The sequence below is a fragment of the Lactuca sativa genome, chromosome 5 (assembly GCF_002870075.4).
Source record: "Lactuca sativa cultivar Salinas chromosome 5, Lsat_Salinas_v11, whole genome shotgun sequence".
Taxonomy (NCBI): Eukaryota; Viridiplantae; Streptophyta; class Magnoliopsida; order Asterales; family Asteraceae; genus Lactuca; species Lactuca sativa.
Genome location: NC_056627.2, coordinates 7836373 through 7908461, shown reverse-complemented (window position 1 = coordinate 7908461; position 72089 = coordinate 7836373). Strand labels below are relative to the sequence as shown.

Here is a 72089-nt window from a genome sequence, read left to right as displayed (position 1 = left end):
AACATATGCCACATTTCTGATTGAGAAATCTCCATTTGTGATCATCCCATATCCTTTTATTGTGCCAAAGGAATTGTTACCATACTTAACACATCCACCATCCTTCAGAGCACAAAACTCCCAAAGCTCTTACTTTCTCCCTGTCATGTGACGTGAGCAGCCACTATTAATGTACCATTCATCGTCAAACTGCTCGTCACGTATAACCTGCAAGAATCAAGCAGATTTAGGAACCCAAAATTTCTTGGGTCCTTGTGAGCCTTTTATAGAACAGGGTATAGCAATAGAAGAATCAACCAAGTAAGTTCGTTTTATTAGGGTTGTTTCATCTTTTCTTTTAATTGTAAAAACTTTGATTTTGTTATCTTTTGATGCTTCAACCTTAGGTTTAGGAATTGGATTTTTATTGTTTTCTAATTTTTTTATTTTGTTTCCTTAGGTTAGAATTCATCTTCTTTTCTTCTCCTGAGACGATCTTCCCTTTTCCTTTCACATCTTCTTTAGAATTGTGCTTTGAGTGAGAGGAATGTGTTTTAGAAGCAAAGCTTTGCTTTCGGGTCCTTTCGCTTGAGGATGAGGAGCCGAAATTACCCTTTCGGTTGATGTGTTGAGAACCGAAACCACTCTTTTAGTTTCTTTCGCTTCTATTTCGGGGACCAAAACTTCCATTTTGGTTTTCTTGGCTACATGAACAGCATTGAATACAAGAAGTAGATTGATTCTTTGACACTTTTTTGTCCTTAGCAGTTGAACTCTTGTCTGATCGAACGTAATTTGGGTTTTGGGACTGCCAAAACTATTTCCTTTCCGTGAGATTCTTCTTCTATCTCCTGTTACGTTGTTGTTTCTTTTCAGACACTTGTTTGGGATTTTTATGGATGTTAACCTTCGGTTTTGATCTTTCATTATGAGTTTCTCTCTTTAATGAGGAAGTTCCACTTGTAGCCTTGATTGATTCATTTGGAATCTCTTTGGTACCACTGGTTGTTGGCATATCAAAGCGTGTAGGCTTGTTGAGTGGTTCTGCCACATATCTGCCTTTAACCCTCCATGATGTTCTCTCAGATAGACCAACCGTTTCATCAGCATTGTCTATTGGTGCCGACCAGAAAAAATTATCACATCCTTCAGCATTATCCTCGTTCACTAATGTTGTGAGTTCGGCTATTTGCTTCTGTGTGACGTCGGTAACTGCATAAACGTGATTTGGCGTGGTTTGAACTTTCCGATACACCACAACTTTTTCTTTCATAACCTTGGACTTATTTTGTGACAAACGAGCGAATTCAACCGAGTGTTCAGAGATGAGATTTTTAATTGATTCGGGTTCACTCTTGACAAATTCAGAACAGTCTACCTCATCTTCTACAGATATTTCACTCATATCATCATCCTCATCAAATTTAGAAGTATTTTCAACATTAATTTTTGTTTCTGAACTCAACTTGGCATTCAACGAGTCAAATTTCTGCATAGTTTCGGTTTTAATTTTCAATTTATCATTTTCGTCTAGTAAATTCTTAAGCATGTCCTTGTGGTCTTTGGACTGGATAAAAGATTCAATTTTGTCAAGACCAATTTTATAGCGAGTAGAAACTTCATCAGACGAGACAACAACTTCACAATCATAAACATCAGCATCAATTTTATCCTCCTTTAATTCAAGGAAGGGAAGAATCATACTGTGAATTTTCCTGCCTATTTCACAATCTAGATGCAATTGAGTGATATTGGAATATAAACGTTTAGCAATTAAAAAAAACATTTCTCTGTTTTAAAAGCTTCAAATTATCCCTTTGCAAATAAATTGTCTCATCCTTAATTCTAATTAACTATTTCTCCTTTTGCTCAATCCACATTCGCCTCTCCTCACTCTTAAAAGACACCCTGCTGAGTTGATCAATTGGGTTAGAATTTGTGAGGCGATTTGGGTTAAACTTCCACTTAAACTAGAAAATTTAGATTTTAATCCGTTTAGTTCTTTTTCATAGTTTGTGACAGGGATTTTTAATGTTTCGAGAATAGATTGTACCTTCTTGATCAATTGGTCGCACTCATTGATCTGCTCACCAACAGGCTTGGCAGCGAAGCACCTGTCTTCTCGTTCCTTCGTTTCATCTTTACCCCCATCAGTTGTGTAACCCCTCATCTGTGACACTCCAGCTGTCACCATCAAACACTTTCCTTCAGCAGCATTGTCATCTTCTTTCACTATGAAAGCTCTGCCATGTGTAGGCTTTCTCACTTCTTCATCCTTTGAATCAGTAGACTAGATTTCAACACCACCAAATTCATCATCTGCAACATTTTCCTGCACAATAAGAGCATTCATAGTGTTATTTGCTACAACTTTCTTCTTCTTTCTCAGATGGTATGCTTCATTGTCTTCACTCTCATTCTTTTCTGTCATCTTTCTCAACATACAGTCCTAGGCAAAGTGGTTTTTGCCTCCACAAAAATGAAAATTAAATCCTACGTCACTTGACATCTTGTTCTCTTTCTTTACTTCTTCTTGCTAAGGAGTGATCTTCGGTTCCTCCTTTACCTTTTCCGAATTGTAGTTTCCTTGCCAGTTTCGGTTCTTATTGGTGGTAAACTTTCTGCGAATGAACTTCTTTGGATTTGAAACCATCAGAGCATAACAATATTTCTGAACAAATGTCTTATTAATATAATCTTGGGATGTTATAACTGATATAAAACATAAGCATGAACTTATAGACCTCACATTAGTTATATTAATAGCGGAATACTCTTAGAATCTCTCAGCATAATGATATATAGAAACTAAGTGGGTCAGGTTGGGGAACTATGAAAACCAGGAAAATACATCATCAATCGTCGTTAATAGCCAATGTCAAAACACGATAATACAATATATGTCAACATATTCGACTATCACCCTCATTGATGTCAAACCATCGGCTCAAAAATAAGTGCGCAAAAAGTCATGTCACTTTGAGAGCAGGTTAGCATATTTAGAATCCTTACGCTACCGCAATCCTATAAATATATATTTCACAACAAAACGAATCAATACGAGGGAAATACAGGTATCACAATAAATACAATTCTACCATACTCAAAAGTTTACAATGACAAAAACTACAAGGATAATGGTTGACTTTTGGAAAAGGTCGCAAACTAGGCAATCATAGTACTACTAAAAATAGGAATTATGGAGCAAAGACACCTAAAATGGAAATCATATAAGAAAGATATGATTTTTACAAAATCACAACAGTGGTAAAACTAGTTGAAAATGGAAGTCAAAACCCAAAAAAATGACCAAAAGAAAAGTTGTAGAGAAAGATGAGATGTACAAGGATATATAAGAGTCATAAAAACAGAGTTTGTACATGTGAGTTATGGATTTTTTTAAAGATTAAAAAACATCCTCTTGTGCACTCGCGCGCCATGCACGACACACTTTCTGACACCCGGATCCTCTAGGATATGGATGGCATGGTACCATAGGTAGAGGACATGTGTCAGCATCAGGGTGGTTCGCGCACGTATTGCACGACACATAATGCGCAACGTGAAACCCAAAGCTTCTATATACAGCAAGTATCGGTTGATCCTTTCTCTTAAAATTTGTGCCAATGACTCTCGAGCGTCCCTTTAGTACCTGGACTTGTGGTTTTTCTACCCTAAATCAATGGATTCATGAATTAAATGTGAGTTCACTGCCCCATTTTCCAAACCTTTTCAGAGGAGGAGGATACATGTTTAAAATGCAACTTTACATAGTTATTACTAATTCTAGTTAGATAATTATGCTCAAAATCTTTAGCTAATATTATACATAGTTGTTATACCGAACCACAATGATAGATAATATCATACCAAGTTCTCAGTCTTTTTCAAAAAAATTGTTTGTTCGATCTTGGTTAAGGTCTGATTCACAATATGTACCAAATCATTAGCATCTAAACATTCATATATTTTAACAATACCATATGCATATGAATCATTTTCATTCTTGTCAAATTTAGAAATCTTTTTCTCACAATCATAGGATGTCGAATCTATTTTCTCCCTTTCGAATACCAAGAAGGGCAATAGTTTCCTATGTTGTTCCTTACTAATGTCAGAGGAATGATGTAAATCTGTTAGTTTAGCATACAATCGTTTAGCTGAAATGCAGTAGATGTTACGTTGTTTCATCAAAATACAATTATTTGTTCTAACATAATCCCTATCAATAGTAACATTTTTCAGTTGCAACTCAAGATTGTTTATTCTACTCCTCTTTGACTCCATTCGTTTGTGTGTTTCTCTCAATAAGGATTTTGATTTTTCAGCATCACTACTAACAAAAATAAGCAAGTCATTAACATACTTAATAGTATCATCGAAATCAGATAAAACAGTATCATATAAACTAAAAGGAATATTAAAGGATTCGAGAAGAGAACATACCTTCGATGGAGACTTGTGTGCTCCAGTGGAAAAAATAAACATTTCCTGGTCACTTTCTCCTCATAATGACTTCCCTCTTCATACCTTGCATACATTGCTCCATGTGTGGGATTTCTCATCTCTTCGTCATCTGAACAGATGACCAGATTTGATAGGTACCATCCCCATCATCACTTCCCTTTGCTACAAGTGACATCCCCTTAGTTCTTGCTCTAACTTCCTCCAGCCTTTCGACATAATACGCTTCATCCTTCACTCCATCCTCCCATTGCTCATAATATTTAGGAATCATCATAGGAATATGGGTTGAAGAACCGAGAAGATGAAAGAAACTAGTGAACATGTTCATGTTGAAGTTCGTCATTGATGTACAGACAAAGTTGATGAAAAGCTTCAGAAAGAAAAATCTAATGAATGGATCTTTTAGAAAACAATCAACGAACACTCGATTTATCAAACAAAAAGCATAATCAAATAAAAATAGTTGATCAGAAAAGACTTTCAAGATCAAAAGTGTGGAATATTTCTGAATCGAAAATAGCGATTCAAAACTTTTGAAAATACAAGAAAATCATAAATCAAATGAAAGAGTAAAGTACACAGAGTGCCAAAAGTTACTCTTACTCCTATATCTTTCCCTATTTATACGAACAACATAATTAAACAAAAGGTACATAAGGGCTAAGACACATACGCTTCAAACTCTAAAAATGCCCTTATGAAATACATATATTCAAATATACAACATAGAATTCGAAACTAAACAAGACAAAAGACACTTTGATATCTCACAACACATTTTGAACTCTACAAATGGATTTCCTGCTAATATATTGTTTGAATCTGGAGCAAATTACTCCTTTATATCGCATAAATTTGGTGGAAGACTAGCATTGTCTGTAGATAAACTTGATAATGCTCTAATTGTAGAAGTTGTCGGTGACAAATTCATATGTGTGAGTGAGTGCATTAAAAACATCATCATCTACTTTAACACGAATAAATTTCACGAGGAATTGTTTCCCATTGAGTTGAATAGTTTCGACATCATGCTAGGAATGGATTGTCTTAATGCAAACGATGCCGATATACTATGCATAAAGAAGATGGTAAGAGTAAACCCACCTGGAAAAAAGTCGTTTATGGTGTATCGGGACAAACGTAGAGTAAATTCTTGAATCATTTCCCTGATGAAAGCCAGAAAATGTTTTTCAAAAGGATGCACATCATACTTGGCATTTGTGATCGATGCAAAGAAGGAGAAGAAAGTGATATAGAGAATACAAGTGGTGTGTGACTATCCAGAAGTTTTTCCGAAGATCTTCCTAGATTTCCCACTATTAGACAAGTAGAGTTTCGAATAGACTTGTTGCTAGGATCAATGCCAATAGCGAAAGCACCATACCGACTAGTGCCGACAGAGATGAAGAAGCTCATGATGCAACTTCAGGAGTTGTTGGACAACGGTTTCATTAGACCTAGTTCATCACCCTGGGAGCTCTGGTATTATTTGTGAGGAAGAAGGATGGGAGCATGAGGATGTGCATAGACTATAGAGATCTGAACATAGAAACGGTAAAGAACAAGTATCCACTGTCAAGAATTTATGACCTATTCGATCGGCTACAAGGTTTGAGCTATTTCTCAAAGATCGATCTTAGGTCAGGATATTATCAGCTGAAGGTGAGAGAGCAAGATATTAAAAAGACCGCATTTAGAACGAGATACTGACACTATGAGTTCTTGGTTATGTCATTTGGACAAACCAATGCTCTAAAAACATTTATGGATTTGATGAACAGGGTTTTAAACCATTCCTCGGTAAATCTGTAATAGTGTTCATAGACGACATTCTGATTTACTCAAAGATCTAGCAGGACCATGGCAAGCACCTATGATAAGTATTAGAAGTTTTGAAGAAGGAGAAGTTATACGCAAAGTTCTCCAAATGTGATTTTTGGATTCAAGACGTCCAATTCTTGGTTCATGTGGTTAACCAAAAGGGAATAATGGTTGACCTAGAAAAGATTGAAGTTGTGATGAAATGGGAACGACCAAAAAGTCCACTGAGATTCGAAGCTTTCTTGGATTAGTCGGATATTAAAGAAGGTTTATCCAAGGCTTTTCTTCGATAGCTGCTCCATTGAAAACTTTGACCCATAAGGGAGCTACATATACATGGAGTGAGAAACATGAAGAAGCATTCAAGAAATTAAAGAAGAAGTTGTGTCTATCACCAATTCTTTCTTTACCTGAAGGAGTCGAAGACTTCGTAGTCTATAGCGATGCATTTGGAGTTGGGTTAGGTTGTGTTCTAACCCGGAGAGATAAAGTGATAACATATGCATCCCGAAAATTGAAGGAGCACAAAAAGAACTACCCCACTCTTGATCTGGAGTAGGCAGCGATAGTATATGCATTAAAGATATGGAGGCATTATCTTTATGGTACAAAGTGCAAACTCTTTACTGATCATAAAAGTCTCCAGTATATCTTTGATCAAAAGGAATTGAATATTAGACAACAAAACTGGCTAGAATTGCTCAAGGATTACAACTGTAAGATACTTTACCACCCTGGTAAGGCAAATGTCGTAGTTGGTGCTCTAAGTCGAAAAGTAAACCTGGAAAGAGAAAGACCAAGAGCGTTAAGAATAGAGTTTTCTCAACAATTGTGGAAAGCATCAAGAAAGCTCATGAAGAAGCTTTGGAGAAAAATGACCGAAAAGAAGAACATTTAGGCACAAAGTTGGTATTCAGTACAAATAGTCAAGAATTGAAGGTATTCCAAGATAGGATTTGGGTTCCTAAGATGGGAGGAATAAGATATCTTCTAATGGAAGAAGCTCACAAGACCATGCAATCGATTCATCCCGACAGCACTAAGATGTATATGGATCTGAAACCTTACTACTGGTGGCCAACGATGAAGCTCGATGTTGCAAAGTATGTGGCAGATTGTGTAGGATGTACGAGAATTAAAGCACAACATCAGAAACCATATGGGAGTTTAGAACCTTTACTTGTACCCATGGTAAATGGGAAGACATCATCATGGATTTTGTGACTAAACTGCCCAGGACGAAGAATGGTCACGACATGATTTAGGTAGTTGTGGATCAATTCACAAAGAGTGCACGCTTCATAGAAGCCAATGAGAGATGGTATATGGATAAGCTTGCAAATGCTTACGTGAAGGAAATAGTAAGACTTCAAAGTGTTCCATTAACGATTGTATCGGATCGTGAAAATTATTTCACATCAAGATTTTGGAAAAGTCTACAAGAGGTAATGGGTACGAAGTTGTGTTTAAGTACAACCTACCATCCGTAGACTGATGGTCATAGCGAAAGAACAATTCAAAAACTGGAAGATATGTTAAGAGCATGTAACCTAGAATTTCAAGGTAACTGGGATGAGCACTTACCCCTGGTAGAGTTTTCCTACAACAATAGCTACCATTCAAGCATTAAGATGGCACCTTATGAAGCCTTGTATGGATATAAGTTTCGTATGTCGTCTTGTTGGATTAAGGTCGGAGAAAAGCGATTTATGGGTGCCGAAATAGTCCATCAGACCACTGAAAAGCTAAAGGTGATTAGAGAAATGACGTTAGCAGCTAAAGATTGCCAAAAGAGTTATGCAGACAAGAAGTGAAGACCAGTGACATTCGAAGTTGGAGATTCGGTGTTGCTCAAAGTCTCATCACGGAAGGGAGTTATACGATTTGGAAAGATAGGAAAGCTAAATCCAAGATTTATTGGGCCCTTCAAGGTTCTTTAGAGGATAGGGAACCAAGCTTACAAGCTGGAATTACCAGAAGAAGTGGATGGTATTCATAACACTTTCCATATGTGTTATTTGAGGAAGTTCACGGGAGAAGTTCTCGATATAATTCCACTTTTGGAGTTAAGGATGGATGAAAATAAGAGGTTAATCGAAGAGCCTAAAGCAATTGTTGACCGTAAGACAAAGAAGTTGCGACGTAAAATGGTCGAATTAGTGCTTGTGCGATGTAAACATACGAATGGGTCGAACCTCACCTGGGAAACAGAGAGTGACATGATGAGTTGCTCTCCACATCTGATTGTTGATGCATGATTCCGGGACAAAATCATCCTAAGGAGGAGAAAATTATAATGCCTACACTTGTGGCTAAGCATTAATATTATGATGTAATAGTTAGGGTCGATAATTATAACCTATTTTGAAGTAATGAAGAAGAGTTATTTGAGTATTATGTGATTTATGTGCAATATACATGCTTATAATGATATAATAAATAATAATAAAAATATGCCTCAAAAATAGAATGAAGATTATACCCAATATCTATGAAGAAATTTGAAGTATTCGTAACAAGGATTTCGCGAATATAAGGAACGCTTAAATCCGACTTTTAACGAAAAAGTTATGACCTGTCGAAGTTTTGCGACAAAACCGGCACGACGCTGTGTATCGTAAAAAGTGAATTTTTGATAAATTACTTTTTAGCCTTAGCGGTGTAAAACAAAGTTGTAGTATACGTTAAACCGAGAATGTATATAAAATGAAAGTCCAAATCTGACTTCGTTAGAAGAAGTTACGATTTTTCTAAGATTTAGCATATCAGTATGTAGCTCGAAAATCGAATTTCAGATCAATCGATTTTTAGCCGACACAATCTAAACAAGAATCGAAGATCTCGTTAATAGGAGCTCAACAATATAAAGACATTCGAAATCGGATGTCGGATGACAAAGTTATGAATTTTTTACAGACTTTAACTGTCTAAGCCTCTTAAAATATAACTTTAAAAATAATGTCAAAATTTGCCGACGGAGTCTAAACGAAAGTTGTAGATCACGTCACTACCTACGCATGGATATAAAGAACGTCAAAAACGGAGCTTGTATACAAAAGTTACGGAATTTAGAAGATAATTAAATTATGGGTTAAGATGCGATGCTGACACGTGTCACAATCTCAGCCCCACCTTCCTCCCCACGGCTTCGCATGCGATCGTGACACGTGTCGCTGGTATGCCCAGCGTAAGGCTTGGTATGCCCCGCGTACTGAGTACGCCCAAAGTGCGTGCTTAGTACGCCCCACGTACCCTCCTTTCCCAACCTTTAAATATAGACATTTTTCCTCATTTTTCTTCACACCTTTCTAACTTTTCTCTCCCAAATACCCCCAAACCCTCGTCCCCTTTCCCTAGCACTTCCTAAGTGTTAGAGGTGAGTCCCGGAGCGCCAGAAGGCTCCGAGAAGAAGAGCTTTCGACTCAGAAGTTCTGCCCATACAGAGCCCGGTTCCTCGCTAAACCCCCTTGTAAGTGAGTTACGCTTACCCTACTTTAAGTATAACTTATTTTTAAGTTCATTATCGTTATTATGATTACCCTACTTTAAGTATAAATTTTGTGATGAAGAAGTGTCTTTGAGCTCGATTCTAGCCACATCTAAGGTACGTTTTGGGCTCCATTCAGTCTCTAATAACACCTTGGACCTCTCTCGGAGTTGTGGAGGTCGGAGATGCCTCCGAAGAAGTTCTAACCCCCAGAAGATCGGGTTCTAGCAAGCATCTGCATAGTTGGTTGTTTATAGCCTAGTTGATTGAGATTTAAACCCATTAATCTCTGGTTGGTGATGTTATTTAGTTCCTTTATCTGTTAGTAACAAGGTTAGATAGCTAGAACATGAAACATGACCTTGAAATGCTCTCAAGGCTTCATATACACATTTATTGCGGGATTTCTGCTTTAAAATTCTTTTTGTTGGATTTAGAGAGTTCTAACCTTTTTATCTTCTCAAATGGTGTCTAAGGGTTATCTTATCATTTATGGTCAAGTGTGGTTTCTTATAACCACAAATGTTTGCAAAGCTTCCTATACTCTCTATTTCCGGAATTTAGTAAAATATAACTTCACTTCCTTTGTTTGAGTTTTTAAATCTGATTCGAGCTATGTTTTAGGGCTGAAAACAAAACATACATCTTGTGTTGTAAGTTTATTGGATGCAAATACTTAATGCAAGAAATAAGTCTAGTCTAGGGTTTCGTGGGTGTCTAGTATGAACTTGATGTGTAGTCAAAGATTTCATTTGGATATATATATATATATATATATATATATATATATATATATATATATATATATATATATATATATATATATATGTATTATAATTATATGAAAGAATAAAATAAATACAAGTTACGTATTATCATGAATATAACCTAAGTAGAGTTATTGGTTTGGGATGTAGGTATTCGGAGAGGGATAAGCTCATCTAGCTCCTGTCAATAAGGTTGTTGAGATTCAACTTTAGTCTAGGTAGGTTTCTCACTATACTAATGGGTCGAAGACACCAAGGCCGACCCATTGGATCTTGCTATGTACCTTTAGGGTTATGATTGATTATGATTGCTTGTATTATTATGTTTATGCATATGTCGACATAATGCAGGATGGGTGAGGCTTTACTTCTCTGTGTGTAGGCCAACAGACCAGGACATTCCACTCTGATGACTAAATTAGCCAGGGTATTCCAGTCCGGTGACTGAGTGGACCCATTACGTGATGGCATTCCAGTCCGATGACTGATTGGGACGGGGTATTCCATTCTGATGACTAAGTGGACCTGTTACATGAAGACATTTCAGTCTGATGACTAATTGGGCCAGGGTATTTCCAGTCCGATGACTGAGTGGGCCTGTTACATGTTCTATCTATTGTTATGTTGGTTTTGTGTGGTATACTAGGGGAAACTCCCTAAGCTTTGGCTTACAGTTTCAATATTATGTTTCAAGTACTTCTGATGATGGGGGGAAGGCAAAGGCAAGATCATACATATCCTCCGGTGGTTGTATCAAAGATTTTCTATGATACATGATTTGGATTTTTGTACTTGACTCTTGTGTTTGATGGATGACTCTAATAAACTATTGTTTCTTACTTATTTTTAAATGAAAATTTTTAATGTGAGGACGTTACAGAGAAAGCCAAAGGTGGTCTGGGGTTGGATCCATTAAATCCCTAAATATCTTATTATTGGTGAAATAATGGTGGCAACTCCAAACAGAACCATCCACGATATGGGCAAAAGTTATCACAAGCATCCATAAATTACAAAATAAAGGTGACGATTGCTATTCATTAAAATCGATGACAGGGTCTGGAATAACATCGCTTTCATCAAACGTGATCTCGTCAAATCAGAAATCCCACATTATAAAATCATTAAAAAAACACCAAGAGGAAAGCGACGTCTCGTGGAAGTGCGATCTTGGGGACGGAAAATACCATGTAAGTGCTCTCCATCATGTCTTAGAAGACAAGGATACCATGGATAATGGCATGTTTAGTTGGAATAAGGAGGTCCCAATAAAGGTCACGTGCTTCATTTGGAGGGAAAAAATGGGTTGCATCCCATCCGATGTGGTGCTTGCTAAATTGGGTATCACTTTACCATCTATTACATGTTGTCTGAGTAATTCGATGGAGGAAACTTCTGAACATGCATTGGTCCGGTGCTTCTTTGCAAAAACAGTCACGGAATGGATTTTCAAATGGTGCAGCATCCCGACGGACAACATCCAAACGGTGAATGAGGTTCTTGACTATGCCTTTAATTGGGGAAATTGCCTAAAGAGGAAGAAAAGATTGTTGGGCATCTGCTATGAGACGTTATGGAGCATTTGGAAGGCAATGAATGAACGATTATTCAATAATCAACGGGTGTGTGTCACAAAAGTAGCGGATATATATTCTCGTTTGCTGGTTCAAAAGATAAAAATAAATAAATAAATAAATAAATTTAAAAAAATTTAAAAAAAAAAAAAAAAAAAACTAATACCCTTGCATCAAATGTTTAGCCTAAGCCAATTAACAACCGGTTGTATAACTTAGCTGTAAATGTTTTTTTTTTCTAAACTAATCAATGATAATGTTGATGGAGATTGGAGAAGAACTTGAAATGTGAATACAATGTTTATGGCCCATCGATAGAATGAAAGAAAATGAAGCTTCATATGCGTGAAAGGCATGGTTTATCTAGAATAATTAGAATTATATCTTACCGATTATGATGTTTTCAAACAAATAAGTACTTTGATTAGATTAAAATACTCCTACTAAATACAGGGCCGGTCCAAATATTTTTGGGGCCCGGGCAAAAATAAAATGAGAGGCCCTTGATATCAAAATATCAACTCTTAATTTTGATCTAATTTTTTTAAGACACATCAAGGTTTTTAAGTTTTTTCACCAAATATTTTAAAAATTTATGTTTTCAATAAAAGACAATTGCTTACAAATTATGAACTTTTTTTTTAATATGTTTATATTAATGTAAACCAAATTTAAATTTAGGAAAGCGTTATGTATTGTATTTGATATAGGGGTGTCAATTGATGACACGACACGACAAAAATACACGAAACGAAACGAAATTGAGACGAAATTGAAATTCGAATTCGTGTTCGTGTCAGGTGTAAAAAACACAACGTCGTGTCGTGTCGTGTTCGTGTTCAAAATTTGACACAAAATTGACACGATTTAACATTTTTTGTCGTGTTTTTGTGTTATGTATGAATAAATATTAATTAAATAAATTAATTTTTATTTCATGTTATCTTTGTCGTGTCGTGTCGTTTTTTAATCGGTTCGTTTTCGTGTTAGTTAAAAAAAACACGAGATTGTGTCGTGTTCGTGTTACATAAAAACCTTGTTGTGTCAGACAAAAACACGACACGATGGCCCGATTTGTCACCCCTAATTTGATAGGAGGATAACGTAAGTATACTTTACAGAAAGAAATTTCATTACCAAATAAACAAATGAATTAAGTTACGAAAACATGTATATATATATATATATATATATATATATATATATATATATATATATATATATATATATATATATATATATATATATATATATATATATATATATATATATATATAGTTGAATTTGGGAAAATAAATTAAGCCTAGATCGGGACCAAGGTCTAGGTCTACGCATACTTCACAGAAACAAACTTTAATGACAAATAAATATGAATTTATTACCAAAAATTGTAAAAAGCGGAGAAAAAAATTAGGAAACAAAAATAAATAATAATGGGAATCGAACCTAGGCTAATCTCCACTATGTAAAACGCCTTAACCAATTACTCAACAATCAATTTGTATATATCTTTTGTACATTATAAAATATATACATTACTAACAGACGTAAAATTGGGCCCCTAGTAAACACGGAGCCCTGGGTTGTCGCTCAGGTTGCCCAGCTATTGGGTCGGGTCTGACTAAATAAAAGGTAGTTATTTTCTTCCAATTAATTGAATAACATGTAATAACTCTTACCGGTCCAAAAGTAGCTTTTTTAATCTTTAGTTATTACCTTTAAATCATGATTCATGACATCTAATAGTCAATCTTAACGAATCCACAAGGACCACAACCGACTCATTTAACTCCACTTAATTTAATGGTCCCGAACCAAACCCAAAACGATCAATAAATTATTTGATATGTTGTTATATCGATACCAAAGAATTAATGCAAATCAAAATGCCCAAAGTTGATTGAGCTCCAACAGGTAAACCCAACCCGAGTCAAGTCATTTGAATCGTGACTTATTTGAACATAAAGTTCACAAATTCATTATAATTGATAAATTTCAGGTCGTATCTAAACTGATAATGTGTCATATACATTAAAAAAAGGTTAAACAGGTCCATAATTCATCTTAAAGTATATAAACTTATTCCAGTATCCTGGATTGGTTCATTTAGAAAAAAATAGATGTGTAATTTAATAATCATATGAAATCATAAACTAGTAACGAAATTCTAATGAGTAACCATAGAAGCATCATCCGATCAACCAGACTCATTTGATTCACCTTTGAAATTACCCCATTTTAACCGGAACACATGTTGACTGTCTGTCGTGCAAACTTTATTTTTAAACAATTGATCCTAGTAATAAAAAAATCAATGCAACTAGCAATGTTATATACTTCTATTTTTGAATTATTATGAATCTTGGTAAACGGATAACAAGTTTTATGGCAGAGAAGTCGTAGAAAAAGTCTCTGCCTCCTCCGTCCAATCGGAGTTCGGTTCACTCCATGACCGTGGCCGGAGACCAAGCTTGAAGAACACCACCATTTCCAGCGCCTCAAACACCTTATGCTCATCCAAAAACTTGTTCCAAACCCCACTCACAATGCAGTAATTGTTGTTATAAGGTGGCCGGTGGTGGGCGGCATGTTGTGATCGGGATACCAACACTCCCGCATCTTGCAGCGCCACCACTACTGGCGGCAGCTTGCTTTTAGTTCCATGAGCCCAAGAATGGAACAACTGGCTAAACATGATGCATCCACTAGCCATCCCCACAAATCCCATCACCACCGGTTGATCATGACCGATCAGATCAATCGGTAGCACTGTATACGTAATAACACGCGCTAACGCGTGTAAGTTATTCGCAAACTGACGTTTGGTAATCGTCCAGGGCCATTTATGGTGGCCTTGAAACGCGTCAATTTGCGAACCAAACATTGGAGTTGAGGCATCACCATAATTATCAATGCCCCAATGGTATACACCGGATCCAAGGTCTGCGAACAAGTATCCAATGAATCCAGACAAGATGGGTTCAAGCCATATGTGAGAGTCGATTGATCCGATGATGGAATTGGCTAGAGAAATGAGTACTGTTGTGCAACCGGTGGCCACCCATGCACGGTGAGCCCAAGTCGATTTGAGGCTTGGGTCATCGATTTTGGGTGGAGTAACTGTAACGAGTGGTGTTGTGTTGATGACAAGTGGTTCGAGTTTCGGCCTAGTCTTTATTCGAGTTGTTGAAGTGCAATAGACACGGTGGTTGCGATGGTGGTGGTATTGGCGGCCTACGGCAGCAGCATGGTGGATGATGTGGTGGTGCTGAGGTAAGATGGACATATCGTGGTTTGAGTTGGGGGTGGCTAGGTGGGTTATGGGAAGGGTATATGTAGATTGCAGTGGAAGAGTGGCTAATGTTGGGTCTACGTGGGTTTATGAGTGTCGCTAAAGAGTTGAGTAAATGTGTTGAGGATGTGTGGTACAGAACACATGTTCATGGTTTATCACATATATATTTTATGGACAAGAAAATAGGCGACACAAAAAGGGTCGCAAAGAAATTCGTATAGGATTGTTCTAACCAACGTCGATTTCACTCAACTTGTTTGAAAAATGAGTTGATTTTATTAGTATTTTTTTATATCTAAAATAGTTAAATTGAAATTTGTAGCTAACAAATAATGGGTAAAGATTCTTGAGTCAAGTCTTATAAAATGTATATATGATGTCACCTACGGGCACGGCCGGCGGGCATGAAGTTAAAAATGAGTGAGGGAAAGAAAAATGAGTGAGAGAAAGATTCTTGCGCTCCGGAACACCGTATTCATGCTGTGGAAAAAGGTAACGGCAGGCTATCCCTTGCTCTCTCTCATCGTGTGTGTTTGGTCAGTTTTTTTATTATTCAGTTTTTTAATATTTATTAAATTATATATATATATATATATATATATATATATATATATATATATATATATATATATATATATATTAAAAATTTATAAAAAATATATTAAAATTCATAATTTTTAATTTCCTACAAAATAAGTATAATATTCGTATACAATGTTTTTTTAAAAAATAAAATAAAATAATGAAAGATAATGAAAGGTAGTGAAATGTGACAATTTTATGACTTTTGATGAGTGAAAGCAAAGTGAGAGAAAACCGACGTGACACTCAAAAAGTGAAATGTGTTTCCTGACCATACCCTGTGAAAGGTAGTGAAATGTGACAATTTCCTGTTATTTGGTGTGTGAAAGGAGAGTGAGAGAAAACCGACGTGAGTCAAAAAATGAAAGATGTTTTTGACCATACCCTATAGTCTAACTCGTGTGAGTGGGATCCAAGTTGACACCTCCTACCCCATCGAAACACTACGCTAGCCATTGTGGTGTTGTTGATTTTTGGGCGTGTTCAGCATAGAACGTTTAAGGGCTTCCGGCTTTTATCGTTACAAAACGCTCCGTTTTGAATTAAAAGTTTTGTTTGACACTATAAGTTTCTAGCGTTTAATTTAAATAAAATACTCCAAATCCATATACTACTTCACGTAGCGTTTAAAAAAATGTTACCCGCTACCAGCTAGTTTTGTCGAACATGCCCTTGGACTCGGGTAATTTTTTTAACCGGTGAAACACATTTTCATGCGACCAACTTTTGACCAAATTTTCTATTTGATGTATTTAAAATGTTTTTTATTTAATTATATTTTTTTATGTATTATCTACGATCTTTAACCTATATAAATAGAAAAGACACGAAGACGAAAACAAAAAGATAAAATAAAAAACTCATGTTCACATTACTACTGAGTAAAAGTGTTTGTAGATGTTGTGCAAAGTGATATGTAGATTCACGCTTGCACATCGATAGATAGCAAAATCTTTCGGGTTTGATTGAGATTATCAAAGATTTTTTTTCACCAAATCACCGATTTCATTATGTTCATCACTTGTTCTTCACCCTTCGATATATATATATAGCTCATTTAGCATTAAACACTAATATAGTTCAATACATATTCATTGAAGGCAAACGGGCAACAAACTGCGCTGCTAGTCTTTCTGGATGGCAAAACCAATTCTTTTGAAAACAACATTTGTGGATCTAGGAGATATGACATTAGAATGCATGACATGTTGGACTCTATTGAGGAACTTCACTGTCTCTGGTGTGAGAAAACCAAATGTATCAAATGCAAAAGGTACAAACACATGTTGATTTTCTATACATGCATTCTCGTGATTTACCACTTTGCACGCAGCGGCTTTCAAAGCGGCATGCTCTGCTGTGAAACCACTGCTCCCCAAGCCAACAAGAGGAAAGACCCCAGTAAGATCCATGCACGCATGCTTCTCTTCTATCCATCTAAAGACCAAAATGTCAGTCGGTCTAAGTGTGGACCTTCCATCCTACAGGTCCGTCAAAAAGTTCACTGGCGCTTCTTTCTTCACAGAAATACCAACACGCCGACAAGCATCAAAGAGAACATCTTGAATCACATCATGTTTGTACTTGAAACCAGGTAGCTTTCTATAATGAACCGCGTGCTCCCCAAAGGTATCCAAACATGCCTTGCGACAAACTGGGCATATCTCGTCAATTGGGGATAGGGGAATCATGAGGCGGTAACGAAGGATAGTTCGGTACTCCACAAGAGACATATGTTGGTCAAGACCATCAATAAGGATAGTTAGCAGAAAATCCTGAGCATGAGGTGCCCGCTGATGAATCTAAGAATCGAGTATGAAATGAATCAGAGTAAATGTTTAAGAATGAACTAGTATCGAACACACGATGTAAATAAGATTTTCACTTCAGCTCAATTACGCTTTTAAGAGTTTTACAGAAAGAATAGACAATTTTGTTCAAGTTCTCTAACTCTAGTAAATGATCCTATTTATAAGATACATAAAGCGTACAAAAAATATAATAAGGCTAAAACACTTAAGCTTCGAATCAAAAGAGCCCTAGTAAAATACATTACAGACCATACGAAGAGTACAAAATAAGCTTCGACTCATTACAATAAAACTACCCTTACATTCTCCCCCTTTGTAATCAGAGTTGAATACTTCAGTTCGTAAGCAGTTGAATAGAGTACAACATTACTCTTCGTATCTCAGTGTACCATGAGATAATCTTCTTCAGTTCCTTTTTAGCTCCCTCATTATTCTTCTTACAATGATTCATATGAACAATTAAGTTTGTATATTGCGAGGTTGAGTACCTTTCTACCTCACTCGCCTGGAACAAAAAACGTATTGATTTCCCAAACTTGTCCTTCCCAGATAAGACTAAACCAAATGGCTTCAAGCAGATTTCACCATCAACATACTTTTTTAATTCTGCTTGTGTCTTCGAAGGAGCCATGGGTGCTTTAATTTTCAGTCCTTTAGCTGTAGCTAACTCCACATCAGTTAATGCTAAGTATTCATAATAATTTTCAATAAAAATCTTGATGTGAGTAACTCCCAGCTTGTACTCATCTGGATCCGTGTTCTGAAGATACGAAAAAGATCTTTCCTTCAGTAGTAATGCAACTTGTATAAGATCATACAAGTTCATTAAAGGAATGTCAGCAATTGTAAACTCACAAACATTCCCATTCGCCCTGGTCACCACATACTTCATATTTTGGACTGTGTTTTCGAAAACCACGTCCTTCTTTATGTCGATAACCTTCTTTATCTTTGTCAATGACCACACTTCTTTAGCAGGTTTCGCAAGAACTGCATGAAACCTGATTTTCATGTGAGTTCCTTCATCCTTCTCCTTGAACTTGCTTTCGGCTTTAAACTAGGGCATGATGAACATCATTTCATTAATTAGAAAGTCCAACTGGCTTGCATCAGTATTCGTGACAATGTAACTCTGTTTTGGCTTCTTTTCGAACGAATACATGTGATTAAATTCAACCTTGGCTTCAATTGTTTCATAATTGTAGTGCTTTGATGGATCAACTTTATTCATGCCAGGTGGATCACTTGCCTTTTGAGTCATTATACTTTGAACCAGTCTCATCCTTTCCAGTTCCGCCTCAGTCTCTGCCTTCTTTTCTTCCTTAGATTTTTCTATCATAATTGATTTTCCACTTGCCTTTGAAGCTGATTATTCTATCACTTCTTTTGCCTTCGAATCACTCCCACCAATATCAGCAGATTTACCATTCACAATTCCTTTCGAAATTGGTCTTGTGATTGGCACAGTCGTTACTACTGTCGAAGAAACAGGACCAACAGTTGCTATAACTGGTTTTGTTGTTGGAATCTGTGAAGGAAATACTTTTCCCACCACTTTCGCATCATCACCTCCAGCCTTCGAACCTTCACTTTTCCTTTCTCCCCCTTGCACCCCTATACTAGCAGGCGGGGCATTTGTTGTGGGAAGAAGGTTGGATATACGGGAAAGAGGGGCCAATTGTTGGAGAAGTAAGGCTTCGAATTGAGAAAACTTCTTGGTAAGATCTTCTGAAGATTGCGGAGAAGACGAAGCTGGTGTTGAAGATAAGGCTTTGAGCTCCTTTAATAATGTGAAAACTTCCATAAAATTCTTGTTTTCAGTTGTAGAAAGTTGAGCTATTTGAGGGCTCAAGCTTTCATACAACTTGGCAAACTTTGTTACAGCATCACAAATGATATCCACCTTCTGATTGAGAGATGCAAATTCGGCGCGAAGAACTGCAATCTCTTTTTCCATGTCTTGGCGAAGCTCTTAAAGTTTAAAATTCACATATTCTCTCACCTTCTTAACATCTTGAACAAATAAGACATGACGTTCCTTTGCCACCAATTTTAACTCTTTCAAATCACCTTCAAAAGTAGACTTCTGAGAATTTACCCTCATCTCATTGCTATGTTCACAAATATTTATTTTCTCTAACAGACGAGACTCAGAATCTTTGATCATTCCTGAAACTTTTGAAGTAATCCTCCCCTCAAGCAATTTTAACAGACCATCAACTTCTAAACTGGTCACTGAATTACCTCCCCCAAGATCTGCTTGTGATTGAAGAATTGAATTGAGCTTTGTATTCAATATCTTGAATTGCTTCATGGTCATTAGCATGTGATCTGGGAAATCATTTTCTTCTTCATCAAACTCCAAATTTTCAAACGTCCCTCCAAAACCTTTGGATTCATGCTCAGTTTCCATAGAATCTTGAATTGGTGAGGTTGTGGTGGGTGGATCAGTGGATTGTGAAGAAAAAAGAGATGTAATTGGTTTTTTGATAATGTTTTCGAAGGTAGGAGAATCAGTGGTGGAAGTAGTAGGAATGATAGGTGTGAGTTGTGAAGGAAAAGAAAACAATTTCTGAGGTAACATCCGAAGTTTTACCTTGGTCAGCTTTATGCGAAGCATCCTCACACATAATGACATTTACATCCGTATTAGATACGTTTACAAGAATGTCAGAAGTCCGTGCCTCCTCAGAAACTGACTTGGCAACCGAATCTTCGGGTGGTATAACATTTGTTGGTGCAGGAGTAGAAGATTCTTTATGAAGATCGGCTTCTGGAGTTTCTAGAATTGTTTCATCTTCATCAGCAGTAGACTCAGAAGAGATGATCATTTTGCTTTTCTTCTTCTTCTTAGAAATCTGTTTGGCCATATCAGTTGCCCTTCGTTTCTTTGAAGATGGTGAAGCAGGTGCAGGAATCTCATGAAATAGAATTCCTTGATGAGTAACCTGTCGTTTTTGGACAACATTCATGAGTGGAGATCGGCTCTTATGTTTGGATTTCATTTTTATTCTGCGAAAAACACCAATCTTCGAAGGAATGATTTCTTTTTGAGTTGATGGTGTATCAGCAACTGAAACTTCGGGTTTTGTTGGCTCTGCTTCTGTAAAAGGTAACTTCTCTGGAATCTTCGTAGATTTAGACTCCTTGACTTGTTTCTCAGAAGAACCAGCAGCAGTATTCTTCGAACGTTTGGAATTCGTCTCTTCTTCTCTTGCCAAAAGAATTCCAGTTTCAACAGTGGTATCGATTGTTTGTAAGTAAGTCACTAAAATTGTGTTGGTAGGATCAACTCGTTTAAGCATGGCATCTGGAATACGAGCAACAACTGGAAACTCTTCAATATCATCAGTTGCATCATTCAGACAACTATACACATGGAAAACAACTTTTTCTTCATCCGCAGGAACCAAAATCCCCTCCTTTTCATAGAAATATTGTAATATCAAGCTCTAGTAACGGGCACACGAAATGCCATGAAGAGAATTCGTGTTTTCAATACTCTTCAAGAATTCTTTCCATAACTAAGTAGAGTAATCAACTTGAATATCATAATATAAGCCTGTGACCATGGCATAAACCTCCGTTCTTCCCTTGTCCAAACCAACGGTTCTTCCAGTTAAACACCTCAGAAAAATGCCAAACAAAAAATTCCAAACACTTGGAAGACCCGACTTCTTGAAATCACTTATCTTTGACAGTTGAGGTTGATGACCCATTTCATTAAACATGTGTACAATTTGTGGAAAGGTAAAATTGACATATGGTGGGGAATTAGGGATATCGAGAATCTGACAAAAAAGCTTCTTTGAGAGCCTAACCTTTTTATTAGTCACTAGATTAAACATAACTGCATCCAAAGCTTTCGAATAAGTAACTGTTAATCCAGCTTGAGAGAGCCATGAAAAAGGAACAGAAAACGAGTTAAACATGACTTTTGACAGTACAGAGCTTTTCAGAGCAACGATGAGCATCTTAAGTTCTTCAGGATATTGAGAAACATTCGCCTCGACTTGGTAATATGTACCATGAATCTTCATAATTGGCAACGAGGTAACATCATCGGTGGTGTGAGAAAGAGTTGCATCAGGATTAGCAGCAGTCGCCATTGTTAGGGTTTGAGAGCTGGATTTTTATCAGAGAGTATTTGGGAATATGAAAGCGTAAACTGATAATGAACCCTTGAATCCCCTTTTATATGTAACTCTTGATTTTGAAATCAAAGCGGGATGAGAATTTAATGAACTGTGACGTGTCACCGAGAAAACCACGTCATGATGATGAAAAAGTAACCATGCGTGATAAAGTAACTGTCACGCCTCCTCAAAACCCGCACAGAATACAAACAGTCCCCTCAAACAGGCTGGATTGTTTGCCCCAATGGAATAGTAACCGTCGGAACACTTCGGATGGAAGTATGGCTCTTTTACTTTAGGGTTTCAAAGTAAAGTCATTTGCCAGATTTTTGAAATCATCAGCCTGAGTTGGTGTTACTCAGAACCTCAAGGATTTCTTGTGTGTAGTGTGTCAAATAATATAGATGAGAAGCAACCTAAATTTTTTTTGGATAGTCAGTGATGTAATTTTTTTTTGACACGAAGGCAGTTAAAACCGCGGGCAAAGATTACTTCGTTAATTATCAAGAGAGATAAGCAACAGCTTGTGTATGTTCCCGTGAATTACAATCGAATACTTGTAAAGAAGTATCAAAGGGCTTCTTTTAAAAAGATTTTGAGGTGGTTTAATGAATTTCGTTACATATCAACCTAAACATAAGGTGAGTAAGTGTAACAGAAATTACTTGTTTGACCAGTGTAGTCAGTGGCAAGTTTGCTTTGAAAAACTTTTAAGTAACATGGAATTTCTGATAAAACTCACACTGAAATCATATTCAAGAAAAAAATTGTATTATGGATCCTGTTGGGTAACAAACATCGTGGGTTTCGAATGTTTGATCAAGACCACTCATAAGAAATGAATATGATTTGGAGTTTCGAATGAAGGTACAGAAACAAATGTTTCGTTAAATCCTAGAACATAATTCCCCGTCAATTCCTTAAAGGTTGATTGATTTGGGTTTCACTTTCATCATGGTCTCATGATGTCTGATCATAAACACAGATTTGTGATATATCTAGGTTTCAATTGGTTTGATCAGAAACCTCTTGGACATATGCCTTCGTGTGTGATAGTGTAAGAATTTTGAGATGAAAAAGATTGGTATAAGAAAGAACATTTACCTCTGTTATTTTGGACCAAACAGTAAATTCTTAACTCATCTGAGAAGAGTCAGGTAGCTCAGAAGACTAATGTGAATTCAAGCCTGATTGGGAAGAAATCTTCGTATGAAAATTTCATTAAGGCTTTCGAACATTGAGTCAAATAGAGGTTTTAGTCAACATGTTGCAGCATGCTTCTAGGGATATCTTAACTATTTCAATGTGTGTGAAAAATACCCGACACTAGAATTGCAAGCATTGCTCCAAGAGATTAAGTATGAAACTCTGCAACAAACAACTAAAAAGAAAGAAAGAACAAAAATACTTTTGTTGTTTTTGAATATTTGAAAACAAAAAAAAAATCTTTTTGGTATTTTTGATTTTTCGAAAATAAAATAAAATAAATATATTTGTTGCAAACATACGAAATGTAAAACACTCAAAAACAAAAATACAATTATACGAATTCAAAGGATTCGAAGATTTGACTATGAACAGTAACCTTTTTCTTTGATGACGTGTCTCTGAACCAATTCTTTCTGGCCATCAGTCTCCTTTTTCTCATGGAATAGAATTTCCATCTATCATTCCAAGTCCTTCCAAAATTCTTACAAATGATTTTTCATCTAAAGGTTTTGTGAAAATATCAGCTAACTGATGTGTTGTTTTCATAAAATGTACTTCAATATTTTCATCTTCCACATGATCATTGATAAAATGATAACGAAGAGCAATATGTTCAGTCTTCGAATGATGCACATGATTATGACAAATTCTTATTGCACTTTGAGAATCACAATATAAATGAATCTTTTCATATTAATTGCATAATCCCGTAATTGGCTTTGAATCCAAATGATTTGTGAAGTACAAGTAGCAACAACTACATATTCTGCTTTAGCAGTTAAAATTGAGACACATGTTTGCTTCTTCGACTGCCAGCTTACCAATTTGCCATCAAACAATTGACAACCACCACTTGTTCTTTTCCTATCAAGACTACAACCTCCCAAGTCTTCATCCGAATAAGCTTGAACAAAGAACCCAATTTTCGAAGGATACCACAATCCTAACAAAATTGTTCCTTTAAGATAACGAAATATATTTTTTATAGCAGTGAGATGTGGTTCTCGTGGATTTGACTGGTACCTAGCACAATTACATACAGAAAACATGATGTCAGGTCTACTAGTAGTAAGATAAAGTAACGAACCTATCATGCTTCTATAAAGAGTTAGATCAACTGCAGGTTTATCTAACGAAGGTGTCAGCTTTATGCCAGTTGCCATCGAAACTCGTAATTTTGTGCTATTCGTCAATCCAAACTTCTCTAGCACATTCTTTGTGTATTTTTCTTGATTAATAAAAATACCTTCTCTGTTTTGACGAATATTCAATCCAAGAAAATTATTGATTTTTCCCATCATGCTCATTTCAAACTTGCTTTTCATCAAATTTTCAAATTCACTTGATAACGCAGGGTCAGTTGAGCCAAAAATAATATCATCAACATAAATTTGAACAAGCATTAGATGATTCCCAACTCTTTCGAAATAAAGTGGGATCAACCGATCCTTATTTAAATTTAGATTGTTTCAAAAATGAAGTTAGCGTTGCATACCATGCTCGTGGTGCTTGTTTCAAGCCATAAACTGCCTTATCTAAGATATAAACATGATCAGGATGTTCTTCATTAATAAAACCTAGGGGTTGTTCAACATAAAAAGTTTCTTCAATCTCTCCATTTAAAAATGCACACTTCACATCCATTTGAAAAACATCAAAGTCTTTATGAGCTGCATAAGCCAAAAATATACGAACAGCCTCGAGTCTTGCGATAGGGGAAAAAGTTTCTTCGTAATCTATTCCTTCTTGTTGAGAATATCCTTTAACAACAAGTATGTCTTTGTTTCTAACAATGTTTCCATCTTTGTCGGTTTTATTTTTGAAAATCCATTTTAACCCGACAATCGAAACATCATTTGGCTTAGGAATTAATCTCCAAACCTTGTTTTGTTCAAATTCAGACAACTCAGATTGCACTACAACAACCCAATCTGAGTGTTCCATTGCAATCTTAACTGTTTTTGGTTCAATTTTAGAGATAAAGACATTGAACATGCAAAATTCTTGATGAGTATTTAATACCTCATTCTTCGCATGAATTTGAGCTCTTGTTAAGACTCCCTCTTGTGGATTACCAATTATTTGCTCCTTCGGATGATCTTTTGTACATTTTTCCATTGGTGGATAAGCTGAATCAAATTCCAAAGGTGCGTATTCGTATAAATCATCATGTTCTGAACCCGCAATTGAACATGCATCATTAAGATCATGAAAATCTTCATTTTGTTCAATTTGCTCCCCCTCAACATCAACATTCACTCTCTCATTCTCCCCCTCGAAAGAATGCTCCCCCTCAACAATAGTGTTTGAGTCCAAGTGCTCCCCCTCCACTGGATTAATATGCATACTTTCGTCCATTGGTTGATGATGTGATGTTGAACGATCATTAAACTTCATTGATTCAAGAATGTGATTGTCATTGGCATTTACTTCAGCATCAACAGCCTGATCTGAAATTTCAAAAATCAAATCATAATCAATATCCAATGGTTGTAAACGTTCAGATTCATCAGGAATTTCTTTCAAAATAGGATGATTTTCAAAATGTTTTTCAGTTTGTTTGATATAATAATCATCAAATGTAAGATTGAATGTTTCTTCCACTTTTCGTGTTCTTTTGTTTAGCACTCGATAGGCGACTGAATTATGTGAATATCCAAGGAAAATCCCTTCATCAGCTTTTGCTTGAAATTTCGAAAGGTTGTCCTTAAGAGAAATCGTTATGGACGAATCCCATAAAACACGATACTCCATACATCCCGGCTCCGATAAGATGTATCTCGACCTCAAGAAGTTGTACTGGTGGCAAAACATGAAAGCCGAAATTGCTACCTACGTGAGCAAATGCCTGACATGTGCCAAAGTCAAGGTGGAATACCAGAAGCCCTCGGGTTTATTACAACAACCAGAAATACCCGAATGGAAGTGGGAGCGGATAACCATGGATTTCATAACAAAATTACCCAAAACAACAAGCGGACTCGACACCATTTGGGTAATTGTCGACAGGTTAACTAAGTCAGCGCATTTCCTACCAATCAAAGAGACGGATAAATTGGAGAAGTTAACAAGGACATACCTCAGAGAAATTGTACGACTGCATGGTGTGCCCATATCCATTATCTCGGACCGAGATAGTAGATTCACCTCAAGGTTCTGGCAGTCGCTACAAAAAGCTTTGGGGACAAGACTAGACATGAGTACCGCTTATCACCCACAAACCGACGGTCAGAGCGAGAGAAATATACAAACCCTGGAAGACATGCTGAGAGCTTGCGTAATCGATTTTGGCAAAGCATGGGACACACATCTACCCTTGGTCGAGTTCTCGTACAACAATAGCTACCACACCAGTATCAAAGCTGCCCCGTTCGAAGCCCTATATGGCCGCCAATGCAGGTCACCTTTGTGCTGGGCCGAAGTGGGGGACACACAACTAGCAAAAGGGCAAGCAACTGACAACACGCTCACTAGGCCAGAAATCATAAGGGAGACTACGGAGAAGATTGTTCAAATCCGAGAACGTCTAAAAGCATCAAGGGATAGACAAAAGAGTTACGCAGATAAGAGACGAAAACCCTTGGAATTCCAAGTTGGAGACCATGTCCTACTCAAAGTCTCGCCTTGGAAAGGATTAATACGCTTCGGAAAACGTGGAAAACTGAACCCTAGATACACCTGGAACGCCATTGTAAAGGTCCGCTGGAACGCCAAGCGAGGACCTGAATACACCTGGGAACGCGAAGATCAGATGAAACAAAAGTACCCGCATCTTTTTCCTAAAACTGTAAACTCTATCTTAGATTAAATTTCGGGACGAAATTCCCTTAACAGGGGGATGATGTGACAACCCTATATTTTCCAAAAGCATTGTAACACTCGAAAGCAAAATACAACGGAATTAACCTCAAAAATAAAGTGTTCAAGTATCTAAGTTGGGATGCCTCAAATATTTGATATCATGCCAAGGTTTCCAAAAACATAAAGAACGCTCAAAGCCGGGTTATATTGAAGAAAGTATGACCACTCGTATATTTACGACACGACGTTAAAACATTATTTGACGTAAAAAGTAAAATCTCAATAAAATACATTCTTGCCTTAAGTATCTAAACAAAAGTCGTAGATCTTGTTGAAAGGTGAGCGTGCATAAAAAGATCGCCCAAATTGGACCTCGTATGAAGAAGTTACGAATTTTCAAAGTTTCGTAACAGTAGTAGAGGGCTAAAAACTCGGATTGAAGATCGAGTGTTATTTAGCTATCGCCACCTAAATGGAAGTTGAAGATCTCCTCAGTGGTAATAAAACGATAAAAAGACAAACGAAAACCGACGTCGAATAAAGAACCTATGAATTTTCTTACGAACTTTAGGAGGCCCGGCCTATTAAAAATGAAGTCAAAATTAGCCGACGGAGTCTAAATGAAAGTTGTAGAGCATAATCTCACCTATGCGTGGATATAAAAAACACGAAAAACAGAGCTCGTACGCGAAAGTTACAGAATTTAGAAGAGGACAGGCCGGATTACGCCCCACGTTCTCTGGGAGTACGCCCCGCGTACTAGACCCAGAGTCGAGTCCCATCGGCCCGCCCCCTCTACGCTTAGCTAGCCAGGAGTCGTAAGCCATGACGCCATATTACGCCCAGCGTAACGAGGTACGCGCCGCGTACGTGAGTACGCCCCGTGTACTCCAAAATTACACCCCGCGTACTCACTCTTCCAGCACTATAAATAGATGGCATGAGCTTCGAGTTTTGGCACACCTTCACAATTCCTCAGCCATTCTCCCAGCTCCAGAGACCATTTCCTTACCTTGGTTTCCGCACTCGAGCCCCCGACGAAGGATCTACGCTGCAGAGATTCCCGAGAACCCGAAGACGCAACTTTCCGCGGTCGAAACTCTACTCAACTCTAGCCTCTCTCTTCAAACTTAACGGGTGAGTTCATACCCCTACTTTTCAATTCTTTTCACGCTTTAGGGGGGATACAAGTACATTACAAGCCAAAGTATCATTTCATAAACATAATTATAATATTGTTCTTATAGGGTTTTGATGCAAAAATAACGTTATGTCTAAAGGGCTATTATATCACCAAGTTGTTCTTACTAAATGGAAACATACTTTTGAGAAACTATAATGAGTGTAGTATTCAGGTGATTCATACATTTTACATATACATCTCGACAAATGAAATGCTTTCAAAAGAAGTAAAGTCTTTATTATCGTAAATTTGTTTATACCAAGTAATGTGAGACATTTAAACTTCAACGTACTCGTATGTATGCATTTCAAGTCCTGTATTATATACCATAATCTCTAGGAGAGAGAACGTGATACTTGTGTATAGATCTATACAGGATTGACAACCCCGCACCTAAACTATTAGCTATAGTTAAACCGGCAGGTCTGGGGTGACAAATGTCATAACACTACAACACCAGAAGAATGTTGTTACAGGCCGTCAGTGTCAATAGTATGGTTATAAAACTCACATAAAAGTATTAAAACAAGTTTGATTTACGAGATTCATATATGCATTTCAGTTTTCCATTTTATTGTTAACACAAATTTTATCACTATTATTCAAGTATGGAAAACACTAACGCACTCCAACACGGGAAACTTTTCAAATCATTTATAGAAAATATTGGATTTTCTAAAAACCTCGTTCATCGATGTACTATCAAAAAGGACATACTTTTCAATGCAAAACACTTATGAACTCACCAACTTAATTGTTGACACTTTTTCGAAACCACTTGTATTTCTCAGGGAATCAGTAATACAGGTAACCACCGGCTTTTGGAGAAGGGAACACTAAGGATGTTTTATTATTGAACATTTATCATCTTATTGTAATATTCTTTTGCTAATATGTATAACGCAACAACATACGTTTTCATTATATATGTGATGGTTGTGTTACTTTCTTTACAATATTCAATGGTTGTGATACTACGTGAAGTCATCCACCCCCGAATGTTTCCGCCATTCTGGTTTGGGGGTGTGACAGCACCTGCATCCGAAAACATGGAAAATTTTCACATTAGGTTTTCTATTATTGATTATTTCATATGGAGCGATATTAAATCAATGATGAATAAAAGATATGTTTTGAGTAAAACATGCAGTGGATACAGCTTCAGCCCAAATGTATTGTGGAAGATTCGCATATGCCAACATTGTTCTTGCGGCTTCGCATAGAGATCTATTTCTTCGTTCAACAACACCATTTTGTTGTGACGTATATGGAGATGAAAAATTATGTGAAATTCCTTTATCCACAAAAAACGAATCAAGAACATTGTTCTTAAATTCAGTTCCATGATCACTCTTTATCTTTCGAACCATCTTTTTTAGCGTCGTTTCCATTTTCTTGATAAAGTCAATCATGATTTGTGCAACTTCGGATTTAAAACCTGAGAAAATAAACCCATGTGAACCTTGAAAAATCATCAACAATTACTAAAATGTATTGTTTCTTGTTGAGAGTAGATACAGTCGATGGTCCACACAAATCAATATGTAAAAGCTCCAGAGGTTCAACAATCTTCGAATCAATTGTGATTGGATGACCTTGCTTATGTTGTTTTCCAACTTCACAAGCTACAAATAAAGAACCATTATCATATTTAAGTACAGGTAAACCTCTTACCAAATCTTGCACAACAAGTTTGTTGATATTTCGAAAGTTGAGATGTGAAAGTCTTCGATGCCAAAGCCAACTTAGATCTGATGTAGTTTTCGAAAGTAGACATACAGCTGGTTTACCCACAATTGGATTGATGTCTAATGTAAACATGTCACCTTTTCGTTTAGATTTAAGCAAAACTTCGTTTGTATTGACATTCGAAATAACACTTCCTTCTTCATTGAAAGTACTTGATTACCAATGCCTACCACAAGTTGTGATACACTTATCAAGTTGTGTTGAAGACCTTCTACATAAGCAACCCGATTCACTGTAAATTGACCATTCGTTATTTTCCCATATCCTTTGACTTGATACTTTTGATTGTTTCCAAAGTTAACCACTCCAGCATTCTTCAAGCTTTGAAAATCTCTCAAGTTCTCCTTCTTTCCAGTCATGTGACGAGAGCAACTACTATCAATGTACCATTTGTTATCGTATTGCTCGTCACAAAGTACCTTCAATTATTGAAAAAATTTAGGTACCCAAGGCTTTTTGGGTCCTTGGTTATTAGCTTGAAACAGATAATGAATTGTAGAAATGAATGCCCAAGTTCGAACTTTTGTTTTGATCTTATCAATTAAATCAACATCATTTTCTAAAGATATTGAAATGTAATTTTTCGACAGTTTTGGATTTTCACTAGATTGCACCTCAGGCTTCTCAGTTTTTGTTACTCTGTTGATTGGTTTCCATCTTTAAATTGGAGTATTCGAATATTGAGAAGATAAACTGGAAGTTGTGGACGTATTCAAATATCTTTCATAGGCAAATTTGATTTGACATTGAGAAAACTTTCTAGACTGAAACCTTTTTCCTTGTCCTTCAAGCCAATGATTAACTGAATGAACTTCTGATTTTCCTTTTGTGCTTGAAACCTTTGTTGGTTTTGTGATTGAAGGATTTGGAAAATTTGGCTTTTGTGGAGTAAATTTTATGGATGATTTGAAATCTTCGTGCAAAGGTGGTTGACTATTCGATGATTTTCGAACATTGTTAAGTTTTCGATCATTCACAATGTTTTGTGAAGTCTTATACTTTAGAATGTTTTCAGATTTTCGAACATATTCAACCTTTTGATTAATTAGAAAAGTGTCTATTACATTCATTGGTTGATGAAAAGATGTGTTTCGTGTTTTTTTTTTAAATAATGTCTGTTGAACACTCATTGATTTTGCAATATATGTTGAGTTGGATTTTGAAACACTGTTTTTCTTATCTGAAACTTTGGATTTGGTTAAAGAAAATTTTTCCTTAGACACAACTTGCCAAAAAATTACCTTTCGTGCTTTTCTCTTTAAAACTTTATGATTTTTCGAAAACTTATCAACAAGCTCTTTGAATTCATTTGAATTAAGTTTCACAATTGGAGTTGAATTAACAACTTCTTTTGTAACAACTTCATTTTCCTTTTCAGATTTAACAGCCCATTTTTGTTTTGGTTTCTGTTGTTGAAAAACATATGAATTTTTAGTGAGGTTGTTTTCAACGATATTCTGATTTGCATAGAATCCTTCGTCAGTTGAACGTTTGTTGTCCTCTTCGACCAATTTGTTGAATTCTGGCTTTATATTCTCTGAATTTCCAGTGGTGACGAAGACTTGATTTGGAAACACTACATTATCAGTGCATGTAAAATTTTGATATACAACTGTGTTAGTTACCAGAAAATGTGCTCCTTTGTCACTCATCACTTTGTCAAACTTTTCAGTGTCTCCATACACTTGTTCAACAACAACTCTTGGAATTAAAGTTTCGTTTAAAACTTTCTTATCTTCCTTACAAACATTCGAAGCTATATCTTCGTCCTTCTCATCATCACTACTATCAGTCTGACTGTCTCGGACCTCCACATCATCAAAGTCAAAAAAAATTTGAAGTAGAGGGTTTTCCAATGTCATCCTCAACCATCGAATCATTAACAATTTCTTTAGATTTGACCTTAGATGTGATATTAATGATAGATAACTGAGAATAATCAATACTTTCTTCTTCTTCAATTTCACTAATTTCGCTAAGAATATCTAAATTCTCATCGACATCAGCAAAATTGTTTTGGAAATCAAGTTTCGAATGTTCAGTTCGTTTCAAGATTTTCACTTGTTCATCTTTTTTTAAACTTTCATTAACAATATTAACCAATTCGTCTGCATTTAAAAACTCATCTATCTTAACAATGCCATATGCAAACCTATCATCTGGTACTTTATCAAAATAAGCTATTGTATGTTCACAATCATATGACATGACATCAACTTTTTCTCTTTCGAATTCAAAAAAAGGTAGCAATTTACAATGTTCTTTGCGAATGTCAGAAGAGTGATGTAACGTAGTTAATTTTGCATATAAACTTTTGGCTGAATTATAGTAAACGTTTCGTTGTGTTAACAACAACCTGGCATCTTTGTCTAGATTCTCCCTATCTTTATTGACATTTTGTAACTGCAATTCTAGATACTCTACTCTGCTACTTTTCGTGTCTAACAACTTTCGTGTCTCAACCAATTGATTATTAAGTTTCTTTGCCTCGTTACTAGCAGACACAACAATAGCATCAAAGTAAGCAACAATATCAGCAAATGCAATTATTTCAGAATCATATGCATGTAAAGGAATATTAGAAGATTCAAGTATTGAACGTACCTTGGTTGTCATCGGAGATTTGTCACTTGTCTTCGTAACAAAACAACGTCCAGTTATCTCTTCCTCTTCTTCCTCCTCAAAACTTGCGAACATGGCACCATGAGTCGGATGCCTCATCTCTTCATCATCAGAACCGGATGACCAGATCTAATACGTGCCACTTTCTTCATCTTCACTCTCCCTTCTTGCCACTAGAGACAAACTTTTCGCCTTCTCATGAACTTCCTCCAATTTCTCCACATAATATGCTTCGTCCTTGTTTTTGTTCTTCTTTTCTTCTTTCTTACGAAGCATACAGTCAACTGCAAAATGATTCGAACCATTGCAGTAATGACAGTCGATGCCATAATCCCCTTTCAACTTCTTTTCACCTTTAAACTCCTTCATCTTTTCATCCTTCTTCTCAGATTTTTCAAACTTCTTCTTCTCTTCTTCACCAGACTTCGTAGAGTTTCCTTTCAGCTCATTCTTCTTCCCTTTAGGATTAAACGGCTTTTTGAAAAACTTTTTAACTCGATTATTCGAGTAAAAAGCTACAGCTTCATCATCAGAATTTAACAGAAAACCTTCTTCATCCGAATTTTCTTTTTCAGTAGCCTCCACTTCAGACACCTTCGAAACTAACGCCAGTGGTCCTCCAAGACTCATCTTTGATTCATCAGCTATTTCAGAAACTTCACTTTCGTGTGTCTTTAGCTGATTGTAAACATCATTCAAAGACGAACAATCGAAGCTCTACTGATTTTTGATCATCATGCTTACACTTCTCCACTCCTTCCTCAGTCCTATCACAAAAGTAAGATTATACTCTATTAAGGACCTTGTTATTCCGTAGCGGTTACACCTGTAGATCAACTTATTTAGACGATCGTAATAGCTTTCAATTGATTTTGTTTCCTTCTGTCTGAACTCCTTCAGTTCAACCAAACATTGCTTTATAGAATTGATCTTTGTCTTTTCACTTCCTTGATACTTCTCTTTAAGAGTATCCCAAATCTCCTTAGCTATTTTACAACCACGAATGTAGTTGTAAACAACAGGTGGCAAAGCACCTCTCAACTCTCTCATGCATCTCTTTTCATTGTTCTTCAGTCTTGTTTGTTGATCTTCAACAGCAGAAGTAGTTCCAAACGAACCTAAAGTTTGAACATTTGTTGGTGGCTGAACTGATCCATTGATGCAAGTCCATAACTCTTCATCAAATCCCATTGAGATAATCCTGCATACAATTAGCCCACTGATCATAGTATTCAGGAATTAACATAGGAATTTTGGTTGATGATCCAAGCAGATGAGAAAAAGAAGTCATTGAATTGATATTGAAATTCGCCATTGATGATCAGATGAAGTTTTTTGAGATTTTTGAATTATCAACGAGAATTTGAAAAACGATTATCGGAAATGATTCAGAAATTTCAGTAAATCACTCGATTCAACAATCCAAATGCATAATCTAATCACAATCTTATATCTAAAAGAATTTTTCAATTTCAACAAGCGCGAAAACTTTTGAACCAAAAAGTTGATTCAAAAGAGTTTTACAGAGAGAATAAACAATGTTGTTCAAGTTCTCTAACTCTAGTAAATGATCCTATAAAAGGATACATAAAGCGTACAAAAAATATACTAAGGCTAAAACACTTAAGCTTCGAATCAAAAGAGCCCTAGTAAAATACATTACAGACCATACGAAGAGTACAAAATAAGCTTCGACTCATTACAACAAAACTACCCTTACACATCTGAATCACTTCATGGATTTTATCACAGGTGATTGGTGAGACGATAATATCTTATATTCTTGAAATGGAGACATATAGTTGAAGTTTACAAATCGGTTGCACATTGATAATATGTAAACGCAATAGTAACTTGGTGTTATAAAACATATTATTGTATGTGATTTGATGAGTAAATAGAGCAAGCATATGAGTCAAAGTTTATCTGTTCCTTTTACCCTTAGACCTTGATGATTTAGTGATGACAACCCTAAGCGCTTGGCCAAGCCTGGAATGATTTGATTTGTTCAATTAGTAGGTCTTCATAAATCGGAAATCGGGAAACAACATATGGACAGAGAGAATGATTATAATTCATGTCTCAGTCCATACGGTATCTAGAATGGAGGAATATATGATCCCTTATCTAATAGACGTGTCATTGACTAGGTCAGAGTTCGACAGCGACTTTTAAGAGCTACGATTGCTAGTCTGGATTTTGGAGTCGTACTTGCAATAATAGTTATTAGACTTATCTAAGTGGGAGACTGTTGGATTAGGTGTCTAAGTCCATAACTATAATTGGTATGTACTTGACCCGAGAGTAGCATGGTTCATTTGGGTTGCCTTCACCAAAATAATTTGATAGGAAGGATATTTGAGAAAGAGGTTATTTGTGATTTAGTAATATATTATAATTATAATATATTAATTAAGAAATCACATTATTTAATTAGTATTGATCAAGAATTAATTTGGAATTAATTTAGTGATCAAAAGAGACTAATTAAATAAACGGGGACTAATTATGTAAATTAGTGATACATATGGTTTGGGCTATTGATCCATGATGGGCTAAGTTCATGTAAGAATCCATGGAGAGTTAGTCCACATGAGTTATGGATCATAAGCCTAAGTATAAGAATTAGGGTTACATGTGACTCTTGGATTCTAACACTATATATATGTAACCCCTTGGCCTAAAAATGGGTGACACTAGTGATCTTAGAGATACTACATCCGATTTTGAGTGCCGCATAACCTCTCTCTCAAGTCCTCCATTTGTTCATGGTGTGTTGTGAACCGTTTGAGGCATCACACTTGGGGTGCTAAGTTCTTAAAGGCCAAATGTCACACCCCGAACCAGACGGCGAAAACGTCCGAGGGCTATTGTGACTCAATTGAATACCATCACAATGAATATACATGAATCATAACATCATTCATCACCATGCATCGAAATATTATAACCGATATTGTTTACATTCAGTACATTGTTTCAAAACATTACAATTCCAAAACATAAACCGTTCGATGTTATTTAAACAAACATCATGACATAACTGGACACATTTTTCTTCGATTTACCTGTTACCTGAGAATACAAGTATTTTGGAAAAACGTCAACATATGAAATGTTAGTGAGTTCATAAGTAAGGTTTGAAAAGAAATGAATTGTATAATTTTGAAAACCACAGAAAATCCGATATTTTCTAAAAAAAAGTGTTGTATATGAGAAAAAGTGTGAAGATCCGTAAGTATGCTTGTTGATTATTATAAATGTGAATAATTGTTAGACTTTGTATATATATCACATAATTAAGGGTGTTGAATTTCCCAGGGAAAACCCGATGTTTTCCCAATACATCAAATTACGTGGCTTGGTTAGTATTATTCTGATACGACGTTGTTTTCTATAATTCCAGGTGACATTGGATTAATTATGGGTTGTGAGTCGTTATAATCACGCATTAATGAAATGACTAGCTTACAACTGTACAAACGATCCCTTAGGCGTCGTCTGTACTACTCACTTAATCCAACCACCTTGACTTCTCATAGCCCCACAACCGAGGAGAAAAGTGGGTGCGAAGCCCCCGTTATTTCCATAAGTCGTTCAAGGCTATCGTGAATGCGAAAGGCACTTGGCCTGACTTGCATTTGACTTCTCGACTTTGCTAGCAGTACCAAAGGACCCTTGGGTCCCAACAGCACAATAAAGCTATTGAAAGTCCTTTTACACGGAATTAGGTCATATAAGGCCCAATAACATGTAAGCGCGTTCCCTTCGGGCCTAAAGATCATGTCATTGGGCTAGCTAGGCCCAACAAACATGATTTGAAACTTTCGAGCCCAAAGATGGTGTATTGACTTCTCGTAAACTTCTGCGTGTGTATTGAAGTGTCATTGTTTATTGATTTTTGATTCGTTATTGATTCGAGACCGAATCAATTTGTTTGGTAACGATTTTGGTGTTGAAGGTGTATTTATTATTACGTTTCGCCGGTAGACGTAGTACTCGTATTTTTATTTTAAGGGATCCATTGTTTTAAGAATGTGAGTTTATCTTCTTAAGCCCATCCTCGGATAAAATTTACACTTTTAACCCTTTGAGTATAAAAGAATTTCCGGTTTAGTCCTTAAACTATTTTTCTTGACACTTTAGTATCAAAGCTTATTGGAAAGACATTTTTAGCACAAATTTACTTGATAAACAGCTTAAGTCCTTCAAAAATGAAAAATTTTCGTTTGAAACCTCCATTTTCGCAACTTTTACAATTTTGACCCAAAATGGAAAATTTTTGCATCTTTGGTCCCTTTTTAATTGGAAAAGCATTTTTGACCCTTGAAATAGATTTGGTACACTAGTAATCCTCTGTTTTACAGAAATGTGCAGTTTCAGCCCCTCCAACTCAAAATTTTCGCAATTTGGGGCTTTATTGGGCCGAAAAGCCCATTTTGGCCCATTATGTTTAAATTTCACATTTTAACCCTTCAAAAGTGTTAATATTCAGAAAATACATATTAGAAACTGTTTAGTCTCATCTCAACCTTCAGAATCTATATTTTGTCGTTTTGGGCCCCTTAGTTTTGTATTTTAGCATTTTGAGCCCAAAAATGGGTTTTAAGTCCAAAAATGTTCATATTAACCAACTTGGTTATTTTTCTAGACTTGATTAGTGTGAAATGGTATAATTTATACTTATTTCATTCATAATATTGTAGATCTCGGTTTTTAGGTTCTTTTGGCTAGTATAAACAGCACAATCACATAAGACCATACATATAAGCATAAAAATCACACAAGGCATACATATACTCATAGATCTACACATTTGCTTGTATTCTCCCCCACAAAACTTATAAAAACCGAAAAAGAGGGGGTATGAAGCTCACCTTTGGGTGTGATTTCGGTTTTTGGAAGAAAATGAGAAGAATTTCGGCCTTAGCAACCTTCCTTGGAAGATTTCGAACTTGGATGCTTCTTAGGTGCTAGATCATAAGTTTGAATGAATTAAGAGGTGATTTTTGGATGAAATGAAGTATCTAGCTTAAGGATCTAAGAGATTTCTTACCTTAGATGATGATTTTTGTGTAAAAATCCCCTTGATTCCTTCTTAGATCTCGAAATATGGATAAGTTAAGAGAGTGTTTCCTTGAGAGAAAAGTGAGTGAAATGTGTGTATGTGTGTGCTTGAACTCGGCCGAGAGCAAGAGAGAGAGGGAGAAAAAGAGTAGCTAGACTTGGAAGTATGTGAGTGCATGGATGTTTGAGTCTTCATGCATGGATGTCCCTTGAACAATTATGAGGTGTCACTCACAAAGTCAACTCTCCTCTTCTTTTGGGCTTGGGCCGAGAATGGGGAGGGTGAGAGGAGGTTTTTGGGCTTTTTGCCCTTAAGCCCATGTTATAGCCAGGTTGGATGTTTTTTGGCCTAAAAAATAATATAAATATGATTTTTATGACCCATTAGGTTAGATTAGGTTAATTATGGTCCAAAATGGTTCATATAATTAATCTATCTCATTCTAGGCCCAATATGGCCCAAAATATTGAATTAAATGGAATTGGGTCCAATTAGAGCCCATTTAAGAGTTCTAAGCCCAAGATAGCCAAATTGGAAGCTTATTGGTCCATTGGGCCCATTAAGGAAGTCCTAGTCCAAAATGGACTTAAACAAGAACTTCTAGGGTTTCCAATTGCTTAATGACTATTTGAATTGCTTGCATGGATGTTTGATTGAAATTTTGCTGACATAGAGTATGCATCATTCATGCTCTTATGTTTTTGATTCATAAATTGGTTTAAGTGTTGGTTACAAGGCACAAAAATTCCTAATTGTGACACCAAAATACAACAAGCTATAAAAGGAGGTAATTTTCTAACTAGTATTTTATGATTCAAATATCAAATTGTATGCTAGTTGTAGGCTTCATGCTTTGGATAATTTTGTTACATGTATAACTAGAGAAAAGTTAGATCCAAAGCATTAGGGTTGTATGTGCACCATAGGATTGTTGTAATACATAAAACCCAAAAATAATCTCTTTAAGGGTTGGTCTCCTTACTGGCCTCCATTGTCAAAAAAACCCTAGTCCCTTGGTGGTGTTCTTGAGTTTTAAAGAAGTCTTTGGTGCCATTCTTATGCATTTGTGAAGGAAGAAGAGGATTTGAGGTTGTCTTGCTTGGTGGAAGGGCTTTAGAGCCAAAATCATCATCCTTTGTGAAAGCTTTCTAAACTATCAAGTTTGAACCTTGGCTTATATATGTTTAGATCTCCTTATTTCATGATTTTAGTCCTTTTGGGGTTGGTGAAGGAGTGAGGCTGTTTAAGGGCTTGTCATTTCAGATCAGAGTTTATCTTTTACTCCTTGAGCATAAAGGTGCAAACTTTATGAGAAGAATTAGTCCCATGCATGCATTAAGTCCCTTTTTAAGCTTAAGAGCTTCATTTAGGCATGCATAAACGTAAAGTTGACGACTTTACATGGGTTTCCAGCTCAAGGAAGTCAGATCTAGGTTCTAGGGCTTTGTCTTCATGGTCTAGGTGCTTATTGGTTAAGCCTCTGCTCTATCAAGCCTTATAGGTGAGTTTTCGACCCTTTTTGGTAGTCCCTAGGGGTAAAGTTGGATTGGTCATTGTTTAGACCTGAGCTTGATGTATTAAGTTGGAAACTTTACCCTTCTAAGTCTCAATTGGGTTTAGACCTGAGCTTGGGAGCTCTAGGAGTCGAAGAAAACAACTTAATGTATTAAGTTGCTGGAGCTCGAGGAAACATAACAAGCTTTCAAGGAAACAGGGCGTGTTGGTTGGGATTTTCCCGCCTACGTCGATTAAGGGGAAACATGACGTGATTAAAGGAAAACACGACATGTTGGGTCAACATGGGTTGTTAACCTTGACCTTAAATTTTTCCTTTGACCAAGTTTGACCCTAGGGAAGGGCGTTGAGATATTTTGAGTTATATCTAAGGATTGGTCATTGTTTAGGTGTCGGGTGGAGCTGATATTCGGAGCCAAGACTTATTCAACTATCGTTCAGATTCAGAGGTGAGTTTCCTCACCATGTATAGCGGGTCGAAGGCACCTGATATGTTAGAATACTCATTGTCTGTGTGACATTAGTATGTGTATGTGGTTGTATGTTTAATGGGTGGGGCCCGATAATCATATTGTATTCTATTAGGTGATATGTGTTTCGATTTGTATGTGTGCGGGGCCCGTTATACTCATTGGGTGGGGCCCATTATGAGAGTTAGGGCGACCCATTATGCGAGTTAGGGCGGGGCCCGTTATACTCTTTGGGCGGGGCTTATTATATGCTATGTATGTATGGTATGCAGTATCTTGGGGAACTCACTAAACTTTGTGCTTATGGTTTTTAGTTTATGTTTCAGGTACTCCGGTTCCAATGGGAAGAGCTTGAGTTGACTACATCGCACACACTATATGGATTCTGATTATGGGACACACTCTGATTTTTATGATGTTTGACATATTTATTTTATTTGGTTATATGAACACTGTTTTAGAATACTGTTTTTACTTAAATCAAAAATGAAATGGGTCATATTTTATTGGGATGTTACACTTGGACACTTACAGTGGTCCAAAATATGCACAAGATGATGATGATGATGATGAAGCCTCCTTGATGAACCAACACTCTAGAACCTCTTCTTCTTCTTCTAACCACCAAAACACTAAAATGGATCCAAAATCACCAAGATGGATTAGGGTTAGGGTTTTCTGAGTTAAGGGAAGGTGGAGGCTGAGAAATGAACCCTAAAACCGAGATAAGGGGGCTTAAATACATGGGAAACCCTAATACTTCGTGGACATGGGCTGCAGCGATCCTCATGTCGTGAGCTTAGTCCCGTATAAAATCTTCATTCAGCCCTCCTCACGTCACGAGTCTCCCTACCTCACGTCGTGAGGACCCCTTTTCCACCAAAATCCAAATCTTTTGATCCTCCAAAACCCTAATTCGATTCATCTTAGAAAACGAATATTACACCACCGTCGCAGTTCTTGTGCCTTGCTTCCTTCCCATCAGCACCGACAATGTGCATCTGCCTCGACTCATTCCCATCAAATGATGTTGTGTGTAGTGGCTAATGTGGAGAAAAAGTATTGGCCTGGGAGATTGAAGTTGAGCTATATGATGAATTAAATTAGGGTTTTATTTATTTTTTCTTTATTTCACATAATAAATAATAATTTACGTAAATAGCCCTTAAGGTTTATTGTATATTTCATATTTGATCCAAGGGTAAATAAGTCATTTAAAAAAATTAACAAGTCTAAAATTAGAGTTAACAGCGGAAGGACCAACCATGTAATATTTACAAACCATAAAGACCATCAGTGTAGCACTTTCTAAAGATATCCTGAAAGTGATACTTTTTGGAAACCAGTGACCATTTTTGAAATTTTGTCTGAAATGCTGGACCTGAAAAATGTTATTTATTAAAGACAAAACTTCATAAATGGTCATTGTGGTTTCACAAAATCTAAAGTTCCGTCCTTCAGTTTAAAAAACCTCACAGATGGTCTCTGTGGTTTCAAACTTTTAACAAATGGTCATTTTAGCTGACAACGTCATCTTTTAGCGGTTAATAGAATGACATTTGCATCATTTCACAAACACAGAGACCATTTTATTATTTTAAAAAAAGATTAAAGAAAATGCAATTATTTAATATATAAAGGGTCCCCCCTTTCTTTCTCTCTCACTCTCAAAAAGGAAATTTCTTTCGGGTGTTTCATCGGACACCTGGAGTGCATTGTTCTTTTCCTTCCTATTCTGATTTATTAATGAAAGGATCAGTTACTAACTGAAACTTTACAAAATAAAAACTTTGTATTAGCTAAATAGTTTACTTGTTCTTGAGAAAATTGATCTATCTAGACGCGGACATGCATGAACAGATTACCCCAAACAATATTAAGAAGAAAAATCGTTGCAATATGTAGGAGTGAGAGCGGTGCGGTTATTAGCTAAAACCTCACTACTAACCACAAATGTGGTTAATCCATTTTCAAAACCGCAAGGCACAGTTATTTTTGCAGTGCGATTAGGCGGTTATTTTTGCGGTGCGTTTTTTTTTTTTTTTTTTTTTTTTTTTTGTGTTGCGGTTATTAACCGCATGGATTTGGTACGATTATTTTGTGTGCTTTTTAACCATATTTTAGAGTTCAAACGGTTTAAGAGTTCACACATATTACTTATAATAATAAAAAAAAAACATAAGGTATAAAACAATTAACTTAAATCACAAACAACTAATATCTTAAATACGTCAAATCAATAGTAATTAACAATAAATATATTAAAATTGTCTAATTTCATAATTTTTTAAAGTTAAACATAACAAAAAACCAACACTTTTGTCTTCTAATATTTTATCCATCTTTCTTCCATGAAACTTGTCTTATTTTTAATATTTAATATATTAATTATTAATAATAAAAAATTGTATATAATATATACGGTGCAGTGTGGTTTTTTTTGCAGTTTTTAAAAACTAATAACCGCACCGCAAATTTGTGGTTTTTGAAAAACAGAAAACCTCATCGTCGGTTTTTATTGTGGTTGCGGTTTATGCGGTTAATTTTAGTTGCGGTGCGGTTTTTCTCATCCCTAGCAATATGTATGATATAATAGCCAACGAGATCAAATCACAACAAATCTGTATTTGATAGATAAAGCAAAAAGTTCTCCAAGTTAGAGCCAAAAACAGGAAGTCTTCCACCTCGATCACACATCTTTAGAGACGAATCAATTACTTTTGAACCATCAAATATGGATTGCAACAAGATAATTTGTTCAGCAAAAACAAAAAATGAATCCAAGCAACAGGATTTATGTAAATAAGCAAGTTAGTGTTTCTTTCTCTAAAACTTTTGCAGTTGACGAGTCTGTAAAGATCTTATACGATGTTTGATTTATGCTCTATTTAAATGGATGGAAGGTTTGTTATTCTCTGCACTTTTGATGAAAGATTTCAGGTTCTTTCCTACACCCAAATCTTAAAGTATGAATCTTTGAAGGTTGTGAAGCCGCTCCTACAAAAAAGAACAAGAAAGAAGGTACTTTAAGAGAGAAGGACTCAACCCTTTCAGAATCGATCACCCATAACAGAGTGCCCCTCTCCATTAACAATTTCTCCCATCCCTCCCCTGTCGCATACACAAACACATAGTAATGGCAAGCCAAACACCTTCGTTTCCCCATGGAAGGAGCATATGGTGATGATTGATGAGTGAGGTGCCGATGGTGATAGGTGAGATGTCGATGGTGGGGTAGGTTGGTAGATCAGATACACTTCCTTCTTTATTTTTGACTTTCGTTCTCTCTCCTTTCTCATTCTTGTCGAGCAAGACCGGATCTTGCGCATCTGGGTCTTCTTTGAAATCATCTCCATCATCTTCTGAATTTGGAGATTACAGGAAGTATTGAGTGTTTTGAACATACTAGGAAGAATCTGGTAGGTGGATTTGATGATGAAAGAAGATGAAGGATCGAGTTTAATGGTGTATTTGTGTGTGTATGTGTGTGTGTGTGTGTGAGAGAGAGAGAGAGAGAGAGAGGAGAGGAGAGGTGGGAGCTTTATATATTAAAGAATTATGTTTTTTTTTTAAATAACAAAAAAATTCATAAATGGTCATCTGTGTCAATGAAATGACGGAAATGTCTTTTACCGACAAAAATTGACGGAGTAAGCAATAAGGACTTTTTGTTAAAACTATTGAAACCATAAGAATCATTTTGAGATTTCTAAAATTTAAAGACATAGCTTTCAGATATCAAGAAACCACAAGGATCATTTATGAAGTTTTTGTCTTTATTAAAAAGATAAAAAGTATGCATTTTTTTGATTTATTAAAGATTAACAAAATTTTAGAATCCAAATTTCTAGACTAGATGCTCACATCCGTAACGACTCAAGACTCTCGGGTGATCTTTCGAGTTTGTACTCCACGATCATGGCACCCCCTTCATCACCATCATCCCTTCTTCCTTCGAAACCCCAATACGCCATAACCATCGTAACCTTCTTAATCCTCACTTGTTCCCACGTTCCAGTAGTAGAACCTCTTAAAGCACCCATTTTTCCACACGACCTTCTTCCATTATTACCCCGTCAAGTTTCATGGTCCATTCTCACTTCCTTCCGAGCCGCCACCGATCTTTTGCCCACCTTCGTTGGTGCCGCCTCCATTTCCAACAATTCTTATATAAATTGGAAAGGCTCTTGCTTTTATGAGAACTCTGCCTGGTTAGAGCTACATAATAAAACCGGCAGTGAATTTGGTGGAGGCACTCTCCATATCAAGGTCCATAGTACATACTTATGCATATACATCTATATTAGTTTTTTTGTTTATTGGTTTCCTTCTATCGTTTAGTCACTTTTTTTTTTTGATGAATTGATCCTTTATTTTGGGGTATTTTGATTTATTCGACATGTGGGTTATTGATCTCTCGATTCTTGAATTGCTGCCAATAAAATTTTTAGTATATCTTTTTCTGGTACGGAGGTTAAATGCTTAGGGTTTCTTGAAGTATGTTACTGTAGAGATTCATACCTTTGTAGGTTTTATGTTTCTTTGTTTTCTTCAATGTGTTCTTCAGCCTCACCTTTTTAATTTAGCCACCCTTTATTTTGGATGTATTCTGTATTTTGATTCGTTTTGGCATGTGGGCATGGATTTCTTGATTTTTAACCATCATTTGATTTTTGAATTGAAGCTGATACAAGTTTTAGTGAAGTTTTAAAGATCTGGAGCTTAACTTCTTAGGGTTTTTTAAAAGTATGTTTGGAGTGGTAGGATTTGTCCAATATAATGATGTGTTCAATGATTAAGCTAATAATGATGTGTTCATGAACCAGTTGCTTGGTTTTATCATTTGCTTAATTAGTTCTGTACTTGTGTTAATCATGTTTCATGTGCAAAACATGAAAAATACATTTCTCTATCTTAAGGGGTGTTTGGATGTGTGATTTTTGTGGTTATTATTGGCACTTGAATAATAAGAATCAGATTACTAGTTGATTAAAGTTATGAATTGTTTCGTAATTGTGAGTTTATTTCATGGTTGCTTTTGTTGTTATCTGCATTTTAGATTGATATTCTTAGATCTCTTTCTTGTTGTCTGGACAAAGTTGATGGATATTGTAAAATTTATTTTTTTGGAATTCAAGGATTAAATGGTCATTTATTCTCATTCTGACAATTTATTCAGTCTAGAAAAAGTAACAATCTTTATGTATCCAGACAGACAACATTACCTGTACAAGACTTAGGAACTGTTTCTCTTTTTCCCCATTAAGTTGTTATGGGTAAAATGTCTACTAAATGGGTGATGATGTTTGTCTGGACAAAGTGATGTAGACATAAAGTCTGTTTCTTTTGTAGACTGAATAAACCGTTTGAATAATCCTAAATGATCATTTCATCTTTACATTTGAGTCAAAATTTTAAGCACACCCAACTATCAAATATCATTATCCTATAATGCACGTAACGCGTTAAAAGCTTTTTAAGTTTCTAAAATACTTTCATCTTATCTTATTTTAGGTAAGTAATGCACACAGTTGGACATGTATGGATCTTTATATCTTTGCAACTCCATATCGTGTGACATGGGACTATTATTTCTTATCTCGGGAACATAAAATCGAGTTTCGTGAATGGGAAGGGAAAGCCGAATATGAATATGTAAGTTTCCATTATTTGTTGTGATGAATGAGCCACTTATCGTGTGTTAAAGTTAAACCCTATTTCTTCCTTGTTGAAGGTGAAAAATAACGGAGTTTCCATTTTTCTTTTGGAAGCGGGGATGTTAGGAACCCTTGAAGCATTGTGGGAGGTCTTCCCGTTGTTTACAAATACTGGATGGGGGGAAAGTGCAAATCTTGCTTTTCTAAAGAAAAACATGGGAGCTAAATTTGAAGAGAGACCCGAGCCATGGGTAACTGACATCAACATAGATGACATACAATCAGGAGACTTTCTTGCAATATCCAAGATCCGCGGGTTATGGGGCGGGTTTGAGACTCTTGAGAAATGGGCATCCGGGGCTTACGCGGGTCACTCCGCCGTTTGCTTGAGGGATTCTGAAGGAAAACTATGGGTTGGAGAATCTGGACATGAAGATGAAGAGGTAAATAAATAATCATTATCTTGTTGTTATGTTTATTAAATGGAACGAAGTGGATTTTTTTAGGGTGAAAATCTTATTGCGATGATGCCATGGGAAGAGTGGTGGGAGTTTGAGCTGACAAAAGATAACACAAATCCGCATATTGCACTGCTTCCTTTGCATCCTGATCTTCGGGCCAAATTTAATGAAACGGCTGCATGGGAGTATGCAAAAAGCATGATAGGAAAACCATACGGTTATCATAATCTGATATTTAGCTGGATCGACACCATTGATGGAAACTATCCACCACCATTGGATGCTCATCTGGTATTTTCACTCAATTTGTCCCACAAAATGAAAAATGGTATTTCTTTATGCAAGTGTAAAAGTATTTTGGATTATGGTGTACAGGTTGCTTCTGTTATGACCATATGGAACCAAGTACGACCCGAATATGCCGCCAATATATGGAACGAAGCCTTGAACAAGCGGCTTGGTACTCAGGTTTGTTTGTTTTTCTTATTTGGGATTATGATTTGTTAAGAAATGAATGAAAGTATTTATTTGCAGGATCTTGAGCTTCCGGAGATATTGGTAGAAGTGGAAAGGCGTGGATCATCTTTCGCGCAGCTATTAACGATTCCTGAACAGGATGACTGGACATATGTGGATGGAAAATCAGCTTCTTGTGTTGCATTCATCCTTGAAATGTACAAAGCAGCCGGACTCTTTGGTGATCTTGCAAACTATATTCAAGTTACTGAATTCACGGTGAGTTTTACATGTGGCTGTGGGTGTTTTTTTTTATTTTTTTATTTTCATTTAATAATTAATATATGCAGATAAAAGACGCTTATACCCTCAACTTCTTTGAGAAGAATTCGAGCCGTCTCCCAAAGTGGTGCAATGATGAGAAACTTGGGTATTGTCAAATTAAGGGGAAGTATCGGATGGAGCTGCCGGGATACAATTCTATTGAGCCATACCCACATATGGCTGAAAGCTGCCCCTCCATGCCTCCGGATTACTCCAGACCCAAGTATTGTTGAACCCATCATTCATCCGTCTTAACTCTTAATCTACAACATGTTGTGTATATTGATGGATTTCGGCATGTTAAGTAGAAGATTGTATATTTGTAGGGATCAAATGTAAGTAAAATTCTGCTTCTGCTTATCTCATCTCTATTTTCTATATATGCTTGTCTTAACCTATCAAAATGATTACAATATAACCACAATATTGAAATTGTGATTGATGTAAAACTAGGATATAAATACAAAGTGTTTAACGTAAACATAGCAATTAAATCTTCTCTTAAAAATAATAACTTTTGTGAAATTGATTTCAATTGGTTATAATTTAGAACCTTTATTGAACTGATCTTTTTCAAAGCATATTTTTTTTAGCGACCTAACCTAAATTATATATCTTACTAGAAGTTATGACAAAAATAAATTAATTAATACTATATGAAATGATAAAATTTTGAACGGCATTAGCAACAAAAAGAAATCGAACACACAGTAAAAAGCGTAAGTCAACCATTAATCACTAACAATTAGTCTTAACAAAAAAACCATTCGTCTAATTAACCAAACCAAACCATTGACATTTGAGCTCCTATCTAATCAAGATCCTTGAGGCATTCCTGAAGGATATCAACGATAATTGCCATATCGTGGACAACAATGCCTGATGAAAGCTTGATTTGGATGATATTGTTTTCTTTGCCAACTGCTGATATTATAAGAACACCATTCTCCTTGCATTTATCAACAACATGTTGCGCTTCAACATCTAGCTCCACTGCAGCTAGAGGCCCGGATGCTCGTATTTCTCTTACATGACCTTTTCCTCCAAGTTTCTCACTTAAAATGTTTTTTTAAGAATATGCCTTTTCTTGTTGTGATGTCCAAAACATCGGGTCGGGCTATTAGTCTGAAACATTCTAAAACTCCACTGCATTCATCCGGGATATAATCCTCCTCGAATTTGCATATGTGGGCTTTCATTTTTTCATTCACCAAGACACCATGTATGGCCAAACTTCCAAATTTAACCATCCTTAGATCCGGCTTTACACCCAACACTTCGTGGGCCCAAAGCCGCCCAGTTACACCAAGCCCAGATTCAAACTGCAATTAATTGGAATTATAAGCATTCATATATAATTTTATACTAGTAATAACTAATTACATTATTTTACCTCATTGCGAGTAGTACTCCTGCTTTGTCACAAGCAGTCCTCAAAGACTGCAGCTGCTCTTGTTTAAAGTTGCATATCTCTCCATTGCAATATATGGGGTCCACAAAGACAAGAGCAACTTTTCCTTGAGAAATAAGTTTCTCTGCCTCACTAATATTATTGCTCCTCATGGGTGGAAAATTAGGACTAACCATGTTATCAGAGAAAGAGATGTATTCAGTTGGCTGAAACTTGTTGTGTGCAAAAGTTTGGAACATTCCTGCATATGTTAAGGCAGCCTTAATTGCTACTGCCTCTGAGGGGTAAAACCATATTGCTTCAGCAAATGAAGCTGATGCAACCACCTCTCCATCAAAATTCTGCAACAACCCAATTAATTTTAATAAAATAAAATAACCTTATATTCATATTTTATGTTTTAATGTTTATTGTTTCTGTTTGTAATAAATGATATGATAAGACAGACAGAAGACCTAGAAATTATGTAGAGATGATGAGCCAAAAATGTTTCTGATTTTAACATTCAACAAATCAGTTTAAATCCTAAGAGAGCAAAAAGAAAAATTGGTTGCTAGTTTTACATTTCACAGTTTGATAACAGACCTTCTTAGTGAACATGCATTCGTTGGCGTAGTGCCCAGGTTTTCCGCATTTGAAACAAGTGACCCCTCCGTCACACTTTCCAGAGTGCTTCTTCTTGCACTTGTCACACCACTTCGCTTCTGATCCTCCTCCTCTCGAACCAGATTTCAAAAATTTACTCTTCTTTCCGGACCTCGAGGATCCATCGAACTTCCGTTTCTCACCAACCTCGGCCCTCTCCAGACCTCTTTCCTTTTGTTGGGTCTCCACATTCTTAGCTGCTCAAACAGCTGATTTCAGAGTGGTTGCCATCTTGACTTTTGGGCTAAAGTCAGCCGGCAGTCCGTTTGCGAACTTCTCAATTTTGGAAAGTTCGGTTGGCACTAGGTATGGAAACAACTTCATCTTTTCCGTGAATGCAACAGCATAGTCATCGATGCTCATTCTTCCCTTCTTCAAATTTTGGAACTCATTGTTCAGATCGATCAGATCTATCTCTGAACAGTATTGCGCCTTCAGTTGTTCCAATAACTCATCGCATGACATTTTCAAAGCTTCTCCTCGCGGCATTGTATCTGCCAATAGCTTCCACCAGCTCAAGACTCCAGTTTTCAATTGTCTCACAGCGAAGACAGTCTTCTGCTTCTCGTTGCAGTCGCAGCTCCAAACACCATCTCCATCTCGGAGATCCAATCCATAATCTCAACAGGCTTTGGGCTTCCTGAGAGACTTGGTGAAATAACCCAAAAATACGACCCGGAAATTTCATTTTCAATATAACCAAAAATCATAAAACTGAGTATATCATAATAAGACCATGCGTTGCGTATCTCAAAACCATACTAAAATACTGTAACAAGAAAACTGTGTCACAACTGTATCAAAACATATTTAAGAAAACTGAGTCAACTCCCAGGATAAAAACTGAAGCTGTGGTGTGTGCGATGCCATCATCCCGAGCTCTTCCCTTTGTTTGCGGAAGTACCTGAAACCAAAACTGAAACTGTAAGCACGAAGCTTAGTGAGCTCCCCCAAACTACCACATACCATACAATACATATAAAGCACATACTGGGCCTTGCCCACTGCATCAGACCGAAGTCTGGAACTAGCTGCATCGGACCGAAGTCCGGAACTGACTGGGACCTTGTCCCCTGCATCGGACCAGAGTCCGGAACTGACTGCATCGGACCGAAGTCCGGAACTGACTGCATCGGACCGAAGTCCGGAACTAGCTGCGTCGGACCGAAGTCCGGAACTGACTGGGACCTTGTCCCCTACATCGGACCGAAGTCCGGAATTGGCTGATCATGGCATAGTATAACACATATCAACTATTATAATCACATATACTGCATACTACATCGGAACAGAGTCCGGAACACATAACACAACATGCTTGAATCACAAAGACATCAAGCACTCTAACTACTGCATCAGACCAAAGTCCGGGACTACTGCTAATTAGACGGGCCGGCATTGTGGCCGTAGACCCGTTCCTACTGAAAGGAAACTCACCTCGTGAACTGGCTGCTGTGTGTATGGCTCTGAAAGCTATCTGCTGCTGCTCCGGTATCTCCCCGGCTACAAGTCCATAAACACACTTAATCAAATACTAAACACTGCACTGGGGTAAAATGACTCTTTTACCCTTGGTCAAAGTCAACCCTCTCGGTCAAAGTCAACTCACAGTTGACCTGACTCGCCGAGTTGGGCCGCCAACTCGCCGAGTCTCTAATCTCATTTCACAACCCCACTCGTGGCTACTCGTCGAGTATGGCATCGACTCGACGAGTAATCTCTCGATCAAGAACTCAGACAATCTGCATCCGACTCGCCGAGTCATATGAACAACTCAACGAGCTGTTCTTGAGCTTAAGAAGATTGCCTTGGACTTGCCGAGTTGTATGAACGACTTGCCGAGTCCCTCCATTACTGAGTCTAACCTCAAACTCGCTGAGTCCATTCTACCACTCACTGGTCCTACTTGGCATCACTCGAAAAGGGAAATCAGGGACTCTCGACTCGACTCGCCGAGTCGCTTGCATGCAACAACTCAAAACTCGATTCTGCTTGAATCCAGTGCATAAAACTTATAGATCTGGACCCCCTTAACTCGATTAGCACGTAAAGATTCTATCTTTACGTGCCCATATGCATCCATGAAGATAAAATGGCTCAAAATCATAAAGAGAAGGCTAGATCTAGGGTTTTCATACAAGGAATCAACAAAAGACAATAGATCCGGGCTCTACAACTCCTAAATGAACAGATCCAAGGATATCTCGACCTAATAAGGCATCCATACCATCATAAGGCTTGAGAAAAGCATCAAACTAGATCTAGAAGAGTTCTAATGGAGGTTTAAAGCATAAAACAGGGGGAAATCCGAAGAATACCTCAAAGAACTCTGATTTGCCTTTGAATCTTTGCTCTACAACTCTTCTCCTTGCTCCTTTCTTCTTTTCCTTCTTCAAGCCTTCAAAAATTTAACACAAGAACACTTAGATCACTCAAGAACGGATTAGGGTTTTCTCACAGCTCTTTGAGGGTGAAGGAGGCGAGATTGGGGGCTATAAGGTGGCTTAAATAGTGAGCAACCCGGGGATTTAGGGTTTCTTTCAGACAGATAGACTCGCCGAGTCCAGAATATGGACTCGTCGAGTCTCCGGCTAACACGTGCTCGAAATCCCGTCCCTACTCGGCGAGTCAGGCTATGAACTCGCCGAGTCCCTCTTGCAAACTTCAAAATAAAAACCATGGAATCATCATACCGGAGACGGGTCGTTACACTTGGTGGTTTCGCACCCAAGAAATTTTTGTACATCCGCCTGTGACATCCCCAATTTCACGACCAGAAAAGACCGATTTGTTTATGCTTTGTTTTTAAAATCAGAGTAATCGTTTAAAGAAAACTGTTGCGGAATTTGTTCCCATAAACAAAAATATGATAACCATTTATCCAAACATTTCTCAAAGAGAATGTATTTTCATTAAATAATAAAACCTTGGGATGTCATGTTCGATACAGACCAAAAGCATAAACAATATAAAATAGACCTTACAATAGTTATTTATAACTACTGATCTATAATCCAAAATCTCTCGTCAAGTCCGCCAACTTATAGCCTTGTGCCATTACCTGTAATGAAAAGAAAACTGAGTGGGTCAGGCTTGGGAGCCTGGTGAGCATATAAGGTTTTCAACCCACAATAATATAATTATTATATTTAATCAGCAAACAATCAACCCAATTACCCATCCCCATTATCTTCTTAAGATTTTACCCAAAGAACCAACTATCCTTCATTCATTTATTCCTAAGGAATTGGCACGAAATCCATTGCTGCCAAAGTTTATTTATCAAGTACTAAATCCATAGCTATCAGGCGCTAACTCCATAGTCACCAAGGTTCACTTAACAAGCGCTAACTCCATAGTCGCCAAGGTTTACTCAACAAGCGCTAACTCCATAGTCGCCAAGGTTTACTCAACAAGCGCTAACTCCATAGTCACCAACTATCCCATCTACCCAAGTTCTACCCAACATTTTCGTAGATATAAATGCTTACACAGTTTAAATCATTTAACACTTGTATAAAACATCAATTCCACGCCCATCTTAAATAGACAAATAATATATAAACACATAACACGTATTTCATAGCAAATACTTCATATTTATGTGTTAGAAGAAAGTAACTACACACTCACGCATATAAACAACAATATACTTAATACACTCAAACCATACTTGTATTATTATCGTGTTTATGAAAGGTAGTATACACTCACTTGATTAGAAGATGATCGGACAGCACTACGGCTTATAGTAGTAGTATTCTTCGCTGGAAGATCTTCACAAAAACTGAACTTCTCGCGGGCAGAGCTTCGGCTCGGGAATCTTAATTCTCGGGATCTTCAGGACCTCGGGACTTGCTTCGGGGCTCGGGAATGATACCGGGGCTTCGAGGTACTTCTGGCACGCAAAACGATGCAAAACGGGAGAGAGAAGAGAGAAAAAGAGCAATTGAGCCGGCTGCCCTCGCATCCTATTTATAGGAGGCTGGAGCCTCGGAGTACGCGGGGCGTACTGGTCCGAAATCGTCATTGCTTACGTATCCGAAGTCACTTGAGTGCGAGGTGTGTCATGCTTCGCGGTACCCGGGGCGTACAGCAGTATGCTGGGCGTACTTCGGATGAGTCCGATGACTCCTCTTCGGATAATACCAAGATTTAGAATTAAATTTAAATATTAAATATTTAATAAACTTCGGAAATTCATATCTTCTTCATACGAACTCCGTTTTCGACGTTCTTTATATCCACGCGTAGGTGAGACTACGCTCTACAACTGTCGTTTAGACTTCGTCGGCTAATTTTGACTTTTATTTTTATTAATTATTTTTAGTAGGCCGGGACAGAAAACTTCGTTATAAATTCATAACTTCTTCGTTTGACGTCCGCTCTCGCCTAACTTTTCATCGTTTTTATACAATTAATGAGATCTTCGATTCTCATTTAGATTGTTTCGGCTAAAAACCACTCGGTCTCAAATCGAGTATTCGGGCTGCATACAGCTAAGTCGAAATTTCGAAAAATCATAACTTCCTCATACGAAGTCAGATTTGGGCGTTCTTTTTATGCATGCTCACGGTTTAACGTATTCTACGACTTTCATTTAGATTGATAAGGCTAAATATCGCTCTAACGTAAATTCACTTTTTACGTCGCGCTGTGTCGTGTCGGTCTCGTCGCGAAACTTCGACAAGTCATAACTTCTTCGTTATAACTCGGATTTCGGCGTTCTTTATATGTACGGAATCCTTGTAACATATACTACAACTTAGTTAAGATTATTCATCCTAAATAATCTTCTATTAAAAATTCATTTTTGACGCTTATCGTCTCTAAATTGACTAGCCTTGATATACAGGCGTTACACCGCCTATCCTTGTTGTTTCTCCCTTTTGGGACATCCCTTTGCTCACCTTGAGTCCGTACTTGACTCACTTGGCGGATGTAGTTCCCTTCCTCAGATTGTTCGGGAACTGGCTCCGTCGGTTCAACATGTATGGTAGGTTCGTCCCTATTTTCGTGGAGCATCTGTCTCATTTCTTCCATTTGTTCCGCTAGCATAGCCCGAATCATGGCTTGAACTCCAGCCATGGTGACTGGCTCAGGTGCTACTTCTTCTACAACAGGTATTTGCTGAACCACTGGGGGTTGGTTCCTATCTCCATTTGCGTTCACGTTTCCGCTACGGGTCCTTGCCATCTTGATCTATACACCGAATAAGGTGAATTTAGATCTTTGATGTTCAAATCATCCTTATCTCTCCGAAACGTTTACATGCTAGTTTTAATATCGTACTCGTACGTTTAGAATCCTAAACACATAAGGTTTCTAGATCTGGTCGGCAACAGACCATAGATCCGAACAAATAACAGCATATCATGCACAAAGCATTTAGCACATAAAATCATTTTAGGCACAATTCCTAAAATAAGCTAGTGCTCACACCTGACAATCATCACTTAGCATTCTAAGTTTAAGTCTAGAAATCCTACAAATTCCTAGTTCGCTTAAACTAATGCTCTGATACCAACTGTGACATCCCCAAAATCACGGCCAGAAAAGATCGATTTTGTTTATGCTTTGTTTGAAAATCAGAGTAACATTTTAAATAAAAGTGTTGCGGAATTTGTCCCAAAACAAAATATGATAAAGATTTATCAAAAGCATTTCCATAGAAATGTATTTCATTAAAAGACTTGGGATGTCATGTTCGTATAGATCAAAAGCATAAACAGTAGAATATAAGCCTTACTACATTATTTCACATCTACAGGCCTATATCCGTAATCCCTCGTCCAAACATCATATTTATGCTCAAGCGCCACTACCTGTAATACATAAAACTGAGTGGGTCAGGCTTGGGAGCCTGGTGAGCACATAGGGTTTTCAACCCACAATAAATAAGTTTATTAATTTCATCAATCAACAATAACCCGATTACCCGTTCCCGTTATCCTCACTTTACGTCCCTAAACACCTATCATAAGGGACCTAGTCTAAGGATCATCATCGGGATGGACACTACTGCTAAGGGGATTCCTCGGCAATAAATGTCCTAAAGGCAACCATGTGAGGGATGGAGTACACCGGTGAACACATCGTTCACAAACACCTACAGGTTGCGAGCCTGCTAGTGTTCCACTGGACCGTCTAGAAGAGTCTGTGGTCGTCATCCATACTCCGCTAGATGACAGAATCAACAACATCAACATCGAGGCCTCTCATCATTTTATCACACATCACCTATTACATCTACCCATGTTTTACCCCAACATTTTTGTAGATATAAAATACATATACAGTTCAAATCATTGAAAACATGTATAACAATCTTCATCCAACATAGATAGCAAGTATTCAGATAATATGCACACATAGCACGTAGTTTATATAAAATACTTCATATCTATGTGTAAGCTGAAAGTAACTATGCACTCACCTGGTAAGGTGGTGACTCGGCACTCGGACAGCACTTCGTTACTTAAAACAATTTTTCCTTGACCAAAACCTAGTATTAATACCACTAGAGTTTAGTTTTAACGTTAATCGCGACTAATTAATAGTCTAGCTATTATTACTATTATATAAGCGTTAAATAACACTCAATATAACTCATAATAATAGCCCAAATAATTATTTTAAGGTCCTAATAATGTTACTATAATTAAATAAAAGCTATATTAAATATAGTATAGGCGTAACTCACTTACAACGGGTTTTTATTAAAAACCGGGCTTCGCTGGAGCAGCGTTTCCGAGCCGAAAGCTTTTCTTCTCGGAGTCGTCGGGCGCTCCAGGGCTTTCTTCTTGTGATAAGGAGGTTCCCTAAACTTGGGAGGGGTTTAGGGAGGTTAGAGATAAGTTAGAGAGAGAAAGAAAGGTTTGAAGGTGTGAGGAAATAATGAAGAGTTCATCTCTTATTTATAGGAAGTGTATAGTAAAGTAGTCTCCAAGCTTCGTCCGTAACTTTTGCATACGAACTCCATTTTTGTCTGTCTTTTTACCGTTGAGTTCCTATTAATGAGATCTTCAACTTTCATTTAGACCTTGTTAGCTAATTCTCATTCTATCTCGGATTTACAAAACTGTATCGAATTCGCCGCGCTCGAAAAGTAGAGACTAAGCTTCGTCCATAACTTTCACATACGAGCTCCGTTTTTGTCTGTCTTTTTACCGTTGAGTTCCTATTAATGAGATCTTCAACTCTCATTTAGACCTCGTTGGCTAATTCTCATTCTATCTCGGATTTACAAAACTGTATCGAATTCGTCGCGCTCGAAAAGTAGGGACTAAGCTTCGTCCATATCTTTCGCATACGAGCTCTATTATCGACGTTCTTTATATACACACGTTGGTATTTACGAGTACTACAACTTTCATTTAGATCCCATCGGATAAAAATCGACCGATCTAAAATTCAGATTTCGGGCTGTGTACTGCTATGCTAAATCTTAGAAAAATCATAACTTCCTCATACGAAGTCAGATTTGGGCTTTCTTTTTATCGATGTTCTTAGTTTAACATATTCTACGACTTTCGTTTAGAGCACTAAGGCTAAATCTCGCTCTATCGTAAATTCACTATTTACGCTTCCCGGTATCGTGCCGGTTCTGTCGCGAAACTTCGACGGGTCATAACTTCTTCGTTATAACTCGGATTTCGGCGTTCCTTATATCCCCGAAATCCTTGTTTCGACCACTACAAATTTATGTAGATATATCAGGTTTATCTCACACTTTAATTTTAACGCTTATTTTTATTCTTTATTAATTATACATTTATAATTAAATAATAAGCACAATAACACACATAATTCACATAATACTCAAATATTTCATCTTTATTACTTCAAAAAGAGTTACAATAGTTGACCTAGACTATTACATTGACAAATATGCTTAGCCCTGAAACCCGGGCGTTACGCGATTGGCCTCTCAACATAATTCAGGCTCGTGTCCACCTGAATATCCTCTAGTGGTACTACTGCCGACTCGTTGGCTATACACTTCCTCAACTGAGACACATGGATGGTATCATGTATCTGGCTCAACTCGGCAGGTAGCTCTAAACGATATTCTACTCTGCCCACCCTCGCGGTCACCCTAAAAGGACCAATGTACCGGGGCCCCAGCTTGCCTCTCTTCCTGAATCAGATCACTCGGCAGGTAGCTCTAAACGATACGATACCCTCCCATCTCGTAAACGCCTCAATCTTGGATGGATCGACCAATATCCCATTCTTGTTAACGAGGTTTCCCAAGAACTTGACCTCTCGTAACTAGAAATCACACTTGGAGAATTTGGCGAAAAGCCTCTCCGACCTCAATACTCCGAGAATTTCTCTCAAATGATCCTCATACTACTCTTTAGATCTCGAATATACCAGAATATCGTCGATGAACACGATCACCGACCGATCCAACATCAGCCTGCACACCCTGTTCATGAGATCCATGAACGCTGCCGGTGCAATGGTGAACCCAAAAGGCATCGCCACGAACTTGTACTGCCCATAACGAGTCCCGAATGCCGTCTTCTGGATATCTTCATCCCGCAGTCTCATCTGATGATATCCATACCTCAAATCTATCTTGGACAACCAAGACGCTCCCTGCAACTGATCGAATAGATCATCAATTCTCGGTAACGGATAACGGTTCTTGACTGTCAACTTGTTCAACTCCCGGTAATCAATGCACATCCGGTGTGAACCATCCTTTTTCTTGACAAAAAGGATCGGCGCTCCCCACGGCGAGCTACTCGGTCTAATAAACCTCTTTCCCAGCAGCTTCTGAAGCTGCGAGGATAATTCCTGCATCTCTGGCGGCACAAGGCGATAAGGCGCCTTAGTGATAGGCGCTGCCCCCGGAACCAAATCGATGCGGAACTCCACCTGCCTCTCGGGAGGCACACCCGGCAACTCCTCGAGAAAAACATCCGGGAACTCACACACTAGCGAAACATCATCAATCGAACTCGGTCTCTCCGCAGCCACTCGTGTATCCATCACATAAGCTACAAACCCGCTGCAGCCCTGCTGTAAAGTCTGTTTCACTCTAGCAGCCGAACAAAACGCTGACCCACATCGGGTACCCTCGCCATACATCGTTAGCACTCCCCCATTAAGGTCTCGTATCGTCACTATCTGCCACTCGCATTCTATAACCGCCCCAAATCGGCTCAAGCAATCCATGCCCACTATAACGCAAACGTCCCCCATCGCAATCGGGACTAGATCTATCGAGAACTCAACACCGAAGATCTCGAGTACACATCCTTAAATCACATCAGTCGCATATACCGCTCGCTCGTCGGCTATAGAAACTCGCAGAGGCCAGCTCAACGCCTCTCGTCGAATACTGATGTGCTGACTAAATGCTAACGACACAAATGATCGACTCTCACCCGAGTCAAATAACACCAAAGCAGGTACAAAATTTACAAGAAAAGTACCTACGCATACCACAATATAAGCATAAATCTTAAACTCAACAATAAGAAATAAAAGGATACATACCAGCCACGATGTCGGGCGCTACGCGGACCTCCTCCACTATCAACTGGAAGGCTCTCCCGCGAGCCTTCGGTGCCTCGGCCTTCGTTGGCCGGATCTCAGTAGCTCGGGCAGTCGGTGCAGATCCCTGTGCCGATCCCTGTAGCAGATGTGGGCACTCTTCCTTCAGATGGCCGGTCTGGTTGCAATGAAAGTAAACCGAGAATCCCTTAGGGCAATCCCTCACATAATGCCCCTTCTTCCCACACTTGTAACACACCCCAGCTCTTCACACCCCTTCGTGACTCTTGCCGCACTTCCCACAAGTGCGGCTCTTCGGACCTCTAAATCTCGAATCAACGGGCTTTGCCCGCTTGGCAGCCGGCTGAGCCTCCGCCGGTCGTCTGTCCCTCCTATGAGACTCGGCCTCCTCCCTAACCTGAGTCTCCAGCTCAATCTCCCTATTTCGGGCATTTGCCTGGAGCTTAGCAAATGTCCGGTATGACGAGTTCACCACGAACTCATGAATGTCCCTCCTCAGTATGCTCAAGTATCGGATCATGCTTGCCTACTCAGAGACACATGCTCAGGGCAAAACAACACCCTCTCGTGAAACATCTGTGTGATCACCATCACGGACTCCGTTCCCTGCTTGAGGAACAAGAACTCCTGTGCCAACCGTTCCCTCTCTATCGGGGGAACATACTCATCCCTGAACATGGTGGTGAACCTCTCCCAGGTCACCGCTGAAATCTCCACAATAGTGAAATCCGCCGTCACAAACTTCCACCAGTCCTTTGCTCCCAAGAGAAGCCGGTTCATTGCAAACCGAACCCTCAGATGCTCCGGACACGAACATGTGTAGAAGCATCCCTCGATATCAGAAATCCATCTCATCGCAGCAATCGGGTCTTGCGTCCCATCAAACTCCGGTGGCTTCGTGTTGCTGAACTCCCAGAACAGCAACGAGTCACCCCCCTGAGGTCTATTAGCAGCCACAGATGTAGTCGCTGCAGCAGCCACAACCTCAGTAACCGCTGCGTATCTCTCATCGAACATCTCAATCAGAGTGGTCTTGATAGACCCAAACATATCTGGTATCTCTGCGCGGATAACCGTAACCACCTCATCGTGGATCATCTGACGAAGCTCCTCGTTACTCACGCCGCTGGTCTTTGGTCTGTGGTGTGTCACAACCATGATGTCTCTGAAATTCAAAATAGAAATATTAGAGAGTCGCTCGAGTACACTCACACTCGACAACTCAACCCTACTTGTTCCTTAGTATCCTAAGGATTCTTACTTGGACTGCTAAGTAGTACGGGCCCTATACTACCTTCCACACCGCATTAGCATTCACCCCAAGTCCTCCTCCTAGGATCCCAATTCACAAGTACTATATATCTTGCTAAGCATAGGCTACCTTTCGGCAGATCACTTATAAGCTCCTCACTACTACCTACTCGCACTCGAAGTATCTCATAGTAGCAGTAATCTCCTAGGCTAAGGCATCACAAATCAGGCCACTCTAGTCCTAGATATGAATACCTAGCCTACTCTAGCATGCATAGCATATCACATAATATCTCATAACACATAATGTAAGGGTATTTTGGGAAATCACCGTTCCGGCACTGGTTGATCGTACACACTGTTGCGTTCTGCCTTTCTCAAAATCTTTTACTCTTTTAGAAAAATTGTTTTTTTTTTCTGAAAATTTTCCTCAAACCCTCGGTTTGAGTTCAAATGTGCCCGAAGGTGCATCCGAATCCCTCAAACCAAGACTATGATACCAACTTGTAACGACGTGAAAATTAAAACAAATTTTCATTTTTCAAACAACATAAAACTATTTCAATATTCTCAATCTCATGTTCAAAAAATGTCATCATGATAAAAACATATCCCAAGATCATAAAATAAATCCTCTGCCAGTGTGTACGGATCATGCCGACGCCTTCCCGCGATCCTCACTAGTACCTGAAACACATAACACTGTAAGCATAAATGCTTAGTGAGTTCCCCAAAATACCACATACAACACATATGCCACTCAAGGCTATAACACTGTATGAACCTCCGGTTTATGTGTCTCAGTGGGACCCTCCAGTCCCGTAGCTCGTTGACCCTCTGGTCCGGTCATAGCTCGTTGGACCCTCTGGTCCGGTCTGAATCGTTGGGCCCTTCGGTCCGGTCTATATCGTTGGACTCTCCAGTCCAGTAAATATAACATATAGCATACATATATCACAAGGCACATAATCTCAAACATACATAACACATAAGACCCTTCGGTCTGCACATAGATGCCACTCTAGGTAATGTATAATGAGAAGACTCACCTCGTATGAAGTCAGATAAACTCTCGTGCTCGATAACCCGACCTAGCCTCCTCCTATCAACATAATAACATCTCTAATCAATATCCTTCCATAACCTCATCTCTAATAGTGGGTAGAAGACCATTCTACCCTTCTCTGACTTCTCTTGAACCAGCTTGACCAAACTCTCAAGGTCAACTAAAGTCAACTCTAGCCAACGGTCAAACTTTGACCAGACTCGTCGAGTGCACATGGGTGACTCGGCGAGTCCAAGCGTGTCCCCTGAATCCTTCTAAGGTCTCACTCGACTCGTCGAGCAAACCTTCCACTCGATGGGTTACCACTGGTCATGAATCGCAGTGCAACCCCGACTCGACTCGTCGAGTCCCCTTATGGACTCGGCGAGTTCCTTCCATGGCAACACTCAAATGACCTTCTAAGGTTAGATCTGTTTCTCTAACCTATAGATCTGACCTTACCCTACTCAATAATCACGTAAAGGTCCGACCTTTACACTCATGCAACATCCATAATGCTTCTTTTGGTGCAATAGCCTCTAAAATGGCAACCTAGGTTCACATCTCTAATGGAATAGCATAAAGCAGGGAGGTTGGGGCTCTCTAGACCTCTCAAGGTCCAGACCCAGAGTTTAACACTCAAAGGGACATCATAAGCATCATATCTAAGCCTATAAAGGATACAGAAAACCCTAGATTCAAGGGTTCTACACCAAAACAGAAAAGGTTCGATTTAATACCTCAAAGATGGAGTCTCCTTGCTTGAAACCACATAATAACAACCCCCTTGACCTTGTTTTGCTAGAATCTCCTTCTTCTTTGCAAAAACCACACCAACAAGGATTAAAATAGCCCTCCTTCACACACCACACGCTCAAGCTCACTAGGGTTTCTCTCTCTGGACTGGTAGCTGCAAATGAGGGCCATAAGGTCCCTTAAATAGGGCACAATCCCGAGGATTTAGGGTTTCCACTCACAGTGCGGACTCGTCGAGTCCACCTATCGACTCGTCGAGTCCGTTCATTAATCCAGTCAGCAAATCGCGATCCTACTCGATGAGTCTAGGCGTCAAATCGTCGAGTCCCTCCTCATAACTCAAAATAAACAATTAAATATGGTACATGGAAATTTGGATGTTACAATTCTCACCTACTAGAATCAGACTTCGCCCTCGAAGTCTCATTCTGCAAACAATTCTGGGTGCTGCTCCCGTATCTCCGCCTCCGGCTTCCAAGTCAACTCGGACCCTCTCCGATGTTGCCACTGGACCTGAACCAGGGGCACATCCTTGTTTCTCAGAACCTTGATCTTCCGATCAAAGATTGCAATTGGCCTCTCAACATAATTCAGGCGTCCACCTGAATATCCTCTAGTGGTACTACTGCCGACTCGTCGGCTATACACTTCCTCAACTGAGACACGTGGAAGGTATCATGTATTTGGCTCAACTCGGCAGGTAGCTCTAAACGATACGCTACCCTGCCCACCCTCGCGGTCACCCTGAAAGGACCAATGTACTGGGGCCCCAGCTTGCCCCTCTTCCTTAATCGGATCACTCCTTTCCAAGGAGATACCTTCAAGAGTACGAGAAGTATACGAAAAAACATACATACTAAGAACAAGTATCACTAGAAGAACAAAACAAAAGTTTTAGATATTGGACACTACAGTCAAACCTAGGCAGTTATGTAATCATATCTGGAATAAATATAACCTGATCAACTATATTTATTTGAGATACGACCAACATGTGTTTGGGAGTGATAGTGGTGTTGCAACGAGTCTAAACCTTACCTAACTTTATATAAAAAGGATCTTTAGAACAAAACATAAAGATAAAATACTATGGGAGTATTTTAGGCACTATAACAAACTTATATGAAAACTAAAAGACCCTTACTTGCAGGTCTATAGTTGAAAAGTGCATGCTTCCAGGGTTATATATAATTAGGATCTTATAGAATTAGAATTGGTGATCTTCGCTGTACTACCTGTTCCTTGTTTGGTTGTGGTTTCATAGTAGGATCACCTATTCGAAAGTCTATTTGATCTCGGTTATATACAAGTTACATACACTGCTTGATTATAGGAGGACCCAGTTTGGATCATTAATAACTTCAGAAGAAAGGTTTTAATTAATCTCATAAGATTCTCTAGACATTCCCATTCTCGCACGAACAACCTAGATATATATAGCCACTCCACTACAACCACCAACAGGAAAGTCAAGGAGGAATAAGAGAGGATTCATAAAGTGAATTCCGAGAAGGAATCATACGAGGAGACAAATCTCCTACTAGGAAGTGGTGGAGATTAGTGATAGAACCCGAAGCATGAACTATTAAGGTTAGGAAAACCATGAGAAAGTCTAAAGATAACAAATCCCCACAGCTGAATTCAGGGCCATCATAACTAAGACAGAAAACACAGGAAACCACTCTCAAGGCGTGCAAGGTGGTAGAGCACCCTATACGTCACACTAATAACTAACTAACTAATGTAATCTAGTGGGTTAGTGATTACACTGTTCACACTATGTGTTAGGCTTATCGCCTTTATCATAAGAACTAGTAACAGTAAACCAGGTCACAGAAGTTCACAAAGAGGGTAGTCATTATCAAAAATTCATAAGTCTAATTTTTCATAGACCTCTGTTATGAATTGCTTCAAGAGTCAGAACATGATACACTCAGAACTAAGATAAATTTGATTCAAATAATACTCGACTTGTAACCACTAGGGACTTACCCTCGTTTCAACTTTTAAACCTTATGGTAGAATGATGCCACCAAAGAAGTCGAACAAAAACAAAAACAACACACCACCGCCACTACCTCCACATTATCCCCCGTTTGTCTTTCAGGCGGCAGTAACAGCCGCAGTGACAGCTGTCATGACTTAAATTCGTGCAAGTGGTACCGATGGATCGGGTAGTGACACCAACAACTCTAACCATGGACACAGAAGGGAGTGCTCGTACATAGACTTCATGACTTGCGGACCCAAATCCGTCAATGGAAGTGGGGGATTCATCGCCCTAATGCAATGGTTCGAGAAAACAAAGTCGATTTTTGAGTTCTGCACATGCCCAGAAGGGAGCAAAGTGAAGTTTGTTGCCTGCACCTTCTCCGACAGAGCCCTTACATGGTGGAATAGCCATGTCAAGTATTGACCCTTCCAGTGGAAAACGCAGTGGGCTAGGAAAATCTAAAATAGATGATGTTGGAAGAGTACTGCCCGAGGGGTGAAATACAGAAACTAGAGCAGGAGCTGTGGAATCTTACCATTGCAGGCTCAGACATAGTAGCCTACACTGATAAATTCAGCGATTTAGCTGCACTATGTCCTGGGATGGTTACCCCGAAGAGCCAAAAGGTAGAGAGATACGTTTGGGGACTACCTTCTCCAATCCAAGGAAACTTGTTAGCAGTGAAACCTCTTACGTTTGACAGTGCCAAACGTCTGGCTCGAACATTGGTGAACTATGGAATCCGCCAAGGCATAATGAACCCCGTTCCTGAGTCAACCAAAGTAGGTATTGATAAATAAAAGTCAGAGAGCGGGAAGAAAGGACAATCAACACACGAGCCCTCCGATGGACAACAGATGGGTGCGACCTATGCTGCCACGACCCCAGCCACACCAGCACCCGACAATCGTTATGCTGGAAGCCTCCCTAAATGCAATAAGTGCAACTTTCATCACATCAAAAAGTGTTGGAAGATTTATTGCAAGAACTGCCTCAGAAGGGGACACACCATCCATTTCAGTAGGGCACCAGCACGACCAATCTATCAGGTCCCATTTGAGGAAGTAAGTCAGACCTGATACGAATGTGGCGAAATGGGGCACTACAGGAGGGATTGCCTATTGGCCAGAAACCCTGGTGAAGAGGGAAGAGTGCTAATGATCACTGCAGGAGAGTCTACCTCGGAACCATCTGAGAACAGCGGTATGTTTCCCAACTAGATCCTAACTATAGAAATTTCTTCCTCGTCCAAACATAGCCTATAGTCTATATAAAAACTAAATACCCTTTTTTGGTAAACTATAATGACTTGTTGTAAACATTAGGGCCATATATAATTAAGAAACTATAGACTTAGAGTGCGTGATTCCGCCATATTTCATGTTCCTTGTCTAGTTGTGGATTTAGGGCGGAGTCACTCATTCGACCGTCTTATCAATCTTTATTATATATGACTTGTAGACACAAAGAGATTATACAGGGACCGGATAGGGATCATAATATCAAGTATCATTCATCATAACAATCCTTCAGTTAGTACACAATGCAATACAAAATATTCGCAATAGTAATAACAAGGACAAAAAAAAAGCACTAGAAGCGTACACACACAGATGCACTAATGTTCTAACGAAACACTCCTTCTGAACTAAATTAACACGTGATCCGACGACGTCATCCCGCCTAGTCTAACTGATTCCATGCTACACCAAACCTATGTGTCTCCGAGAAGAGCCATCACCTTAAACTAACCGAATAACAAAACTCTCGTCCCTCATAACAACAAACTAGATACGAACCTTGGAATTGTCTCTTGCTTCAAACCTCCCAAGTACTCATGTGTGGAGTATGATATCCTCCCGTAACCTTTCCTAAGTATTCCCAGTAGACCATTTTGGAAATACCACTCACGTAGCAAGTCAAGTTTAAGCACAGAGGCTAGGGATGAATACGGTTAACTTATAAATTTTTGTGTATACGTGAGGATGGTATATAATTAAGATTCTATGGACTTAAGATGTGTGTTTCTGCCCTATCTCCTATTCCTTGTTTAGTTGTGGACTTGGGGCAAAGTCACCCATCCGATCGTCTTATCAGTCTTAATTATATACGACTTGTATACACAAGGCGATGATAGATGAACCAGGTATGAGTCCTACCATGAACTTCAGGACAAAAGCTGCTCAGGACTATGAATGGATATCCTACCAGTTCGATGAACATAGTCAAGCAAGTCAAATCTACACACTCTCCACAGATCATAATAGTAGATCCAACAGTGAAGATTCGCTGAAACAACAAGCGAGGATCTGAATTCATTGAAGAGCGAAATGATTAAATAGAACCAAAGTACCCACCTTTTTTCCTTAACCTTAGCCAAACACTTGGAATCCGAATTTTAGGATGAAATTCCCTCTCTCGGGGGGATGATGTGACAACCCGAAAATCTCCAGGCATCAAAAATCAAGTTTTTCTTCAAAAATCAGCCAAGTCTCGAGCAAACAGGTGTTCACGGCCGCAATCATGTTCACGACCGTAAACCCTTCACGGCCGTGAACCGTGAACAGTTGGGTGGACCCCACCACCGATCATGAACCCAACCTATATATACGTGTATCCACCCTCATTTTTACTTTTCTGGACAAGAACATCACTCTCTCTCTCTAAAAACATCAAGCGAAAACCCAAGTTTCTCTTCATCTATCACTCAATCCTCCTTAGAACTCATTGTGGAGCATCAACCATTCATCCTTTCATCAAATCAAGCATTCCTTGTTCTTGAGTTCACGGCCATGAACCCTTCATAAGGGACGTCAACCCTTCAAACCTTAAAGGGCCGTGAACCCTTCACGGTCGTGAACACATCAAGCCCAACCGTGAACTCCCTTTTAGCCTCCTAACTTGCTTCTAACACTCCTTTGGTAAGTTATTCTTTCATCGTAGGTTGTTTGCTAAACACCTTTGTGGTTAGATTCACTAACTTCATGCCTATATGTATCATTATATGTTATTTAGGACTCGTCTGTGCTTCGGGACTTCACTCGTGAAACTTATCATCATATATCATATCTTCAATCGAATCTCCAACATAAGGTGAGTTCATACCCCTATTATTTTCCAAGGTTTTTAATGTTTTAAGGGGGGATACAAGTAAAACACAAGAAATTGGTGTTTTAAAAATATAATTTGGTTTGTTATATTCTCTTATCGTTTACACACATTTGAGCGTAGAACTTATTAATCATGAAGAACATTGTAACTACTATAATTACGAACAATTTTACAATCACTTAAGATACAAAATTTACAAATACAGTTTTCTAACAAGGATACATGTTAATAACAAAAATGAGTTTTTCATAGTATTATTCGTGAATTTGTTGAGAGAACTATATTGCGAGACACGACTTCTGTGCAGTCTACTCCTTAGGAACCAGAGTCTCCTGGAGGGAGAGCGTGAGTTTGTGTATAGATCTATACAGGACTGATAATCCCGCGCCCTGACTGTTATCTACAGTCAACCGAGGGTGACAAACGTCATTTCAGTTTGCGACGTCCGAAGTACATCGTAGTGTTTATCGTTCATTAGCATGGTTATAAGAACTCACAGGGGAAACAACGACTCGTTCACGTAATAATATACTTAACAGACAGTCATCATGATTAATAACTAAGGTATTGTTTAGTATATACATCAGGGTGATGTGAAATTAACATCCGACATGCAGTGGGATGTGTGACTTCCGCCTTATTCCATGTTCCTTGTTTGGTTGTGGGCTTAGGGCAAAATCACCAAATCGACTGTCTGTTCGATCTAGATTTCTATAACTCGTATGTACTAAGTGATCACAGGAGGGTACTAACAACACTTTCAGTATACAAAACAATACATTTTCAACTAATTTTATTTTATGTAATAAAACAACTATACTTTACTAGTAGTAGCCAGGGTTTTCATTCAGAGCAATGATTTAACAACATAAGTATGGAAGATACTTCTATGTTTCAACTTTGGAACAGTTAAGACAACAACTTACACTTAAGGAAAATATAGGATATTCCAGGTCTAACATCAATACTTGACAAACAATCGGTTTATCATTCAACTAACAAATATTCATTAATAATTCTATAATTCCTTAGTTTATGCATTCGGGTTACGTATGAAGAATATCCGATAGGCTGTGGAATGTGCAGTTTCCGCCTCATTCCCTGTTCCTTGTTTGGTTGTGGGCAGATCCACACAATTAACTGTCTGTTCGATATTGATTTATACATAGCTAGTGTGAGCTAAGTGGTTATAGATGGAATTGATATTATCATACTTTTACTTAGAAAATATTGGATTTTCTTGAGGAATACTTCCAGTAGAATTCAAAGAACCAATACAGTCAACTCTGTAAGTATCTAGTGAATACTTCAGGGTTATGTACATGAGGATCCGACAACCAGTGGAATGTGTGGCCTCCGCCTCATTTCATGTTCCTTGTTTGGTTGTGGGCTTAAGGAAGAACCACACAATCGATTGTTTGTTTGATTTGGATTGTATATGATTTGTATACACTAAGTACTCGCAGAAGGAAAATGGTAAAAATCTTTTTACTTAGCATTCATTACATTAGAAATTATAAGGTTTTCTAGAGAAACACAACGTATTTTTCAAGAATATGGAACCTATTTTTTTAAAACAAAACGCTTATGAAATCACCAGCTTAAATGTTGATACTCTTTCAAAAACTACTTGTATTCTCAGGACATAAGTAGACAGGTACACAGACAGGGTTCAAGAAGATGGAGCATAGTAGCTTCGAGTCTTTACTTGTTATTTACTTTTGGATTCAGTTATATTATGATTCGAAAACAATGTAAACTTTATTCTATTAATACAATGGTTGTTGTTGCATTGATTACTATTATTCAATTGTTGTGATACTATACATGACGTCCTCCCCCTCGAATGTTTCATCCGTTACGGTTTGGGGTGTGACAATATTCGAGAGTTCGTGGCGAACTCATCTTATTGTACATTTGTTGAGCTTCAGACAAATGCCAGGAGGTGGGAGATTGAGCTGGAGACTCGGGCCAGGGAGGATGCAGAATCTCAGGGGAGAGACTAGAGGTCGGCGCAGTCGCAGCTGGCGGTGAAGCATGCTAAGCCCGCTGATTCGAGGACTGGGGGCCAGAAGGGCCGCACTTGTGGGAAGTGCGAAAAGAGTCACGAGGGGTCCTGCCGAGCGGGGATTTGCTACTAATGTGGCAAGGAGGGGCATATGGCAAGGATTGCCCCAAGGGGTTTGCAGTTTGCTTCCACTGCAACCAGACCGGCCACTAGAAGGCCGAGTACTCCCAGCTTCATTAGGGATCAACATAGGGATCTGCACCTGCTGCTTTGCATGCTACTGATAGTCGTCTGGTGAAGGCCGAGGTTCCAAGGGCTAGTGGGAGAGATTTTTAGCTGACGGTAGAGGAGGTCCGCGCAACACTTGATGTCGTGGCTGGTACGTATTTCCTTATTAATTTATTTTGAGGTTTATTGTGCTTATTATGTGCTATATTTAGGTACATTCCTCGTGAGTTTTGTACCTGCTTTAGTGTTATTTGACTCGGGTGCGACTCAATCCTTTGTTCTTTAGCTTTTATTCATCACATTAGTGTCGGACGTGAGGCATTGAGTCGACCTTTGAGGGTTTCTATAGCTAACGAGCATGCAGTTTTCGCTACTGATGTGTGATGTGTGCTGGAGATTTTTGTTGTCGAGTTTCCGATTGATCTGGTACTGATTACGATGGGTGATGTTTGTGTTATCGTGGGCATGTATTGGTTGAGCCGTTTTGGAGCAGTGATCGACTGTGAGCGTTAGTTGGCGACTATATGAGACCCTAGTGGGGAAGTGCTTACAGTGTATGGCAAGGGTACTAGATCTGGGTCAGCCTTCTGCTCTGCTGTCAAGGCAAGGCAGAGTTTGCAGCAAGGTTGTATGGGCTTCTTGGCGTATGTGATGGATACACGGGTTGTTTCAGAGAGGCCGAGTTCTATCTCCAAGGTTCTGATAGTGTGCGAGTTCCCGAATGTTTTTCCATAGGAGTAGGAGTTACCAGGTGTGCCACCCGAGAGGCAGGTGGAGATCCGGATTGATTTAGTTCTAGGCGTGACGCCTATTGCCAAGGCACCTTATCGCCTTGCTCCGCCAGAGATGTAGGAGTTATCCTCACAGCTCCAGGAGCTGCTGGGGAATGGATTTATTAGACCGAGTAGCTCGCCGTGGGGAGCACCGATCCTTTTTGTCAAGAAAAAGGATGGTTCACATCGGATGTGCATTGATTATCAGGAGTTAAACAAGCTAACGGTCAAGAACCGTTATCCACTTCTGACGATCGACGATTTATTCGATCAATTACATGGGGGCATCTTGGTTTTCCAAGATTGATTTGAGATTTGGAAATCAACAGATGAGAGTATGCGAGGACGATATTCAGAAGACGGCCTTTAGAACTCGTTATGGGCATTACGAGTTTGTGGTGATGCCTTTTGGGCTTACCAACGCACCGGCAGCATTCATGGATCTCATGAATTGGGTGTGCAGGCCTATGTTGGACCGGTCGGTGATCGTGTTCATCGATGTCATCTTAGTGTATTTGAGGTCCATAGAGCAGCATGAAGAGCATTTGCAAGAGGTTGTTGGGGGTATTGAGGTCGAAGAGGCTGTATGACAACTCTCCAAGTGTGATTTCTGGTTACGTGAGGTCCAATTCCTGGGACATCTTGTTAATCAGAATGGGATACTGGTCGATTCGGCCAAGATTAAGATAGTTATGCGATGGGAGGTGTCGTGATCCCCATCCGAGATCAGGATTTTTCTAGGATTGGATGACTACTATCGGATATTTATCACATATTTCTCCAAGATTGTGGTTCCTCTCACCAAATTGATCTGGAAGGGCATTACTTTTGTATAGGGGCCTGAGCAGTAGACATCATTCGATACTCTTCGCCAAAGATTGTGCGAAGCTCCGGTGTTAGCCCTTCTAGAGGGAGTAGAGGACTTCGTAGTCTATTGTGATGCGTCTATTTCTGGGATGGGTGCAGTGCTGATGCAGAGAAGGCACGTGATAGCATACGCATCGAGGCAGTTGAAGCCTCATGAGACGAGATATCCCACCCAAGATCTAGAGCTGGGGGCGGTGGTATTTGCCCTCAAGATCTAGCGCCAGTATTTGTACGAGGTTCAATGTACCATATACACGGACCACAAGAGCCTGAAGTATCTCATGGATCATCCCAACCTAAAGATGAGACAAAGGAGATGGTTGGATGTAGTGAAAGACTATGACTGCAAGATCATGTATCATCCAAGCAAAGCTAATGTGGTAGCCGACGCCCTAAGCCGTAGAGCAGAGAGTGCTCCGATCCGATATGTGTGTATGAGGATGATGATGATGATGATGACTCCAGTCTTAGATACCATTCGAGAGGCCTAGGTGGAGGCTGTGAGATCGGAGAACCACAAGAGGGAGCGGGTAATTAGGCAGGTGTCTGAGTTCGTGACAGATGGCCGAGGGCTTATGACTTTCTGAGGGCGGATTTGGGTGCCCTATATGAGCGAAGCTTGGCGTATACTGATGGAGGAAGCGGATAGATCGAGATTATCGATCCATCCCAAGGCCACTAAGATGTAATTGGACCTGAAGAGAGATTACTGGTGGCCCTGTATGAAGATGGATGTTGCTTGGGTAGTTGAGAGGTGTTTGACATGCCGTTGGGTAAAGGTAGAGCACCAACATCCACATGGTCCATTAAATCCCCTGGAGATGCCCCAATGGAAGTGGGAGTATTTCTATGGACTTTATCACCAAGTTAACGAGGACTACACGTGGAGTTGACGCGATTTGGGTGATTGTGGACCGGATGACGAAGAGCGCTCACTTCCTCGCTATCAGTGACAGTTCTTCTGCGAAGAGACTAGCCAAGATTTATGTGAGATAGGTGGTATCTCGACATGGAGTGCCAACGCCGATAGTGTCATATCGATACGTGCACTTTACTTCCAGATTCTAGAAAAAATTTCATGAAGAGTTGGGTACCCGGTTACATTTCAATACCGCATACCATCCGCAGACAGACGTGCAGAGCGAGCGGACGATTCAGACGCTCGAGGACATGCTGCGTGCATGTGTTATGGACTTCGGAGGAAGTTGGGACACTTATCTGCCCTTGGCTGAGTTTTCTTACAACAACAACCATCATTCGAGTATTGGTATGCCTCCCTTTGAACTTTTATATGGAAGGAGGTGTCAGACTCCTATTTGTTGGGGAGAAGTGGGGCAGAGAGTGATGGGTGGCACTGAGATAGTGCTAAAGATGACTGAACAAATTCAGCAGGTCAGACAGAGGTTACTGACGGCCAAAGTCGCTAGAAGAGTTATGCAAACAGGCGACGAGCCAAGATGGAGTTACAGGTCGAAGATTTTGTACTCCTGAAGGTATCCCCTTGGAAAGGGGTGATTCAATTTAGCAAACAGGGCAAGTTGGCACCCTGGTACATTGGACCTTTTAGAGTGACCGCCAGAGTGGGTAAGGTAGCATACCGGTTGGAGTTTCCTGCAGAGTTGAGTCAGATTCATAACACCTTCCACGTGTCCCAGTTGAGGAAGTGTGTAGCTGATGAGAAGACAGTGGTACCCCTAGAGGACATTCAGGTAGATGTGAGCCTGAATTACATTGGGAGGCCGATCGTGATTTTGGATCGAAAGGTGAAGGTTCTGAGGAACAAAGAGGAGCCCCTGGTTCGGGTCCAGTGACAATATCAGAAAGGGTCCGAGTCGACTTGGGAGATAGAATCCGAGATGCGAGAGCAGTACCCAGAGCTATTTCTGGAGCATGACTTCGAGGGCGAAGTCCGATTCTAGTGGGGGAGAATTGTAACATCCGGACTCCCAGGTATATTGTTTATTTTTTTTATTTTTGAGGACTATTGAGAAACTCGACGAGTTGGTGCTACAACTCATCGAGTAGAGTCGCGTTGT

The 72089-nt window shown here is 38.5% G+C and overlaps 5 protein-coding genes across 5 annotated transcripts; 2 read left to right on the top strand and 3 right to left on the bottom strand.

Moving 5' to 3' along the window:
- The first annotated feature begins 11570 nt into the window (after positions 1-11570).
- LOC111897387 (uncharacterized) lies at positions 11571-12212 on the top strand. Its single transcript, XM_023893341.1, has one exon. It carries the CDS (start codon positions 11571-11573, stop codon positions 12210-12212), a length of 642 nt encoding a protein of 213 aa, XP_023749109.1.
- Positions 12213-14287: 2075 nt separating this feature from the next.
- LOC111897379 (fatty acid desaturase 4, chloroplastic) lies at positions 14288-15467 on the bottom strand. The gene has a single exon (XM_023893333.3). It carries the CDS (start codon positions 15379-15381, stop codon positions 14479-14481), a length of 903 nt encoding a protein of 300 aa, XP_023749101.1. The 5' UTR covers positions 15382-15467; the 3' UTR covers positions 14288-14478.
- A 17145-nt stretch (positions 15468-32612) lies between these two features.
- On the bottom strand, positions 32613-33674 carry LOC128134082 (uncharacterized). The gene is made up of 2 exons (XM_052771492.1): positions 33228-33674; positions 32613-33161 (listed from the first exon to the last, which is right to left on the bottom strand). The coding sequence occupies exons 1-2, from the start codon at positions 33672-33674 to the stop codon at positions 32613-32615; spliced, it is 996 nt and encodes a 331-aa protein (XP_052627452.1).
- A 9681-nt stretch (positions 33675-43355) lies between these two features.
- LOC111897380 (uncharacterized) lies at positions 43356-46814 on the top strand. Its single transcript, XM_023893334.3, has 7 exons — positions 43356-43805; positions 45051-45191; positions 45271-45636; positions 45700-45945; positions 46030-46122; positions 46189-46389; positions 46461-46814. Exons 1-7 carry the CDS (start codon positions 43455-43457, stop codon positions 46665-46667), a joined length of 1605 nt encoding a protein of 534 aa, XP_023749102.1. The 5' UTR covers positions 43356-43454; the 3' UTR covers positions 46668-46814.
- A 431-nt stretch (positions 46815-47245) lies between these two features.
- Positions 47246-59179, bottom strand: LOC111897386 (acetylornithine aminotransferase, chloroplastic/mitochondrial). Its single transcript, XM_023893340.1, has 4 exons — positions 58979-59179; positions 47845-48186; positions 47567-47756; positions 47246-47469 (listed from the first exon to the last, which is right to left on the bottom strand). Exons 1-4 carry the CDS (start codon positions 59177-59179, stop codon positions 47246-47248), a joined length of 957 nt encoding a protein of 318 aa, XP_023749108.1.
- Positions 59180-72089: the final 12910 nt, after the last annotated feature.

Bases quoted from the DNA above. Each gene is read 5' to 3' on its own strand.
- LOC111897386 (XM_023893340.1), bottom strand. From the start codon at position 59,179: ATGGTTGTGACACACCACAGACCAAAGACCAGCGGCGTGAGTAACGAG. The intron at 48,187-58,978 runs GTGGCTGCTAAT...GGGTTGTTGCAG, and splicing joins CTGCTGCAGCGACTACATCT to AATTTTGATGGAGAGGTGGT. The intron at 47,757-47,844 runs GTACTACTCGCA...AATTAATTGCAG, and splicing joins CTGCTTGTGACAAAGCAGGA to TTTGAATCTGGGCTTGGTGT.
- LOC111897379 (XM_023893333.3), bottom strand. From the start codon at position 15,381: ATGTCCATCTTACCTCAGCACCACCACATCATCCACCATGCTGCTGCC.
- LOC111897387 (XM_023893341.1), top strand. From the start codon at position 11,571: ATGACAGGGTCTGGAATAACATCGCTTTCATCAAACGTGATCTCGTCA.
- LOC128134082 (XM_052771492.1), bottom strand. From the start codon at position 33,674: ATGGGATTTGATGAAGAGTTATGGACTTGCATCAATGGATCAGTTCAG. The intron at 33,162-33,227 runs GTAAGCATGATG...GTTTACAATCAG, and splicing joins TGAGGAAGGAGTGGAGAAGT to CTAAAGACACACGAAAGTGA.
- LOC111897380 (XM_023893334.3), top strand. From the start codon at position 43,455: ATGGCACCCCCTTCATCACCATCATCCCTTCTTCCTTCGAAACCCCAA. The intron at 46,123-46,188 runs GTTTGTTTGTTT...ATTTATTTGCAG, and splicing joins ACAAGCGGCTTGGTACTCAG to GATCTTGAGCTTCCGGAGAT. The intron at 46,390-46,460 runs GTGAGTTTTACA...TAATATATGCAG, and splicing joins TTCAAGTTACTGAATTCACG to ATAAAAGACGCTTATACCCT.